Here is a 72,089-nt window from a genome sequence, read left to right on the forward strand (position 1 = left end):
CGTAATAATAGCGTAAGCGGCAACCGACATAAGCCATAAGGTACCTTTATCAGTGGGACGTCACATGTCTTTACTATATCGTATCTAGTTAATCTCTAATTCATTTCCCGAATCGCGCCGAAGTAGCGACTTGGCGATCTAAAATCAAATGTAACAAATAAGAGTACAAATAAAGGTACCTATATTTATCTACTTTATTAGTACATTACATTAAACATCTCAGAAATCTAACAAAGAATACTAAATATCAACGTGAATACGGGAATCTATTGGAAATTCTAAATACGATAGGTTAGACAGAGATGACAGATTCGGAGGATATGCCCTGCCGTATACAGTCCATGAGTAAGACCGAGACGTCTATAGTTTTATCTGTGTTGGTTAATTCGTGGATGTGAGACGCAGGGGAATTTTGTGTAGTCCGCGTTTAATCGTATAGTTGTTTGGTTATTGTTAGCGACCAGTGAATTGTATTAATCGGTTTAAAAGAGAAAATAAAAGTATTTCACATTCATAGCAGTTTTTTACTTTTACCTCATGTAAGTAAAGCTTTTGTTTAAGTATATTAAAATTATTGCAATAGCGTTTTGTTTGTAAGTATGCAATAAAGATAAAGAATACATATCTACGCCACTATGCCCTTGACTCGACAAAAGCATTGTAAATGATTCATCGATTCGATACTATTTATGTAGGTAATGAGTGCCTAAAATTACTTTAGTTTTAAAAATACTCATGCATAAGTACTCATGTATAAATTAATACGAAACGTTAGTCTATCAAGGATTTAATAAATATAGCTGGTCAAGCAAATCTTGACAGTAAAAAAGGCGCGAAATACAAATTTTCTATGGGATCTTCGCGCCTATTATTTTCAAATTTGCCGCCTGTTTCTACTGACAAGATCTGCTTGACCAAGTATAGTATGCAAAACTCTTTATTTGTGTGTATAATCATAGCCGGTTAAACAAGTTTGTCAGTAGGAAAGGGCGCGAAATTCATTCATATTTTCTATGGGACGATAACCCTTCGCGCCTATTTTTTTAAATTGCCGCTCTTTTCCTCCGACGGAAATGGCTTGACAGACTCTAGGTAATAAAATGATTGTGACATACCTACCTACCTATTTTTTATTTCGTTGCAGATATAATTTTGAAGATGTCTGGCAGTAGAACTGGTACGTTTTATTTAATGTTTATTGCATAAAAATTGAAAAAAATTGAAAAAATTAAAATATATTTTTTTTTAATTGCCGCTCGATGTATTTATTTATAGATGGCGCCAACATAGGCTTTAGCTTAGCTGTCAATTTCTAGAATTGTGTCATATTCTTGTTTTTTTTTGGAATTTTATTGCCTGGATCAGAGATATATATAACTCCGTATAAGATAAATAAAGTCTAAGAAAAAAACGTCCCTCGGACGGCCAAGAAAAATTAATTCTCGAATAGATGGCGCCATTACCTTTGGCCTATTCTCGGCTAGATGGCGGTAACGACACCGTTTGGTATTTAACAATTTTAACACATATCAGTGAAAGAACATGGGTCAGTTTGGAACAATAAAAATTAAGAATCATTTATCCGTAAACATATTTTGATAATTTTATACATTTTCAATTTTATTTTAAGTTTTAATCGTGTGTCGATAGATGGCAGTAAATGTACCGTGACTACAAAATCTTGACACGCGGCAGCGTGTCAAGCCAAGTTCAAGCAAAGGAACTGGCTAGCCAGCGCCGAGTGTAATATTACACGAACCACTTGGTGCCACTTTTGACCCTTCTATAACTCAAAACATCTTTGACGTAAACACATAAAACTACGTCGCCGTGTGCCTGCTACACTGCCACATCTCAAAAAACCTTTTTTTCGAGAAATCGCGTCTCAAAGTTGTGAGAGTATAGATCAGGGTGTTTAATAGGATTTTACTCCTTTAGTTTTAGGTCTATGAATTTAAAATTTAGCTTTTTTTACTCGGAATGATATAACCCTCCTTATGACTACGCCACTTTTTAAAAGAAATGTATATTTTTTAAGATACAGGGCCCGAAAGACAGGTATTTAGTGTTGTGGCCGTATTGCAGATACGTTTTTTTTAAGATTTTGAGATGCGGCCAAATTTAAACACAAAATTATTGGATAAAGGTTACCATGTAAATATAAATAAAAACACCAAAATAGTTAAAATCCCTTTATTTTTACCCGACTACGGCAACGCAAAAGGAGGGTTATGATTTTGACCGGTATGTATTTGGGTATGTATGTATGTATGTTCATTTGTTCCCTCATAACTTCTAAAGTACACATTATAATTTGACAAACGATATGTCATTCGAATTATCTTAATCGTCCGTTGGTTATAGACTATATGAAGTCACAAAAAAATGAACAAGGCGCCCCTCTAGAGGTCATAAAGTCACGAACGAAAAAAATAAAAATAAGTAATGATTACGTGATGTATATCATTTGAAAGAGCTCAATTAGCACATTTCAAATATATAAATATTGTTAGCTTTTGCACCCGGCTTTGCTTGCATGCACCCGATGAAACATTAATTTATCGGGTAGGTAATTCGAACTACGAATCTACAAGCGCTCTGGATTCTATCCGCGTATTACCCGACTAGCAATGTACAAATTGCAGAACATTCCCAAAAAGCGGAAACGTTCTCGAGAATGTTCTCAGAACATTCCTGCAACATGGAAATTATTGTTTAAACAAGAGAATATACTTGAAATAAAGTTTAAATAGGCATAACTCAAAACTAAATGTTATTATGCATATATTATTGTCTATTACAGTTAGCTATTTTGTTGATGTGATAAATTTACCAATAAGTTGCTTAAATTCTCACTGTATATCAGAGAACATTTCGGCTTTAGACAATATTTTCCAAATTTTTTTTTGTGTCATTAGAATCTAGACGCCTCTATCTCCCGCCATGCCAAATCTCAGCGCGTTCGGACCAACTTGAAAAAAATTAAAAAAAAGTCGGCCATTTTGTTTTTTTTTTAATGCAGATTGTTTTGTCTCGGGACCCTCTATGACATTTGGTCGAGCACCCCCCACCTATCACGCACCGTTTAAAAGTTGCCATACAAAATAAAAGTGGCCAGTTTTCCCGCAATTGTAGCATTTTTCCATAAAAAAATTTTTCAGAAGTATCTAGGGGACCCCGAGATTCCGTGACCAAAATTTCAGCGCGCTAGCACAAAATTAAAAAAGTTTTTAAAAAAAGTCGGCCATATTGAAAAAAAATGGCGGCGTCAAAAACTACCAGGGTCCCTCTATGACATTTGGTCGAGCACCCCCCACCTAAGTCTGACCGTTTGGCCGGGCCGTCATACATTTTTCTGACCGGAAGCGGACGACCAAAAGTCGGAATTTTCTGGGGGTAAGGACTACACCTAAACTATCGTGAATATTCAAGGTATAAACTACGATAAATAAATAAATTCTCGTTCTCGAGAACATTCTCAGAAGTTACCGAGAATTTCTCATGTGGAAAGTTTCGCAACTTTGGAAAGTTCTCGTGCGTGCATTGCTATACCCGACTACGGCGATACAAGAAGGTATTTGCAAAATAAATTTGTTTGGCCGCTATAAACATAGTGTTTTTTTAATGACCTGCAATATTTTATAACGTGAATAGGTATAAAAGTCCAGATCAGCCAAAATGTATGAAACAGCCGTACAAGAGACGTACGAAGCTCGCTGTACGCGTTCCAAAGCCGGGCGCCTTCGGCGCCCTCATACTAGAAGAATCGGGCGTAGCCCGACGTACGTGGCGCGCTGCAAGCGGTCCAAAGCCAGGCGACTTCGACTTTCTCATACTAAAACTGTCGACATACGTGACACGCTGGACGCTTACCAAATCCGGGCAAATGCATGAAACAGCCGTACAAGAGACGTACGGGCACGCTGTACGTGTTCCAAAGCCGGGCGCCTTCGGCGCCCTCATACTCAACGCGTCGGGCGTAGCCCGTCCTCGTACGAAGCTCGCTGTACGCGATCCAAAGCCAGGCGCCGAAGGCGCCCTCATACCAAAAGAGTCGGGCGTAGCCCGACGTACGAAGCCCGCTCTACGCGTTCCAAAGCCGGGCGCCTTTGGCGCCCTCATACTAAAAGAGTCAGGCGTAGCCCGACGTACAAGACACGCTCTACGCGTTCCAAAGACGGGCGCCTTCGGCGCCCTCATATTAATAGTCGGGCGTAGCCCGACGTAGGAGGCGCACTCTACACGTTCCAAAGCTAGCTGGGCGCCGAAAGCGCCTCCATGCCAAAGGATGGCGCAGCCCGATATATGTGGCGCTCTGCGTGCATTTCTGTACTGGAGATGCCCTCGTAAAAGTAATATAAAGTGGCTTCGAATAGTTAGTAACGAAGTCATGACCCCAAAATTAATTAAATAATAAATTCGTTCAAAAACTAAAACCCGACTACTGCAAATCGCGCTCTAAAAGTATGAAACAAGATAGAATTCTTATCTGAAGTTATCAAACAGGAAATATTATAAATGTTATAATTTTTTTAATAAAAAAATACAACGTAATATAATTTACTTCATTATTTATATTTTTACAGAGATTCAGAGGATAGCTGTGGTCGTATGCCACTTTACCTTAAAGTTTATAATCGTGGCATACGACCATGCACGGCGATCCTTTGAATATCTCTGTAAATATATCAAAAATGTAGTAAATTTTATTACGCTAATTATTATTTTCTAGGACGCAACTCAAAAGCTTAATTGAAAACGTGTGCTATATAGCCACAACTCAAAAGTATGTATGTATGTATAAACTCTTTATTGTACAAAACACAAAACACAAATTTATGGCACAGGATAGGCAGTACAAAGGCGAACTTATCCCTTTAAGGGATTTCTTCCAGTTAACCTTTGAGTAGATGAGAATTGAAGAAGAACGGTAGACAAATATAGCACTGAGTACAATAGACTAGAGGAAAGTCAATCAAATTATAAAAGAGGGCGAAAATAAATAATATAAGATAAAATTTGGAATTAACAATATAACAAATATATAGAATACCTACGTTAAATATAATAAATATATAATATCTATAGTCACGAACAAGTTAATTCCGGTCCGATAGCCACAGCTTTTTTAACTGCCCCTTAAGCGACGCAACGGACCGCGATTGCCTTAAGGAGGGAGGCAACTCATTCCAAAGTTGAACAGCTCGTACCGCAAAAGATTTACCATACGCACGAGATTTGTGATGAGGTGTTGCCAGTGCAAGATTGGTACTCGATCGAAGGCGATGGCCACTACCATCTGCCAAAAACTTGAATTTTTGTAAAAGATAGAGAGGAGAAGAAGGAATAAAAAGAACATTAAAAAGAAGAGAAAGAATGTGCAGATCCCTGCGACGGCGGATGGGAAGCCAATTAAGTTGAGTGCGAAATAGAGAAACATGATCGTATTTCCTTAGACCGAATACAAATCTTATGCACATATTCTGCAGGCGTTCAAGCTTGTCAAGCAGTTCCTGTCTCAGATCGAGAAACGCAATATCGGCATAATCGAGAAGTGGAAGAAGAAGAGACTGAGCCAACATAATTTTAGTCGGAAGCGGGAGGAAATTCTGCAGGCGCCTCAGGGAATGGAGAGAAGCAAAAATCTTTCGGCTGATTTCAGAGACATGAGGATCCCATGAGAGCGTCTGGTCCATAGTAATACCGAGATTTTTGACAGTGGAAGAGAAAGGAATAGGAGTTCCGTCGAACAAAATATCTGGCAAGACCCGGTAAGACAGCCTGGAGATAGAGTAAGGACTACCAATGATTATTGCCTGCGACTTTGTGGTGTTAACTTTCAGCCCGAAGGATGATGCCCATACACGGATAGACTCCAAGTCGGAGTTCATTTGGCTGACTAGAGAACTAATGTCATCAAGGTTGGACGCTGAATAAAGCTGTAAATCGTCTGCATAAAGGTGGTATGACGAATGTAAATTTTTGGTTATGCTATCAATAAAAATTGAAAAGAGTAAAGGAGATAGTACACCTCCTTGAGGGACACCAGCCGAAAGTTCAGTCCATTCGGAGACCTTGTCATCAACCCGAACTCGTTGCCGTCTCTCAAAGAGATAACTACGGAACCAGGACAGAGCTTTAGAAGAAACATTAAGTCTATTCAGAAATGCAAGAAGTATATCGAAGTCCACAGTATTAAAGGCACTACTGAAGTCCAAAAGAACCAAGATAGTGACCTTTTGACTCTCAATATTGTAACGAATGTCGTCGGTGACCTTGACCAAAGCAGTGACTGTGCTATGCCCGGGGCGAAAACCGGATTGTAGATGATTAAAAAGGTTATGTCTGTTTAGATGTGAGGTAAGGCGTCGATTGACAAAATGTTCGATAACCTTGGAGAGAATAGGGAGAATAGAAATAGGTCGATATTCAGAGATAGAAGAAGGGTTGGAAACTTTAGGGAGAGGAATCACGCTAGCGTATTTCCAAATAGAAGGAAATACCCCAGAAGAAAAGGAAAAATTTATAATGTGAGATATGATGGGGGAGATATAGTCTGCTACGAGCATAAGCATGTCTAAACTAAGATTATCTTCACCGACGGCTTTCGTTTTAAGAGTCTTGAGAATAGCATACGTTTCTTCGGGTGAAATATTACCTAGTTCAAAGGTGGTACTACAATTGGGAGGTGAAGAGTTAGCTAGAAGAGCTAAAGAACTTTCCTTTGTAACAGGATTAAGGCTAACGGGCGATGTGCTAAAGTGCAGGTTAATATTATTAAGGTCTGGGACAACATCTGAATCATTCCGAAATTTGCCAACCCCAAGCGACTTGAGGAAGTTCCATAACCTAGCGGGGGGGCATTCATCAATTGATTTATAAATGTACCTACGCCTAGCATCTCTGCAAGCCTTATTGCAACGGTTTCGCAACGTAACATAAGTCTGCCGGTTTCGTTCTGTGGGTTCATGTTTGAGCTTTAACCGAGCGCGATTCCTTTTTGCCATCAGTTCCTTGATGTCTGGGGTGAGCCATGGCGCAGGAAGGTGTTTCACACGCATCGGTCTTAACGGAGCGTGTTTGTCAAAAGCCGCAAGCAACAAACCATTGAAAGTATTTAACTTATAATCTACGTCACTGGATTCCTCCAAGTCCTTCCAACATATCCTACTCAAGTCAGCAAAAAGTGCCTGTTTATCTATATTGTGAAGGTTGCGGCGCATAATTATTTTATGTCGGCGTTTAGGGGGGCGAATTTTAAAGGATGCGTAAATCAGATCATGATTTGAAAAAGCTGCTGCGTTAAATTGGCCATGAAAAGTGGCTGTATTGCAGGGAATTGTCTGACAATTTATGGTCAAATCCATAAGGCCACTTGTGAGAAAAAGGCTCTTAAAGACCTTTTTTGCTATGGCTCTCGAAATAAGGTCGTAAATTGAACAATTTTGAATACGAATCTGCAATAATCCAGAAAATCAAAAATTTTGAATTGTGGCCGTATAGCAGGCACACGGCGACGTGTGTTTAATTATATCCATAAGGATATCTAGAAGCCCAAATTTCATGAAGCTAGCTCAAACGGTTATAAAGGTATGAAGGTCAAAAAGTCGTAAATTTTAAGACTGACTTATGACTTATAGTACCTAAACCTAACCTACTTCCAGATGACCTAGAAGGATGAAATTTGGAATCCAGCTTGGTTATTGTGTGTAACCGTAGGAAAAAATCTAAAAATAAAATAAAGTTAAAAAATAGGGGGGGTCCCCATACAAAAAAAACACTTTTTATTGGGACTGACATATAAGTACCTAAACCTAACCTACTTCCAGATGACCTAGAAGGATGAAATTTGGAATCCAGCTCGGTTATTGTGTGTAACCATAGGAAAAAATCTAAAAATAAAATAAAGTTTAAAAATAGGGGGGGTCCCCATACAAAAAAAACATTTTTTATTGGGACTGACATATAAGTACCTAAACCTAACCTACTTCCAGATGACCTAGAAGGATGAAATTTGGAATCCAGCTCGGTTATTGTGTGTAAACGTAGGAAAAAATCTAAAAATAAAAAAAAGTTAAAAAATAGGGGGGGTCCCCATACAAAAAAATATTTTTTTATTGTAGCGTTGGAACCGTTACAAGCAGATATTTGAAACTACCCCAATATATGTATTGTTATATTTGCTATATTAAAATAAAGTTTAGTTAGTCAAAAAATAAGTGGTGTCCCCATACAAAAAACTTGTAATACGCTCTAAACAACCGGCCAACGGTGTGTCGTCGGCGGCGCGCGGCACCACATAATTATACAAAGAACAGAAGTAAAAACCATACAGCGGAAACACAAGAAAAAACATTAAATCTCAAGAGATTTGGCTTGGCCAGGTTTTATCAGAATTACAATATACAGGGCGTCCCACGGCGATGCCACATGGAGGGAAAGTACCTTAAATATCATAGATAGCATATTTTGCTGAAAGAAGGCTTCATTTTATTTTTAAAACTTAGTAAAGTTGCATTCATACTTTTTTAATTTTTTTTGAAAAAAAATGTATGGAAAAACATTATCGCGTCATTCAATGACTTTCGATCGGTATGACAAAGCTACAAGGTATTTTTTTTTCTCGTGTAGCGGGTTCGATTCCCGGTTTAACCATGAAATTATTTAAAATGCAATTCAACTTGTTTTTTTAAATCGAAATAATGTCTTCTTTCAGTAAGATGTTCATTTACAATAATTAAAGTACTTTTCCTCCAATGACGCGATAATTTTTTTCCATACATTTTTTTCCAAAAAAAATTAAAAAAGTATGAATGCAACTTTACTAAGTTTTAAAAATAAAATGAAGTCTTCTTTCAGCAAAATATGCTATCTATGATATTTAAGGTACTTTCCCTCCATGTGGCATCGCCGTGGGACGCCCTGTATATAAAATGATTGATATAATGAAAACTGGCCAAGTCAAATCTAACCTACTTTAAGATCTTACATTTTTTTAAATAACAGCAATTGTTATAGGTATCCAATAAAGCAAAGAAATAGAGTTTAATACTTGTTTATAATGTTATTTTGTTCCTATAAATACATATTTGGATTTTGCATAGAACTTGGCAGTGGCACTCATTTAGATCTCCATTCTTTTTGCGGCGAGCCCCACAGCCAAGCATAATTTTTGTATTGAACTTGGCTCTCTTTTTTTACATTTATGTTTTTGGTGGGATTGACAATGACAGGACCCCTCTATACTGTCTATTCTTTTTGCCTGGATGCTGCCCTTTAACCCCATTCCTATGCTGGTGCCATCTATGCAATCCTTTGACAGTTGCCAACTTCATTACCGGATAAAAGCTGTAACAGACGGGTGTACTGGTTCTCGACCTTGGTCTGGAACGAGGCCTGTTCGATCGTGTGGAAGATGGTCCGTTAAGTATCTAGACACGCGGCAGCGTGTCAAGCCAAGTTCAAGCAAAGGAACTGGCTAGCCAGCGCCGAGTGTAATATTACACGAACCACTTGGTGCCACTTTTGACCCTTCTATAACTCAAAACATCTTTGACGTAAACACATAAAACTACGTGTGTTTAATTATATCCATAAGGATATCTAGAAGCCCAAATTTCATGAAGCTAGCTCAAACGGTTATAAAGGTATGAAGGTCAAAAAGTCGTAAATTTTAAGACTGACTTATGACTTATAGTACCTAAACCTAACCTACTTCCAGATGACCTAGAAGGATGAAATTTGGAATGCAGCTTGGTTATTGTGTGTAACCATAGGAAAAAATCTAAAAATAAAATAAAGTTAAAAAATAGGGCGGGTCCCCATACAAAAATCCATTTTTTATTGGGACTGATATAAGTACCTAAACCTAACCTACTTCCAGATGACCTAGAAGGATGAAATTTGGAATCCAGCTCGGTTATTGTGTGTAACCGCAGGAAAAAATCTAAAAATATAATAAAGTTTAAAAATAGGGCGGGTCCCCATACAAAAATCCATTTTTTATTGGGACTGATATAAGTACCTAAACCTAACCTACTTCCAGATGACCTAGAAGGATGAAATTTGGAATCCAGCTCGGTTATTGTGTGTAAGCGTAGGAAAAAATCTAAAAATAAAAAAAAAGTTAAAAAATAGGGGGGGTCCCCATACAAAAAAATATTTTTTTATTGTAGCGTTGGAACCGTTACAAGCAGATATTTGAAACTACCCCAATATATGTATTATTATATTTGCTATATTAAAATAAAGTTTAGTCGAAAAATAAGTGGTGCCCCATACAAAAAACTTTTAATACGCTCTAAACAACCGGCCAACGGTGTGTCGGCGGCGGCGCGCGGTACCACATAATTATACAAAGAACAGAAGTAAAAACCATACAGCGGAAACACAAGAAAAAACATTAAATCTCAATACCTGCCTAGTTTTCTTTACAAAAAGTATTGATATCCCACCAAAAACATAAATGTAAAAAAGGAGAGCCAAGTTCAATACAAAAATTATGCTTGGCTGTGGGGCTCGCCGCAAAAAGAATGGAGATCTAAATGAGTGCCACTGCCAAGTTCTATGCAAAATCCAAATATGTATTTATAGGAACAAAATAACATTATAAACAAGTATTAAACTCTATTTCTTTGCTTTATTGGATACCTATAACAATTGCTGTTATTTAAAAAAATGTGAGATCTTAAAGTAGGTTAGATTTGGCTTAGCAATAAAGCAAAGAAATAGAGTTTAATACTTGTTTATAATGTTATTTTGTTCCTATAAATACATATTTGGATTTTGCATAGAACTTGGCAGTGGCACTCATTTAGATCTCCATTCTTTTTGCGGCGAGCCCCACAGCCAAGCATAATTTTTGTATTGAACTTGGCTCTCCTTTTTTACATTTATGTTTTTAGTGGGTTCGTTATAGCCGTAACACTCTACCGCACCGCACCGCGATCGTGCTGAATGGCAATACTTATACGCTGTGAGAGAAAGCTGCCAGCTCTCTGGTCACCGGTAGTATCGATGAGCTTTTTGCATAGTTCCTCGAATAGAAAGTGTGCGCTTGGACCTCAAGACCCCAGTGTCTCGACAGTGGTATTGGGGGCCGAGAACTCGATATAGTCAGACCGTAAAAAAGTCTGCAGCGATTTTGATAGCTCACGCAGTGCAAGCGTCATTTTAAACGTCAAACTGCTATGAAATTATGCGTGGGCTATCAAATCCCCTCCAGACTTTTATTATACTTTTATTGGTGCGACAATATTTGACAAACTTCATGTTAAGCCCCAGCCATGGTGCCAGTGTATCGACGCATGTAGCGTCCCAGACTAGCACTCTTCCCATCTTCCACGGGTCATACTGTCCGATCTCCTGCCGTCGTCCCTCAAAACAGACGGTGCGTTGCCGGTGGCAAGCTGGCAAGAGACCGGCAGATGAGCATGAGGTTGTTGAACGTACCCTCTATACGTCAATGTCACGTTACTGTCAAAGTCAAATGTCAATCTCATTTAATTTTGCTTGTTGTGTTGCCCGTTTGCTTGTAAACCATTTGTAAACACAACTGTTGACTGAAGATCGAAGACTCCGATTAAATGAATTACCGTAGGTACATCATGCATTAAGTAATTACTGTGTTTTGGTAAGGGCCCATGAGGTTGTCATTAAAATGAAATAAACAAAAAATATGTAGGTTTGAGTCTGTTCGGAAAGAGAGTCGTGGAATCTAAAATGATGGGCCCCGTACATTACACGACTCTTCTCTTTCCGCACAGAGGGGCTACCGCAAAAACCGAATTTCGCAAATTGCGAGGATCTTTCTCGTTTACTCCAATGAAGCCGTAATTAGAGTGACAGAGAAAAATGCCCGCAATTTGTGAACTTCGATTTTCGCGGTTATAGCCCTGACTCTACCCTAAAATCTTTTTCGCTATCGTGCAACAATCTTATAGATGTAGATAACGTAAGTTAATGATTAACGACCAGTCTGGCCTAGTGGGTAGTGATAGTGACCTATGAAGCCGATGATCCTGGGTTCCAATCCCGGTAAGGCCGGTAAGGGCATTTATTTGTGTGATGAGCACAGATAGTTCCTGAGTCATGGATGTTTTCTATGTATTTAAGTATTTGTATTAAGTATATATAATAATTATTGAGCTTAACGTGGGACTCAGTCAATTTGTGTAAGAATGTCCCTGTAATATTTATTATTTTATTTAGATAAAACTGTCTTCAGTGTCTATGCAGAAGCGACAAAGACAAAGTTTGCTTATTTGTGGTACCTACATCTTTGTTTTTGTTACATGTCTATATGTATCAAAATACAAATATTCTTAAGCATTTTTGCGAGAAAAACTACCTTTACCTACCTTTACTACCTCAGTAGTAATAGTAAACACTTTATTGTACACAACACAATAGGTAGATGCAATTATTCTGGATATGTTTGTTTCAGACATTTTTACTCCGACCATTGCAGCCAATGCCAACGTCTCAGCAATGGACGTAACTCCACCTCCAAATGCTGAAAACGAAAATAGAGATGAGAGAAATACGCCCAGAAGTGTAAGTGTAAGTTTTAGTAAAAACATCAATTTGCTTGCTACTTCAAAAACTCGAAAACATCTTTTATTACTATTAAGCTTAGAAATAATTTTAAAGTGGAAAGTTTGCTGTCCTTGGTGGGACTTTAAAAGCTTCTCATTCTCATAGTAGGTAGGTACAGTGGAATGTTTTAATTTATGACTTATTTTGTGTACCTTGTGTATGAGGTTTCTAGCGACTTTCATATTGATAGTCATTGTGAATGGGTCATTTTTATGCTAAATAAAAAAAACTGAAAATATTGTCTCTAATCAGAGATATATATAACTCCGTATAAGATAAATAAAGTCTAAGAAAAAACGTGCCTCGGACAGCCAAGGAAAAGTCATTCTCGAATATATGGCGCCATTACCTTTGGCCTATTCTCGGCTAGATGGCGTTAACGACACTGTTTGGTATTTAACGATTTTAACACATATCAGTGAAAGAACATGGGTCAGTATGGAACAATAAAAATTAAGAATCATTTATCTGTAAACATATTTTGATTATTTTATACATTTTCAATTTTATTTTAAGTTTTAATCGTGTGTCGATAGATGGCAGTAAATGTACAGTGACTACAAAATTGACAATGACAGGAGCCCTCTATACTATCTATTATTTTTGTCTCTAATGTTACTATCCAGAGAGAAAATGGGGAAATTATGTAAAAGTGGTTTTGTGTGGTCATCCACTTTAGTCACAACCAATATTCTTCTTCTTCCTCGCGTTATCCCGGCATTTCGCCACGGCTCATGAGAGCCTGGGGTCCGCTTGACAACTAATCCCATGATTTGACGTAGGCACTAGTTTTTACGAAAGCGACTGCCGTCTGACCTTCCAACCCAGAGGCCTAACTAACTCTAACTAGGCCTTATTGGGATTAGTCCGGTTTCCTCACGATGTTTTCCTTCACCGAAAAGCGACTGGTAAATATCAAATGATATTTCGTACATAAGTTTCGAAAAACTCATTGGTACGAGCCGGGGTTTGAACCCGCGACCTCCAGATTGCAAGTCGCACGCTCTCACCGCTAGGCCACCAGCGCTTCTTTAGTCACAACCAATATTGATAAAATTTATCATGTTTGCAGAGAACTAAATAAAAAATAAAATAAAATAAAAAAGCCCTTTATTCATTGTAAAGTGTTTACATAAAAAATTGAAAATAAAACTATGACTTATAATATGTGTTTTACTAATGAATCACTAGTGGGTAAAGGCCTCCTCCATTGCTGCCCATTTGTCCCTGTCTTGTGCTGTCGCCATCCAGTCTGTGCCGGCTGTTCTTTTTAAGTCTTCCTCCCAACGCATTTGTGGTCTGCCCCGGCCTCTTTTGCCAAGTGGCCCTCTCCATTTGGTGACTATTAATGTCCATCTACAAATTTTGCAGAGAACTAACGTCCCTGTAAAATTCAAATTGTCATTGATTGCCGAAGTGAAGAAACATGACATTATCTGGCAAGACCGGAAACAGAAGAAGAATACAGATCTGTTGGACGACGCATGGCAGAAGATCCGTAAGGCGCTTCACATTAAAAAAAGTAAGTTTAATAATTATGCCACAGTTTATTTACTATAATAATAATGTGTAGTAAGTGATAATAAGTTTTAGTGCGGGGACTCCTGGAATCTCTGAATGTCAATTTAGTTAATAAAAAAAAAATAATAAAAAAAAATAGCCTTTATTTACAGAACAGAGAATATAATATAGTTTCACTTTATCTCTCTATTATCTCCCATCTTTTGTATTCTTTGTCTGCTTGCCCTTCGGCAAAGGCCTCCTCCAACCTTTTCCACTCTCTCCGATCTTAAGTGTTCAAGTTAGTTAAGCACAACTTACCAGAAACTTGTTGTTGTTACCTCTGTATTCTTTCTGTGCAATAAAAAAAAAATTTACAAGCTTTTATTTAGTTTCACCTGACCGTTGTTTGTCTGTCTGTCTGTGTGTAATCAAATCTTGCAAGTTAAATTTGATCTGGTTTCCGATTGAGCTGAAATTTGGCATGCATGTATAAATCGGTTGACAATGCAATATTATGGTACCATCGAGCTGATCTGATGATGGAGACAGGAGGTGGCCATAGGAACTCTGTGATGAAACAATGCAACCCAATTGTGTTAGGGGTTTTTAGAATTGTCTTGATGCGTATTAGTTGTCTGTCGTAAGAAAAGTACAGTCAAAGCTTGTACCAAAAATGAAATTTTACCCAAAAACTTATTTCTTTTTTATCTTATCTTATCTTTAAGTGTTACCATTTGACATTTCTTTCTAGTCATTCGATTTCGAACCGTAATTCTTATACAGATCTGTAGTAGAGATGCGTTTTTGTTTTAAGTAAGATGGACTAAAGGGTTAATGTTACTATTTCCAGCGGGGTTCTGCGAGAAGCAATGGAAGCTGCTGTGCCACGGATACCGGAGCCACATCAACAGGAACACGCCCATGCATGTAGACCTCATCAGGGAGATGGCTTTTATGGCGCCGCAGCTCAAGAAAGGTAAGGAACTAGGACTAGGCTATCATGTAGGCTAATGGTAACATTCCATTTCTAACCGCAGCTGCACTACCGGTACTGAACGCGTCGCTGTCATTGTCAATTTTCATAGTAAAATTGACAGTAATGCAGCTGCGGTTAGAAATGGAATGTTACCCTTAGTCTGTGTGCCTCGACAGCATAGTAAGCCTGTATTGCATGTGGCCAAGGGAAGGAAACTAGAGCGTTTGGTCATTTTCGGCTCCTTTCGGCTCAGCGTTGGCAAGGTTGGCACAACGTGACGTCCCTTTGCGTGTACGACCACAGATAATTTTGGCAACCCTAAATAGACGAGAGGGTTAGTATCATACATAAGAAAGGGATAGTATTATTTGTCACTGAACTTCTGTTGTGTAGGAAGTTTCCTTTCTGTATGGTAGTACTATTACTTATTCTGTGTAGTTGCTTAAGTTTGACGTTTCATTAAGTTTTGTTTGTTTTAAAATAATTGTTTTTATACAGCATCTTCAGACAACGAACCGTCAGACTATGAAGGAGAGCCCGGGTCTCCGGTCAGAAACAAAGCTCCACAACAAAATCAAACTCCACAACCAAAGAAGGTAGGATATTAGATTCTGTTACTTTTTACAAGCTTTTATTTAGTTTCACCCACAAAACAAAGAAGTAATAGAAGTGAAACGTATGTCTATAGCGTGTGGCAAGATTATGGTTAGCTGCATACACTTTCAGCACAGACTATTGTCAGTCGAGTGACAGTTCAGTATGGCGCTTTTGACATGTCAGATGTGAAAACGATTCCAGTAAAAATTAGAAATAATTACGAATATGCCGTGCTGCTCCATTTTGGAGTGTAAAAACACTAGCCGGACAAAAAATATTAGATATGGAGGCATTTCATATCATCGGTAAGTATTATTTCATGTAATATTTCAATATTTTTTACATTTTCGGTTTCCGCAAGGATTTCTGGATTGTTTAGTACAAAAATCAAATTTATGTAAATGAGATAAGGTTGATATCTACTTAGCGTAAAAGTCATGTACGGGTGCGCTATTCGCCCATAGTGCGAGGACCATATCAAAAAAAGTTATCGATGTCGATGTTCGTATAAATATACACAGTTCGGTTTGTTTATGTTCATAGATTAGATTAGATTAGATTTCTTTATTTCAAGATGAAAATTACACTATAAATTTGCTACATTCGTCAAAATTATGTTTATCTTCTCATCATGATCGTCAAAAATTACATTATATGTTTAAAATAAAAAATATTAAGATTAATAAAATTGTGTCTCCCAATAAGGATCGTCATGTACAAAGAAAAACATGTCAAACAATTGAATATAAACCAAGTTAACATTAAAGTCGATGTCAACATAAATAATTTGTAACTGTCATTAAAATGTCGAATTTAAACATAAAAATATCACAAAAGAACAAAATGTCATACATGTTCTTAATAATTTATTTTTGTTTTGCCTCTGGATGATCATATGGAAAAAGTCGTCGCTTATGCACATTTTATATTATGTACAAAATATGTTCTTACTTATTTATTCCTATTCAATGGATTATTTTATTTTAAGTTTTTCTTATAGTATAGTATCCATACATATTTGTCAATTTTCTCTATTAAATACGAGTAGGTAAGGTTTCAGTTTTAAGCTGTCACATAATTTTACTACCGGGTATTTGCTGGCCAGGCTATAGCCCGCTCCACAAGCTTGCACAAATCTTGAAGCGTTCTTCACATTGGATGCGAGTATACGCACCATGCTCCGGTAAAAACGTGCATCGTGCTATCTCACTCGTACATCAGAGCGGCATTTCTATCCGCATTATTGTGATAAGTTGATAACCGTCTAAGTGCAAAAAGTATTGTTAATATTTCCATTGTTTATAATTAGCGTTATTTAATAATTTTGCATACGAGCTTATATCGGAGATTCATATTGATGTTTGACACAACATTATTGCTTTGTTTTGTCTTAAAATAATAACGTGCTAGTTAATAAGTATTGTGAACACTTATTAACTACAGTTACATTTACTTGCGTATTTTTTACGCACGCATCTAGAGAGAATATTAATTGCAGGTAAAAAATACGCATCTCGCGTATTTTTTACGCACGCACACACGCATCGCGGTGGGAGGATAAGAAATTTAATTTAATTAAAAAAAAAACTATAAGTACACAACGGGTTAGCACTAATTGGCTAGCAGGTTATTATTTCGCGACATTACAAAGCAATATTGTTCTGGGGTGTGCTAAAGAGTAACAGTTTTTATTATATACTTACTCGATTACAGTTAAATGCGTAGTTGGTGGCGTGATTACTTTCAATACGAGATTTTTTTTATTAAAAAGTAAGTAGGTAAGTACCCAATCGTCGAAATTAAAGTAATACATATGTATAAAAAAACTGAATAGTTTACGTGTACATTGATCATTATTAAGCGTTTATCGATATCACACCGAATCATGCACATCCCTATCACATGTGTCAACCTCATAGTCGAATATTTTATCCTATCGCATTCACTCTTGGAAAAGCCATGCAAGTGTAAAAGGGATAGAGCATAAATGACAACTTGTCAATGATTTGTGTATTTTTACAAAAAATAAAAATCGTAGTGCAATTTTGACATAATTTTCTTGACTGTAAAGTTCAAATTACTGTGATGGGCAAGGGCTCATAATTCCTTTCGAAATAAGAAAATATGGCCAATTTTTGTGACAGCGTTTTGGCGACATAGGTTCTCATATTAATCCAGGCACATGCCGTTTCCCGTCAGAGCGCGGCGCGCTCATTCTTTCTTCCGTGGTTTCACCTGACCACTGTCTGTCTGTAATCAAATCTTGCAAGTTAAATTTGTTCCACTTCCCGGTTTCCGATTGAGTTGAAATTTTGCATGCATGTATAAATCGGATGACAATGCAATATTATGGTACCATCGAGCTGATCTGATGATGGAGACAGGAGGTGGCCATAGGAACTCTGTGATGAACAGCGCAACCTAATTGTGTTAGGGGTATTTAGAATTGTCTCGATGAGTATTAGTTGTCTGTCGTAAGAAAAGTACAGTCACCGATAAAAGCTTGTACCAAAAATGTAATTTTTAATACAGTTGCTCAAAAAGTGCTACTTTACGTAGCTGTTTAGCGTGCGGAAAGTTGGTTATCTCGAACTAGTGCTTTTTACTTTTCCAATTTTTTTAAATTTATACTTGTTCCAATTCACGACTACTTATTGATGAATGTTAATATTAGTTTCCTTTAAACGTCGTAATCAACATAAAAACCTACTGTTAATGTAAGAATACCAAAAATATACATATTTCATATTTTATTACTTACCTCTTCATCATTATAATACGTTTATTTTTTAATATTGAATATTGAAAAACCGTTCTTAATAAGTTGTCTGAATGGAACGGAATAGATGCCGAAACGCCAAACGCCTGTCAAAGCATTGTCAAAGAAGAGGCGTTTTTTTCTTACTGCAAGTATGTTTTAAGTTTCCAAAGGCAACATTCGATATTGTTTTAAATAATCGTAAACAACGATACTTAGGTAATAATAGTACAATGTTTTATATTTACAACTGTTTATGACTTATCATAGACTTATAATATATATAGACGGGGTCTCAGCGAGCTGTCACTGTTGCCACTTTTGTTTAGTGTACGATTAACAATTTAACACCACCTTGCTGTAGCCATGTCGATACAGTCATATCGATAAACTATCGACATTTCTTACAATTTTAATTTTACTTCAAAGGTTTGACGATATCTAAAATGAACAAAAACGCTTTTATTCTTTATTGTGGTTATCAGATCATAATTTTATCGTCACGCCCCAGCAGGGAACCAAGAGAAAGTTCAGATATTTAATTAAAATACATAAATACCTACTTAGATGTGTTCCGCAATAATTGAAATATTTTATTATATTCTAACATATTTATTATTCATTAGCATTTCAATTATGTATATGTTTAACGAAGATATTGAAGCTTCAATTAATAGCTATTTCGTTCCGCTGTGTAGCGTTTATCGATATATAAGATGATTAAAATCGACTTTTCACATCCCTAAAAGAGCACACATACACGCTTTTACGCACACATACACAGCCTGGATGCATCAAAAAAGGCAACACTTGATTTGAAGTTCACCTTGTCAGCAGTATGGTTGTCCTTTTTTGACAAATGGCATTTTAAAAGAGCGAGGAGAGAGAAATGATACTAGTTGCTGCGCCGTCAAATAGAACAATAAACGTAGGGGCCTTGTGACTTATAGAACATGCATTTGAAAAAAAAACTTTCATTGAAGTGGTTCAAGCATAGACATAATATATATATATAGACGGTGTCTCAGCGAGCTGTCACTGTTGCCACTTTTGTTTAGTGTACGATTAACAATGAGGCCCACGTTGCTGTAGCCATGTCGATAAAGTCATATCGATAAACTATCGACATTTCTTGCAATTTTAATTTTACTTCAAAGGCTTAACGATACCTAAAATGACCAAAAACGCTTTTATTCTTTATTGTGGTTATCAGATCACAATTTTATAGTCACGCCCCAGCAGGGAACCAAGGGAAAGTTCAGATATTTAATTAAAATACATAAATACCTCCTAAAATAGGTGTTCCGCAATAATTGAATTATATTATTATATTATAATATATTAATTAACCATTAGCATTTCAATAATGTTTATGTTTAACGAAGATATTGAAGCTTCAATTAATCGCTATTTCGTTCCGCTGTGTAGCGTTTATCGATATATAACATGATTAAAATCGACTTTTCACATCCCTAAAAGAGCACACATATACGCTTTTACGCACACATACACAGGGTGGGCGCATCAAGAAAGGCAACACTTGATTTGAAGTCCGCCTTGTCAACAGTATGGTTGTCCTTTTTTGACAAACGGCATTTTAAAAGAGCGAGGTGAGAGAAATGATACTAGTTGCTGCGTCGTGAAAGAGAACAGAAAAGGTTGGGCCCTTGGGTTCAAGAATAAAAACAAAATCCATTCTAGTCGAATAAAAGCTAAAAAAAACACCTCTTCATAATGTCAAAAATTTTCACAGGCGGAAGTTCGAACTTACAACGACTTGATTTAGTTTGTTTTCTAATCTTAAGATTCCAAAAGTATCTTATAAAAATGAGTGAATCAGACTCTGAATTTGATTTCACACCGCCAGATATCGGTGAGAAGGCGGCCATTGCTAATGAGAGTGCTTTACCAGAAAAATCTAAATCTAAGTATATTGCTGTTTATGAACAGTTTGTGAACTGGAAATCGGAACATAAGGCAAAGTCGTTCTCAGAAAACGTTATTATAGCCTATTTTCTAGAACTGTCGAAAAAATATCAGCCCTCTACCTTGTGGTCTAAGTACTCGATGCTAAAAACTATGATAAAGACAAAGAATGATATTGATATCAAAAGTTACAATAAATTGACTGCATTTTTAAAGAGACAATCTACAGGTTATCAAAGTAAAAAATCAAAAGTATTAACGGCAGAAAACGTGGAAAAGTTTATTAATGATGCTCCAAATAATGTATATCTGGCTACAAAGGTACGAATTCACTCAAATTTATGATTTTAGTTCATCATAAGTTAAGTAATTCATTTAATTTTATAAGTAAAGTGTGATTTTGTTCATAGGTTGCACTCATATTTGGGGTTTGTGGAGCTTGCAGGCGCGAGGAACTGGCGAACATTACGCTTAAAGATGTTGAAACTCATGGAAATATACTATTAATACAAATACCTAACACCAAAAACAAAATACCAAGATCTTTTACTGTTGATGGCCCATTTACCGAAATTGTCAAAAAGTATCAACGTCAACGATCATCAAAGGGCAAAAGTGACAGATTTTTCCAAAATTACCAAAAAGGTAAATGCACAGCACAGGTCATAGGCCTAAATAAGTTTGGTAATATGCCCAAGGAAATAGCCAAATTTTTGAATTTGCCCGATGCTGATCAGTATACAGGACATACATTTAGAAGGACGTCGGCCACCTTACTCGCTGACTCTGGTGGTGATATTACAACTCTGAAGAGACATGGGGGCTGGCGTTCAAATAATGTTGCAGAGGGATATATTGAAAATTCGGTACAAAACAAACTAAAAATTGGACAAAAAATAGCATCATCAATTAACATAAAGCCGGGCCCAGCAGAGTTTCCAACAAAGCAAGTATCCACATTTCAACTGGACAACCCTGACAGTTTTGAACCCCAACCAGGCCCCTCTAAACAGTATGTGTTTGAACCTCGACTCTCCTCTGAACCGGGGGTAAATTTTGACTTTCAACCTGATCCCTGTCAATTGAATCCCACCAAAAACATAAATGTAAAAAAGGAGAGCCAAGTTCAATACAAAAATTATGCTTGGCTGTGGGGCTCGCCGCAAAAAGAATGGAGATCTAAATGAGTGCCACTGCCAAGTTCTATGCAAAATCCAAATATGTATTTATAGGAACAAAATAACATTATAAACAAGTATTAAACTCTATTTCTTTGCTTTATTGGATACCTATAACAATAGCTGTTATTAAAAAAAATGTGAGATCTTAAAGTAGGTTAGATTTGACTTGGCCAGTTTTCATTATATCAATCATTTTATATATATTGTAATTCTGATAAAACCTGGCCAAGCCAAATCTAACCTACTTTAAGATCTCACATTTTTTTAAATAACAGCAATTGTTATAGGTATCCAATAAAGCAAAGAAATAGAGTTTAATACTTGTTTATAATGTTATTTTGTTCCTATAAATACATATTTGGATTTTGCATAGAACTTGGCAGTGGCACTCATTTAGATCTCCATTCTTTTTGCGGCGAGCCCCACAGCCAAGCATAATTTTTGTATTGAACTTGGCTCTCCTTTTTTACATTTATGTTTTTGGTGGGATATCAGTACTTTTTGTAAAGAAAACTAGGCAGGTATTGAGATTTAATGTTTTTTCTTGTGTTTCCGCTGTATGGTTTTTACTTCTGTTCTTTGTATAATGATGTGGTGCCGCGCGCCGCCGACGACACACCGTTGGCCGGTTGTTTAGAGCGTATTACAAGTTTTTTGTATGGGGACACCACTTATTTTTTGACTAAACTTTATTTTAATATAGCAAATATAATAATACATGTATTGGGGTAGTTTCAAATATCTGCTTGTAACGGTTCTTGGTTCTTGTTCTTGTAAATATTTTTTTGTATGGGGACCCCCCCTATATTTTAACTTTTTTTTTATTTTTAGATTTTTTCCTACGCTTACACACAATAACCGAGCTGGATTCCAAATTTCATCCTTCTAGGTCATCTGGAAGTAGGTTACGTTTAGGTACTTATATGTCAGTCCCAATAAAAAATGGTTTTTTTGTATGAGGACCCCCCCTATTTTTAAACTTTATTTTATTTTTAGATTTTTTCCTACGGTTACACACAATAACCGAGCTGGATTCCAAATTTCATCCTTCTAGGTCATCTGGAAGTAGGTTAGGTTTAGGTACTTATATGTCAGTCCCAATAAAAAGTGGTTTTTTTGTATGGGGACCCCCCCTATTTTTTAACTTTATTTTATTTTTAGATTTTTTCCTACGGTTACACACAATAACCAAGCTGGATTCCAAATTTCATCCTTCTAGGTCATCTGGAAGTAGGTTAGGTTTAGGTACTATAAGTCATAAGTCAGTCTTAAAATTTACGACTTTTTGACCTTCATACCTTTATAACCGTTTGAGCTAGCTTCATGAAATTTGGGCTTCTAGATATCCTTATGGATATAATTAAACACACGTAGTTTTATGTGTTTACGTCAAAGATGTTTTGAGTTATAGAAGGGTCAAAAGTGGCACCAAGTGGTTCGTGTAATATTACACTCGGCGCTGGCTAGCCAGTTCCTTTCCTTGAACTTGGCTTGACACGCTGCCGCGTGTCTAGATTCCAATTTTGAACCCAAGCCAGGCACCTCTAAACAGTCAAAACCATATGTAAATTTGGAACCACAACAGGGCCCATCTAATACTGACTCATGTGCAAACCGGACTGGACCAAGTGCCTTAAAATCTGTCAAACAACATTTATTGCAGCTCAATAAGGACCATAAGGACCCAGTGACAGAATCTTCACAGACATGTGAAATTAATAACTCACTCAGCCAAACACTTAATTTGCCAGCGAAAACTTTCAATATCACACTCAATAATTGTACAAATTGTGCCATTAATTATTATGTCAATAAAAAATAAATAAGATAAACTTGGTCAAGCAATACTTGTCAGTAGAAAAAGGCGGCAAATTTAAAAATTGTAGGCGCGCAGGGTTATCGTCCCATAGAAAATTTGAATTTCGCGCCTTTTTCTACTGACAAGATTTGCTTGACCAAGTATAGAACTGTTTTTAAAAAAATATTTTTTTTAACTGTATTACAATGGTGTTACAGAATTAATAATATAAAAGTTTCGAATTCCTTACTTGTTGTTTTTCTTATTTTTTCGCAACTGTATTAAAAAACGTCGTTCGATACACGTGCGGAAATGTCATTCTTCACTCGTCCCGTGTCTTGCCACTCGCCTGCGGCTCGTGGCAAGACATCTCGGTACTCGTGAAGTAATGACATACTTTCCGCACTAGCATCGAAATGTACTATTTTGCCAAAAACTTATTTTTCGACTAGGTAATAATTCTTGAACATTTAGTCTAGTGTTTTTCAACATTATTCACGAACCCCTTGGTGATTGGTATGAAAACATATTTGCGCGACATCAACAATCGCGAAAAAATGAATACAGGTTAAAAATGGCGGAGTGTGTGTCAAATACACAATACCTACGTTAGAGGGAGCAAGCGATAATAGCGATATCGCTTAGATTCGATTATCGCTAGGGACGTCCTAAGATTGGTCTGCATTGGCCCAATATGTGTACTAGGCATTAGAGGTGGAAAAACACTGCCTTAGTCAATGCATACTTTTTTATGGCTTTTCGCTACAAAAAGGAGAAACCGCGTTGTCGGCTACAAGCGTAGCTCGCGCTGGCAGTGAACGTGTTAGAATAGAGTGGTCTTAAGGAGGTACGGAAAGGCAGGGTACTCCGATACACACAAATTACAAATACAAATAAATACAAATACATTTATTTTATTTCATTACTTTTTACATCAGTTCTTAGGTAATAATGCATACATTAGGTATAATCTTAGGTATAATATAATTACTCTTAACGCGTTTAACATTTATTTAAGTAATTACACAAACGGGTCTACCGCGATATAATTTCATTGCTTTTACCTTTAATTCCGACGTATCAGCTGATTATATCGCGGTAGACCCGTTTGTGTAATTGATCGAAGCGTAGCGAAGATCTACGTTTTGACTCGGGCATTTTGCTTTTGTATGTCCGGATGTTCTCCTCTACAGGCCACAATTCTCAACCGATTCTCGTGAAATTTTGTGACCAGATTTTATGAGTAAATATTTTTTTTTGTCGATCCGGTGTTTGGAAATTTTCAAAAATGGAGGAGTCGTGATATCTCGCGCTTAAACAAATAGTTGTATCGATATCATAAGAGTATTTTCTTTTTGAGACATAAGTCCTCCTCGCCGTGTCCGACGATGGCGACTCCTCCAAATGTTTTAATTAGGACGATGGAACGCGACATATTGACATAGTAAATGGCAAAAAATGCAGAAAAATTTTATTGCTGGTTTAGGCGGTATTTAGATATTTAGTTTTTATTTGAGAATGACTAGCTGAATTTCGTCAGCTTAGCTAAGAACTATCATGGCGTATTTTGCAAACATTCTCTTTTTTTGTTTGCACACAGAAAGTCTGGGTTCGATCCCCAGTAAGATAACATTTTGTATTTATTTTTTCACTTAAACTTCGTATTTTTTTTTTGAATAAATTAAAAATTTCGTATTGTTGATTGATCAAACCGCTGTGTGGCGCTGTCATCGTGCAAAAAGCTATGCTCTCGAGGTCTACAGCTCACAGAGCCACTAGTCAAATATGTGTACAAAACGCGAGAATTTAAAGCGTTTAACATTGTCATTCAGTTGCGCGCGGGCGCTAGTGAGCGACGGTCGCGGCGAATTATTATTTCTCGAATTCGTACGGGTCAAGGTCACACGCGCGCAGTTTATACACAAGTTATGATTTCAAGATTGTGGCTATATTTAAATGGATAAGATGGATAAAGACAATCCTTCGGAAAGTGATCAGTGTGATGACATGGAGAAGAATAACAACGTGGCTTGTGACGAAAGTGAGGTTATGGTGTTTGGCGGTGGTGAAAACATGGAAAGCGAGCATTACTTAGGGTTAGATCGGCCAGCTAAAAGAGGAAGGGAGATAAATGGAGAGGAGCAGTGGATTAGAGTGGGCCGAAAGGCAAAAAGATTCAACAGAAGGGGAGTTAATAATGACGCGACGACGGGAACTGCGGAAGAAATTACATTTATGACTGAAGTTTGTATTACGTGTACAGAAAAACTACCGAAGCAATTTGGATTGGCGAAGCTATTGAAAGCCGAAGGGATACAGGGCATAACACGAATAAAATACGTTAATGAGTACAAAGTGTTGATCCACTGTAGTAGTGATAACAGTGCCGAGTCGCTAATCCAATCAAAGCGCTTTAACGAGGGTGGCTTTAAATGTCATAGAACGCTTGAAAAGAATCAGTCGTATGGTGTTATTTTTGATGTTGACCTTGAGATGACTGAGGAGGAGATATTACAAGATCTTGTAAGTGATACGGCGATTTTGGCAGTGAAACGTTTGAAACGCAGGAATACTGCTGACGGAAAGTGGGTAACAAGTGAAGCTGTTAGAATTACCTTTAAGGGCGCATCTCTGCCGACATATGTTTATATATATGATACTAGAACCAAGGTCTCTCCATATAACTATCCTGTTACACAATGTGCACGATGCTGGCGGTATGGCCACACTGTTAAAATGTGCCCTTCTAGTAAAATTGTGTGCCCTAAATGCTCAGAGGACCATCCTAATTGCACGACAACAATCTTTCAGTGCAACAACTGTTCGGGTCGTCATATGGCAATGGCGAAAGTATGCCCAGTGTATGTGAAAGAACGGAAAATAAGAGATCTAATGACAAAATTTAATTGTTCATATAAAAGGGCGCTTGCTATGTACACTATTCATATTCCGTCCCCAATGTTTACACCTGAGATATTGCCACAAGAACCTTCTCAACCAGTTGAGTCACAAGCTCTATTTGAACAATCTCAGGATACTCTGGAACCCCCTACAGAGAAACATGAGCTTGAGAAGTCTAGCTACGCTGGGTCGGTTAAAACAAATAAAGTCAACCCTAATAGGATAGTGAATGCAAACAAGAAGAAAAGTGTGAAAAATAGAAAAGAACAAGCGGAGATCTTATTTGATGACAATATGTCGGTTAAGAGTGTCAGTGAAGGTGGTCCCAAGAGCCAAGAAGAACGATCGGAGCACAAAGAAAAAATTACCTGGCAGCTGTTGTTGGCTAAACTTAAGAGGAAACTGTTTGAAGAGGAAGGCGTTGCATGGACAGATAAGATCAAGAGTTGTGTGAGTACCTTTTTAGAGGGGATAATATCAATAGTTTTACAGTATATGACAGACCTGCCAGGCTTAAGCTTTATAAAAGAATTATGGGTAACAACTCACACATCACCCTAAATGTAATACAATGGAATGCCCAAAGCATTCGCCCTAAACGACTAGAATTGGAATCGCTATTACATCAAGAAAAGATACACCTTGCATTAATAAGTGAGACATGGCTCGACCCGGCTAGCCAATTCAAGATAAGCGGTTACAACATATTCAGATCTGATCGTGGCGATGGATATGGGGGGGTGGCAGTGTTAGCCCACAAATCAGTTAAAGTACAACAATGCAATTCTCAACTAACCAACACACATATTGAATTGATCCATATGAAGATACTAAACTGTAGTTTCTTAGAAAATGTAATATCAATATATTGTCCACCGACGGCTTGTACTACACAGAGGGACTGGGACCAGATATTTACACTAGCTGACGGGAAATGCCTTGTAGCAGGGGATTTAAATGGCCACCACACTAATTGGTCAATAAAAATGGATGTGAGAGGGGAACAGATTCATGATTCTAGTGTTGAAAAGGGTCTTGTTACTCTGAACAATGGTACTCATACGAGAATTAAATTGGTGAACGGCGCAGTACAGAAATCTTCCCCTGATGTTACTCTGGCTTCTGCAGATATAGCTTTAAAGTTCAATTGGTCAGTACTTAACGAAAATCTTGGCAGCGATCACTTAATGATTAAATTAAATACCGATATTAATAAGTCTGATAGACATAAAAACAAACGCAACTTTAGACAAGCCGACTGGGCAAAGTATAGAAGCACTGCACAAGAAGAATTTACGGACTTCATCCTGCCAGAGAACCCACAAACGGCATACGACAAGTTCATTGATGCTATGGACAGAGCTGCGAATACCTCAATTCCTATAATTAAAATATGTGAGAATCCTCTTCGTCAGCAAAGATTTACTCCAAGACCCTACTGGAATCAAGATATATCTAAGGCCGTTGCAGAGAGACGTCGAGCGTTGGCAATCTTCAGGCGAAACCCTACACCGGATAATTTATCTGTTTTACAAAACAAAGTTAGTGTTGCTCAGCGGCTGATTCGACAAGGAAGTACTAAGGCGTGGCAAAAGTTTTGTGATAGTGTTGATAGTGCTACATCCTCTAGTGAAATGTGGAACAAAATGAAATGGCTGAAGGGCTACAGAGCACCTAGAACAACAATAAGTCGCGAGAAGGCTGAGCATCTGTTAAGCAGTTTAGCACCAGATTATGTAACACCCGCAGCCCCTACCTTTGCTAGCAATAATATATGTTTGTCGTCGCCAATTTCGGTACATGAATTAAAGAACGCTATCAAACAATCTGATACAGCACCGGGCATGGATGATATATCTTTTTCTATGATTAGGCATCTTCCAGATGTAGCCAAACATGTACTGGTAAATATATTTAATATGTTTTTATTTAGCAGCTTTGTCCCGATACAGTGGCGCAGCGTTCAAATAGTTCCTATACCGAAACCTGGTGCAGACACAAGGCAAGATGTGACCTTTAGACCAATTTCTCTGCTGTCCTGTCCATGCAAGATATTTCACACAATTCTTACACGTAGACTAGAATGGTATATCGAAAAGGGAAACCATTTTTCAGATGAGACTATAGGTTTTAGGAGATTCAGATCTTGCATGGACAATTTAACTAGGCTAGTGTCACGAATCCAGACTGGGTATACCAACGGGCTTGCCACGGTGGGCTGTTTCGTTGATATAGACAGTGCTTACAATAATGTTAGTTTAACTTGTCTCCTGAAAACACTAGACCACCTTGGTGTGGACAATGTTATCTGTAAATATCTTTGGCAGTTTTTACATTCACGACAACTGGCTATAGACTTGTCGGGTCATGAATCTTTAGTTCGAGTTACGGGAATGGGCTTAGCACAGGGGGACCCCTTATCTCCTCTATTGTTTAATATAGCGACTTTAGATATTTGTAAACAGCTGGGAGATGTATTTGTATCACAATATGCAGATGATTTTGTACTTTATGCCAGCCGCAAACACCTCTCGGATGCAGTTAATGCAGTACAGGATTCCTTAAATATTCTTAATAGCACAGTAGAAGGAATGGGTCTTAATGTATCACACAAAAAAACAAAAGTCTGTGTATTTGTTAGAGGTCATCCTAGGAATGTAAACAAATATAGGGTAAATTTACAGATAGGCAGCAATAAGGTACAACAGGTGGATTGTGTGAAATATCTAGGTATGTGGTTAGATAGAAGCCTAAAATGGGGACGACACATAAATGAAACACGTGATAAAACATTGAAATTCCTAAATGTATTTAAGGTTTTAGCTGGAGCAAAGTGGGGTGTTCATCCAATCCATCTTAGACGCCTATATATATCTATCCTACGTAGTAGACTGGATTATGGTTGTTTTTTGTACGATGTTAGTGTTAAAAACCATTTATGCAAACTGGACAGAGTGCAAAACCAAGCTATGCGGGTTATTGGCGGATTTATAAGAAGTACCCCAATACATGTCATGGAAAGTGAACTGTGCATACAGCCTCTCTTTGTAAGGAGGAAATACCTGGCGGCTAAGTTTTATTTAAGAGCCAAATGCTTGGAACATAATGCTACAATACATGTGTTAGAAGAACTAAATAGGGCATGTGAAAATAGGTATTGGAGAACAAGGAAAAAGCCGCTACTCATTGAAACTTATAATCAATTTTGTAACCTCCCAGTACAATCACATGAGCAATTACCTATGTACTCAATGAATAGTTGGATAAGTAGCTATAATTTATCAAATAATATATATGTTTTTGTAGAGGGTTTAGAGACCGCCAAAAAACATGTAAACCAAATAGATTTATATAGGTTATGTAATGATCTCGTAGAAAGTAAGTATAGCTCATTTTATAAGGTGTTTACTGATGGGTCCAAGGAGAAACAAGGATGTGGTGCAGCTTTTTTTGACCCTCAGGTGGATTTCCGGGGAAAGTTTAACGTACAAGCTGATATATCTATTATGCACTGTGAACTTATTGCCATAGCCGAAGCGTTGTCATATGTAGAGTCTATAGACCATAACAAATGTGTAATTCTGTCAGACGCAAGGAGCGCCCTTTCACATTTGGCTCGGTTACCCTCGAGCAGTCGAGGGCTTCCGATAGCCTACACCATCCTTGAATCCATCAACAAACTTCGTACGTTAAATAAGGAAGTGATTGTACAGTGGATACCTTCTCATGTTGGTATCATGGGTAACGAGGAGGCTGACCGAACAGCAAAACTTGCAATAACCGACGGTATTCCATATCATTGTCTACCAGTACACAGCGAAGTACTAGGTAAAGTTAGGATTAGTTGCAGGCAGATGTGGAGGGAATACTTTGATAAGCGGTCTCTCACTAAAGGAATCTGGTACCGAACAGTTCAATGTCAGCCCCCTCAGGTCCCGTGGTTTGATAAAAAGCTAAGCAGGAAGCAGGTAGTATCACTCCTCAGACTTCGTTCCGGGCACATTCCATCAAACAAATTCAAGCACCTGATGAAACTAGCGGCTTCACCAAATTGCCAAGAGTGCGATAAAATAGAAGATGTTCACCATGTGTTGATGGAATGTGTCCGTAATGAGGCGCTGAGGAGTGACATGACATTTATAAAAACCACCAACATAGGTAGTTGCAACATCATCCTGGCATCGCCGCTATCAGACGAGGCCAGGTTGATGTGCAAACTATATTTAAATGTGATGTAGTGGTGTAGGTAATACTTCACTACTACATCATTATTATTATTAGATCTCATTACGGGGGTGACATTGTCACTGCGTGACAAAACCCTTTAAAAAAAAAAAGATTAAAAAAAAAAAAAACATTGTCATTAACATCAACAAAGTAGAGAGCACTGGACTGAACTGGAGGAGGCCTTCACCGAAAGAGGGATTCATACCTAAGAAGAATTTCAAAAGTAAAATAATATAAAATATTACTTGCTAGTTGTTAGTTATGAATAAATGGCTTTTTAATTGTTTTTTATTAACATTGTCATTCAGGTCGCGCAACAGAACAGTTCGTGTTCAGACACCGAGTGCAGCGAGGACGAGCGTGCGTCGGTGGCCATATTAAAGTTGTTGTTCGCGAGCGTCCCGCCTGACACCATGCGAGCGTTGAAGCAGACGCTCGTCGAGACGCTTAATAAAATTGTGGTGCGTACTTTTCTTTATTCATCTACTAAAGCACAGAATAAAACACTCTTTTTGTTTGGGCAGTCGTGTAATAATAGTACATACTAGGTACAGAAGATTCACTCTACTCTAACAAAACGCGTCTGCTACGATTAGGACAGATATGACCGAGCAACAAGCCACGCAACACGCACACACGCAAGCGCCACGTGCGGCTTACGGCTAGCCACCAAAATTGGTGTGGGAGGGATGTACTTGTAGCTACCTGTTGCAAAGCGACGAAATCGCGGAGTGAGCCACGCGTGACTAAAGTAAAGACGCTTAGCGCGAAGAATTTCATATTATATTGACCCGCCTCTTACTTCTCTTTGTCGACCGGTCTGGCCTAGTGGGTAGTGACCCTGCCTGTGGTGCGGATTTATAGGCCCATTGTAACATGTCAGCGGCTTCCTTCCATGTTAACATTATATGTGAACATAGTATTGTTCTATTTTTAAGTCGGTTAAATTTCAATATTGTGTCCCACGGTAATATTTCTTCTCATATCTCAAGTAAGCCATTTCGTCTGAAATTCTAGGTATAGTTTTCAAGAGCCTAGTGATTAATAGTAAACCAAAATATTAAGATACTTATTCATAAAATAATTTGAACTTTATTTCAATCTCATAAAGCTTTTGTAGTATAAAATTCTGTTAAAAAATCAGTTGGTTTCTTAAGTTTCAAGGGTTTAGACTCCGATTACAGACGTCATCGTAAAATGGATGAATAATGTTTGTTTTGGTTAAAATATTCTATGCAAAATTGAACCATATTATAAAGAATTAACAAAGGGCGGGGCTCTACAATATGTGTCATATAGAAAAACAAAGGTGGTTAGAATAAAAAAAAACTGTAGTGTCAATCCCATAGGCGTAAAGAAATAGTTTAAACCACACCCAAAAGTAGGTCAATTTGGACCTTATTTTAATTAGGAAATAAGGTGTAATTAGTGAAAGGATTGTACGAAATTATGAAATTCAGTATTGGTTATGGAAAATACCAATCAGGAGCAAGGAAGTGGGATTTCGGGATTAAGGTAGGGATCCAGAAATAGCCTTACGGGAGATTCTTCGTCGCCTTCCGCGGACCGTCGGACGTGTTTCTCTAGTTTAGGGAGCTAGGTCTATCTAGGTTACCTATGTTGTGTCCTAGTCTGGACTTTGCTAGTTTCTCATGATTCTGGTAGAGTTTGGACTGGAGCATAATATAGTGTAATTTGTTGTGGGGTTTTTACTTGAATAATTTTAGAGAAGTACATTTAAATTGTGTTAATTTTAGTGGGTTTAATTCTTTTTGTGTTATTTATTGATTTGTGCTCAGACAAGCGCTAGTGTGTTACAATATACTAAGTGAAGTCTAGGTTACAAATCAATAGAGTCTTAAATATTGTATAGTCTTGAGTTGTTTCCAGTGAACATTAATTAGTTTGTGTTTTAATTGTGTTTAATATGTGTAGTGTTTTGGCCTGGTTTATTTTAGTGATATTAAGCACTGAAATGAACTTGGTTGGAATACTCTATATATTAATTTAAATTTAGTTTAGTGAGTTATTTCGTTCATACTTATGAGTTAGAGAGAACTAGTTCCGATCCAACATAGTGTTGGGGGGTTAGTGAGTTGGACGGGTAACCTCACGGTGTCAACTATAGTCCAAATTACTAACTTGCGGTGTTTTGGATAAAAACCAGGTGGGGGCCTGGCAGTTCCTGCTTTTATTAAGACAGGTTCACCCCCTAGGATCTGGAAGATTTGGGTTGTCATTTAGACTTCTTAAAGAAGCCAGGTTCTAGTCCAACTATCCCGTATCTATATACTTGTATATTCACTTTTATATTACTCCTTTCCGGCCTTATTTCTACTGTCCCAACCCACTGTGTGGAAGTATGGCTAGCACACGGAGAAATAGGTTTTTTAGGTCTAAAACGAGGTGTCTCCACTCGTCTTAGTTAACTATAGCATAGAAATTACTCATTGCACATCGAGTAATTGCGCGAGTAAATTAAATGTGCATCCCGGGATGCTAGTTTGCAAACATTTCGGTAGAATAGTTGGATAGTATAGCTGTTAGGGCTAGGTTTTTATTTGTTTGGTCTAGGGTTTTGTAGGATTGATCTAGATTTATAGTTTTAATATATCAAAGCCATTAGATATTTACAGAAGGTAGCTAGGTTCTCTATCGATACATTTATGGCTATTTTATTGCATTTGTTGTTCATTGTTATGGGTTTATGGGTTAAATTCAGTTTAGAGTTAGCTAGGATGTAGTTTGGGGTTAGGGATTGTTAGGACTTTATTACATATACTTATTTATGACTTATTGACAAACTTGACTTACTTATGACATGACTGTATATATTTGTACCCTTGCAACGCTACTGGTAGAAATATATTGTGGGAAAAACTAAAGTTAATAACCACAATATAATGTAGTATTGTAGAATCAATTTGCTTACAAAGAAATATTTGTTTTGCCTGTCCCTTAGCAGTTTGTATGACGATTACATTCTGTTTTCTGCAGATTATCTGTGATTTTCACACATGACCTTAAAAATACAGGGTCATATATTATTGAAATTATATCAATGAGTGATTTATCCGGGCTAGATCGAGGCAGATGCAAGATCCGTGGTTTATTTTGGTCCGAAAGTGTGATTCAAAATGACTACAATTATAGTTTGGTTAATATTACTTCATTGATTACTAAAATGATTACAAAATTACAGTATTCTGGAGAATTAGAGTGGATCAAATACTGCTGCTCTACTACCAGTATTTTGTTGGGTTAAATTGTCCCTTTTGAATTTATTATTCCTCCCATTAATGATTGAAATGAAGATTGATCTGGTAAAGTACATATTACATAGTGCTCAGAAATACCTATTAAAAATAAAATAAAATAAAATAGGTATATTTTAGTCTAGGGACCTGACTCCATCCGTCCGTGACTGTAGATAAGTAAGTTTGTACATACAATAATAGAAAAAAAAATTAAATATTTTGCCATGACGATAATATAATTATTTTCCTTTAGCTAGCTAGGTTAGTAAGCAAATACATAAAAGGAAAATATAAAGTACAAACGAAAAGGACTTTCTACTTTCATGGTAACTGGTCACGGTAGGCTCGGTGGGAGATAAATTAATTAATAAATAATTTATTATTTATTCATCAAATTGACTTAATGATTACAATGTATTTTTGATTTCATTTAAATAAGATTTACTTACATTGACATACTTTACAGACAATTTGACTATGACATACTACAGACTTATTTGATTATGACATACTTACTATTGATTTATTGATTACATTTTATTACAGACTTAATTTGATTAAGTCAAACATTACTAAAACTTGCAATGATATTTCTTAATTACTCTGACATATTTTACTCTGATGTAATTCACGGTTTAATAATTAATTAACATTATTAGGATTTATAGGCGTATTATTCAAAACTCTTTCCTATTATGAGAAAAGGATTTCGGTTACTATTAACGGTTACGACGAAGGGTTCTACATAAACATTAGACGATCATTTGGCCAATCTACTGATCCAATTCAAGATATTAACTTATTTAATTAGAATTTATTTAGGTTTTTTTCATTATTTCATAATAACTAGTAAAGGTAATTACGGTTTACGGTATTTTAAAGAATTTTAGATTTTTAGATTTTCTTATTGGAATTTTTAGTATTTTAGGCAGTTCTAGGTTTAGCTAAGTAAGGGTAAATTAGGGTTAGTTGAGGAGAGAGGGGGGGGGGGGGGGGAAATGTTACACCATCCAGGAAAATCCAAAATGTAATCACCTTGCAAACTGTATTATCCATTGTATTATATATTACAGCCTGAAGTGCAGACCAAAATATTGAACCACGCCAAAGAGCAGCTAGCCAAGTGCGGAGACTTCAGCAAAATCGACTGGACGACGCTCGACGTACCTGGTACGTCAACTATTTTAACATATAGGTCAAAGGGAATAGATATTATAGTATAGAGGGATCAGTGGCGGATTTGCCCTAAGGCACAGTAGGCCCGGGCCTAGGGCGGCAAGATATTTAGGGGCGGCAAATTGTGAAAAATTCGCTGATGGTAACAAGAAATAACTCAAAACGTAGTCAATATTATGGGTGCCTTGAATGGGGCGGCTACAGGGCCTGAGGCCTAGGGCGGCAAAGACTGCAAATCGGCCACTGTGAGGGATACTGTCATAGTAAATTTTGTAGTCACAGTAAATTTACTGCTATCTATCGCCACACGATTAAAACTAAAAATAAAAATGTATTAAAAATGCATTCAATGATACCATAGAGAATTAAATACATAGAGTGCTCACTCCATACATCAGTTTTAGTACTATAACGACTATTATTTTCGTTGATTTTCGTAGTCGACATCAAGCATCGAGTAGCGGAATTATCAGTACTTACTGATAATTTTCAGCTAATATTATAACCGGATAAACCGAAACACTATTTTCAACTCCTGCTTTTAATATTAGTTGTAAATTGTTGTTTAATACAATTTTTGCGAATCGCGACACTAGAGAATTCTAGTATCAAGTAGCGTTACTGATAATTCCGCTACTCGATGCTAGATGTCGACTGTGAAAATAATAGTCGCTTTGGTATGGTACCAAAGCTGATGTATGGAGTGAGCACTCTATTCTTACTATATTTCTCTGATGATGCTTGGACACAGGCGCAGCAGCAGGCACATCTTAACTAGTAGAATTAATGTATCTAAAGTGTTTTTTTTTTCAGTGGAAGTCAGCAAAGCCGTCTGGGAGCACAAAGTTATGAAAATAGTTCTCACGGACTGATTATAAAAGATATACTTAGGTACTTACATATTATATTATACGTATATGTTGTGTTTGTTAGTTTTTCACTGTCCGTTGAGATATGATTGCTGAAAATGTGATATCTTGTAATACTTTGGTGTTTCTTGACGTTTAATGTTAAACTTATTCCATGTTTGTCACGGTGAATATTTTTATGAAAAGTCTTGTCATCATTTGCAAGCTTGGCTTGGCTAGTATTTAGGAGTATTGAGAAAACATGTTAATATAAAAAATAATACTCGAACAAAAGTAATTGGTTAAGAATTCAATGTAACTCGATTTAATATTGTTTTTAGTTGCTTGTTCTGAATTTACATATATAAGTATGATTTTGAAGGATTTATTAGTTAGGGCATACTGAAAATTCCTGGACTGGCCACTTAGAAAAAATAAGATCTTCTCATATACATATTAGAATCCAGAAACTGAAGTATGGCCCACGTATAATGATCTCTATTCATAGGTAGGTATACCACCTACCTATCTTTTTAATAAAAATAATTTTAGATTTAAGTATTTTTGTACAAGACTTATAAGATAACTATAAAATTATTGTTAGATTCATATATTTTTAAAAATATGTCAGAGCTCTAATAATAAAAAAGTACTTAAGTACAGAACCTTATGATCTTTTTGTTCCTAGCATGTAAGAATGACCCATAGGTAATACTTTAACCCAGAGCAGGCGTGGCTCACTCCGCGATTTCGTCGCTTTGCTACAGGTAGCTAACGGCCTGGCCACGACATTGGTCTAAGGCGATCGGCGGGGCGGCGGGCGGGGCGGAAAACGCGAGCGACCGCCAGGCATGCCACGTACTTTCAGTAGCGGCGGCAGCGACTAGGAGCGACTGGGACGTAGACGTATTTAAAATCATGTTTATTTTTTTCAAAAGTAAAGAATATATTTCATTGTTTGTCAGTGGGTGCATGGGCTAAATACAGGACGACAAATGTATTTACATCTAGTTTAGTATTTTATATATTGTATATATAAAGCACCCAAAAAAACGAGTACTTACACAAGAATAAGTGTGGAGACCTCACAACATACTTAAATACGCGAAAGTACATTTAAAATTTCAATAATAAACCCTTCCGTCTCCATGTCGCTCGAAAAAAAAACAAAATGTTTTGTTCCGTATCGCCCCGCTCGATCCGTCGCGCCGCCTAGGCCGGTCGCACCGCTCTTTAGTCGTGGCATCGCCCGCGCTGCCCGATACAAATATTCGAGTCGCGCGCCGCCCCGCTCGCCGCCGCCGCCGGTTGCCCGGTGCACGCCTTGCGCGTTGCCGCTCGGCGACAAGGCTCGTGGCATGCATTATGCGTCGCCGGGTTATTGTTTTTGCGACTTATCGCCGGTCGCCGCCGCCGATCGCCTTAGACCAATGTCGTGGCCAGGCCGTAAAAGTACATCCGTTCGACCCCAATTATGGGGTTTGCCATAAGACGCGCGTGGCGCTGTCGCCACCTAGCGGCCATATCTGTGCTGATCGTGACAGACGCGTGAGAGTGAGTCTTCTGTACCTAATACTATTATTTATTCTGTGCCCAGAGATTCATTAATTGTACAATTTGTACATATAAATAAATATTGTATGGAATTATTACAGAACCAATGAGTTTTTTAGAACTTACGCCCGAAATATCATTTGATACTTAGTCGCTTTTGGGTGAAGGAAAAAATCGCGAGGAAACCGGACTAATATCTCAATATTATTTATGGGTTGGAAGGTCAAATGGCAATCGCTTTCTTGGCAACCGTGACCTGATCTGCCAAAAGTGACGTTTTTGGTTGAAGAAATGTCACTTTTGACACTGACAGATTAGTATCGTATCGGAATCAAATCACGTAACTAAAACTCGTATTAGCCCTATTGTCAAAGAGAATAGATACCTAGTATAGAGGGGTCCTGCCATAGTAAATTATGTAGCCACTGTAAATTTACTGCCATCTATCGACGCACGACTAAAACTAAAAATTAACACAAATAAAATTATCAAAAAATGTAAATATATAGGTATTATTATTAGATTACATTAGATTATTTATTTCATGAAATAAATTACAGTACAACTTTGCCTAAGCCAAAATACCTATATAAATATTAAATACAGGGTGATTTCTGGGTCGTGATCCAAAACCATTTTTTCTGACTCTGTAAATGATCCACATTATCATATGGTAGTCTTTGATTAAAAGATAATTACTTTAATTATTCTTATTTTTCAAGTGAAATTAATGTTATACTAAGTAATTATGGTCACCCTATGACTTTTGACATACGCTGTATGGAAAGCGACAAGACGTCACATTGAGTAGAGTCACCAAATTGTATGCAAAAATGTTTTTTTCCTACTTGTCATCTGGAAAATAATCATCATTATTGGTGATAAACAATAATTAACAACATCATTAGGCTCATGTTTGGATTCTGTATGATGTCTGGCTCTCTTGCTCCACGACCCCAAAATCACCCTGTATATGGATAAGGTGTATTCGGGTAATACCGAATGTCGGATAATTCCGAAATTTAGATGAAAATCACCCTTAATTCCATCATAATAAAAGTCTCTTTTCGGAATTATCCGACAGTTTTCGACATTCGGAATTACCCGAGTAAACCTTAAATGATTTTATTATTTTTATATTGTTTTGACCCATGCTCATTCACTGATATCTATGTGTTAAAATTGTGAAATATGAAACGGTGTCGTCACGTCATCTAGCCGAGCATGGGCCAAAGGTGTGTGCGCCATCTCTCCGAGAATCACTAAAATTTCTTGATTTCTGAGGCACGTTTTTTCCTTAGACTTTATTCATCTTATACGAAGTTACATATGTCTTTGCTATTGTTTAAATACGGGAAAATGGCAAAGGCATCGCTTATTTTCGCTTAGATTCGCGTAGGCCTCACAAGATTCGTAGTGAAGCAATAGGTACCTTAATCCCATATAACCATTCCAGTCGCAGAATCATCAAAATGGTAACTAAATGTCAGATGTGTCGTAACAGAGTCCACACAATGTGTCTAGAATTGTTTCGAAACAAAGTGTCGTCGCCGTGTGTACACTTTTCCGTAACAAGGTGTCGACACATTTGTGTGCACTTTGCGTGCGGTTTGCGACTAAATCTGACAGCAAATTTGTGACAGCAAATGTCAATATAAAATACCTCTTCAAAACCAAGGTTTGTCAAACTACTATTAGTGTCTCGTGTGCTCGTAAGTAATTCTAGTAAGTCATCATGGGCGATGCAAATGATAATAATCGACCAAAACCATATAAACACCCAACACCCGTCAACCTTTTACAGAAAAGTTTTTAAAGAAATGCAATAAGCTACTTAGGTCAGCCAACGAATGCTCCAAAAAGTTGTAGAGGGAAATGCTCGGAACACAATTATTGACTCTGTAACTTGGTTTGGGCAAGTTAGGAGGTGAACATATCAAAAGTCCCCGGCCGTAGCCCTTGAGCGGGGGGAAGAGAGGGGGCTTTGTTTGGTCCCATTTTCCGGTTTTTCGATTATATCTCGGAAACTATGCATTTTAGCGACATGGCCATTTATACAAAATGAAAGTTAATTTAATTTGTTACAAGTTTATTCAGTCAATTTTTTCGACATGTTGAATAGTTTTTGAGATATCCGCTCTTGAAAGTTTATTTAGGGCTCTAAATTTTATCTTCATATATCTACATCAGTGAAGGTGCTAGGCCGTGTATGGTATCGTTTTCATATAAATCTGGGTTGCTGAATCCATTTAAGGTGTCACATTGACACCATACCACAAAATTAAAAAAAATCTTTTTAGGGTTCCGTACCTCAAAAGCAAAAAACGGAATCCTTATAGGATCACTCGTGCGTCTGTATGTCTGTCCGTCTGAATACTCAAAATAGTTCTTTACCTATAGATGACAGGAAAACCTATTAGAAATGTGCAGTCAAGCGCGAGTCGGACTTATGTACGGAACCCTTAATAAGCGGGTCCGACTCGCACTTGGCCGGTTTTTTTTAAACTCCTCTTGACGCTTAACCGCTGAACCGATTTCGTTGAAATTTGGTATAGAAATAGTTTGCGTCCCGGAACAGGACATAGGATAGATCTTATAACCAAAATCATCTTTTGAAGGTGTGAAAAGTGGCGTGGAAATTTGTACGGGAAATCAAAAACCGCTGAACCGATTTATATGAAATTTGGGATGGTCTACATCTTTGATTTGGTTAAAAATGATAAAAAAACATGACTTCAAACCTAAACTTAAACAGTATTAACTTCAAGAAGTCAATTCTGAATTCCCCCCTACACCTCATTTCACACCTTTAAAGGATGATTTTTGAGATAACTTATTATGTCCTGTCTCGGGGCTCAAAATATATGTGTACTAAATTTAAATTAAAACTGTTCAGCAGTTTAAGCGTGAAGAGGAGTTTAAAAGAAAGTATTTTAATAAGTTTATATGTTTTTACTTTGGAATGGTGTCAATGTGATACCATAACTAAATTTGGTACTGCGAATTTATAAGAAAACGATACCAAACATGGCCTCGTAGCTTTACTGTTGTAGAAGTCAAAATAAAATTGAGAGCCCTAAATTCTTATTACTTGGCCAAACTTGTGTAGAAGGAAAAGGAAAAATAAAAGTCTTCGGCAGGAATAAAAGACACAAATATTTTTTTTTTGCGTTACTGTTTCAATCATCAAATATAAACATACCTTGATTACATTATTTTAGTGAGATTCTCATAGATAAACAAAAACATTTACTTAAAAAATTACAAGGTCGAAATGTCACGGAACTTGTGAGAGTAATATGTGAAAAATAAAAACTTTTAAGACAAAAAAATCTGGACACAATTTAAGAAGCATCCAATTGCGTCGAGCGTAGAGTTTTGCTTGTTTCATTACCTCCTCGCTTCTTTTTTTGTCCTTTGTATTCTGTAGCAATTTTTTAGATCTGAAAATAAAGATAACTTGCGTCGTCACGGATGTCGATTTATAGGTTTTAGTGCCGAATTCGAAAACGATGATCATTTTATAACCCAAGATGGCGGCTACGTATTTTGTCATAAAAGTCGTCATGAATATCATTTTATAGGTTTTAGGAAGTGCCGATTTCGAAAATGATGACCAGTTTGGAATCCAAGATGTGTGCCGTGCACTTTGTCATAAAAGTCGTCATGGATATCGTTTTATAGGTTTTAGGGAGTGCAGAATTCGAAAATGATGACCATTTTGGATTCCAAGATGTCTGCCGTGCACTTTGTCATATAAGCCGTCATAGATGTTGATTTATAGGTGTTAGGAAGAGCAGATTTCGAAAATGATGACCATGACCAATACAACGACATCCATGTCGACTTTTAACATAGTGCATGGCCGCCATATTGGATTCCAAAATGGTCATCATTTTCGAAATCAGGGCCCCCTAAAACCTATAAAACGACACCCATGACAACTTTTATGACATAGTGCATGGCCGCCATTTTGGATTTCAAAATGGTCATCATTTTCTAAATCTGCGCCCCCCAAAACCTATAAAACGACATCCATGACGACTCTTATGACATAGTGCATGGCCGCCATTTTGGAATCGAAAATGGTTATCATTTTCGAAATCTGCGCCCCCCAAAACCTATAAAACGACACCCATGACGACTTTTATGACATAGTGCATAGCCGCCATTCTGGATTACAAAATGGTCATCATTTTCGAAAGCGGGGCCCCCTAAAACCTATAAAACGACATCCATGACGACTTTTATGACATAGTGCATGGCCGACATCTTGGAATCCAAAATGGTCATCGTTTTCGAAATCTGCGCCCCCTAAAACCTATAAAACGACACCCATGACGACTTTTATGACATGGTGCATGGCCACCATCTTGGAATCCAAAATGGTCATCATTTTCTAAATCTGCGCCCCCCAAAACCTATAAAACGACCCCCATGACAACTTTTATGACATAGTGCATGGCCGCCATTTTGGATTTCAAAATGGTCATCATTTTCTAAATCTGCGCCCCCTAAAACCTATAAAATGACACCCATGACGACTTTTATGACATAGTGCATGGCCGCCATTTTGGAATCGAAAATGGTTATCATTTTCGAAATCTGCGCCCCCCAAAACCTATAAAACGACACCCATGACGACTTTTATGACATAGTGCATGGCCGCCATTCTGGATTCCAAAATGGTCATCATTTTCGAAAGTGGGGCTCCCTAAAACCTATAAAACGACATCCATCACGACTTTTATGACATAGTGCATGGCCGCCATCTTGGAATCCAAAATGGTCATCATTTTTGAAATCTGCGCCTCCTAAAACCTATAAAACGACACCCTTGACGACTTTTATGGCATAGTGCATAGCCGCCATTTTGGATTCCAAAATGGTCATCATTTTCAAAATTGGGGCCCCCTAAAACGTATAAAACGACATCCATGACGACTTTTATGACATAGTGCATGGCCGCCATTTTGGATTCCAAAATGGTCATCATTTTCGAAATTGGCACTCCCTAAAACCTATAAATCGACACCCATCTCGACTTTTATGACAAAGTGTTTGGCTACCATCTGCATGCAAGACATTTCTATTATTTTTACGTACAAAAATGGCCCCCTGTCAACTTCCAACCGAGATTTAAACGATAATTTATTCGATTAATATTCAGATTAATTCAATTTCAATCTATAGGTCGACTAAACTAATCGCGATTAAAATTTGAGGATTAACTTTTTTTATTCCTTTTTTTATTTTTACACTTTGAGAATATCTGAAAACAAATAAACACAAGGAGCCATTTTGCAAATCCAGTAACTTTGTTATTACTTTTGACAGCGCGTGTCATGTGTCTACACAGAGTCGACACAAAGTCGAAACATTTGCGACTACTTTTTGACTGCAATATTTCTCAGCCTTAAACCATATTTATACATCATAATTAACAAGTTTCGTAGTATGTAAAGCGTTATTTCTGTTATTTAAGTGTAGTATACGCATCGAAGTACTAAAAATGCATCAAATAATATAGTTATGAACACAGGCACTGAGAAGTAAACAATTTCATTTCCGGCTAAACTAAAACAATGTGGTGGCGCGTTGATTATATTACACTTAGTTTATCAAATCACTCGAGCAGTTTAATTCCCCATTATAATTTAAGTCCTATTGTAATATAAATGCAAACAATATATAATTACGTCTTGTAATCCGTTTTAGAGATGGCGTATTAATGTCACTTATTTTTATTTAACAATTTTTCCATCTGACAGTTTCCATTTGACAGGAACAAAATGAACGAATGAACGAATGATATTGGCATAAAGTAGTCGCAAACTCGAAACAATGTGTGCACACGGCGACCACACTTTATGTCACTTTGTGTCATGTGTCGACCCTTCCCCATTTCTGGTAACTGTGTCGACACGGCGACGACTCTGCGACTGGAATTGTGACCGAAACAGACGGTGTCGACACAAGATGTGTCTACACCGCGTCGTAACGGCGACTGGAAATGGTTGTATGGGATTGGCGTAGGTTGGGAGGCGTTTCTATTTATAGGGACTTTATAAAGCAAAGAAACAAGAGGCAACCGTGACCTGATCTGCCAAAAGTGACGTTTTTGGTTGAAGAAATGTTGTTGACATTGACAGATCTGTATCGTATCGGAATCCGATCACATAACTAAAACACGAATTGACCCTATTGCTTAAATAAGGGAAAATTGCAAAGGCATCGCTTATTTTCGCTTAAGGGGCCCACTGAGTAACATTCCGCCGGACGGTATCAGCCTGTCAGTAAGATTAATTTTGAGAGTTCCAAACAACTGACAGGCCGATACCGTCCGGCGGACCGTTAATCAGTGGGCCCCTCGTGGCCCCTTTAGATTCGCGTAGGCCTCACAAAATTCGAAGTGAAGCAATAGGTACCTTAATTGGCGTGGGTTGGGAAGCGTTTCTATTTATAGGGACTTTATAAAGCAAAGAAACAAGAGGCAACCGTGACCCTTCACACGTCCCAGATAGGGTTGGCACTCGCTTTGAATTTGGATACTTACATCGCTGGCTCAGCGACGAAGCGCTGGTGGCCTAGCGGTAAGAGCGTGCGACTTGCAATCCGGAGGTCGCGGGTTCAAACCCCGGCTCGTTCCAATGAGTTTTTCGGAACTTATGTACGAAATATCATTTGATATTTACTAGTCGCTTTTCGGTGAAGGAAAACATCGTGAGGAAACCGGACTAATAAGGCCTAGTTTCCCCTCTGGGTTGGAAGGTCAGATGGCAGTCGCTTTCGTAAAAACTAATAGTGCCTACTCAAATCACGGGATTAGTTGTCAAGCGGACCCCAGGCTCCTATGTGAGCCGCAAAATGCCGGGATAACGCGAGGAAGAAGAAGACTTCGCTGGCTCAGCGATCCGAAGTGGATGTTGGCCTCCGACACTAGATTGCGCCATTCGTTCCTATCCTGTGCGATCTGACGCCATTCAGCCGCTTGTATGCCACACAGGTTTTTCTGGACCTCGTCGATCCATGTATTTGGATAAAAAAAAAATACCACGTCGGCGGCAAACAAGCGTACGGCTCGCCTGATGGTAAGCAGTCACCGTAGCCAATGGACGCCTGCAACACGAGAGATATTGGTTATCTACGTGGAAAATGTATGATGGATGGGAATTATTTGTATGAAAACTGAAAACACATTCCCAGAGACAAATGGGAACACACCCAGGGCGAAGCAGTAGCTAAGTTTATTTGACCAACTTATTTTTTTTATACGGTAGGTAGGTACAGTCAGCTAAGAAAGTGGTCTACCACTTTTCGACTCTATCATCTGATTGATAGAGTCGAAAAGTGGTAGACCACTTTCTTGGCTGACCGTACCTACATAATTAATAATAAGATTGATATAGTCAGACCGTAAAAAGTCTGCAGCGACTTTGATAGCCCACGCAGTACAAGTGTCATTTCAAAGGTCAAACTTCTATGAAATTATGACGTATACATAACATTTACACTGCGTGGGCTATCAAATCCGCTGCAGACTTTGTTTGGTGCGACTCTAAGTAATCATCAAGTTTTTAAGCCGAATCAGAATTAACTAATTTGTAGTATGAGTAAGTAGGTAATTGACACAATTCGGCACGGAGTTAAATGGAAAACATCGCATCAAACGGTACAATCGCCATTAGATATATCGGAGCGGCCAAGGTGCTCACAAATATCTGAACACGCCTCTATTGTCAAGGCCTAGAGACGTTAGAGTACATTGCAAGAAAGTTTTCAGTTTAGTCCTTTAGCGAAGCCATAGCAAAAAGGTGAGGAAAAAGGTTTATTTAGTTTTTTATTCATGTCCCAAGTGGCAGCCCTAGCCGGATGCGGGTCAAGAGGCGCTCGTGTGGAGCCGCGGATGCAAGTGACATCTTTCCATCTTGCCCCCACATGTCTACGTACCTAAGTATACCCTAGCCAGAGGGGAGGGAGACCTCGCGAGTACTTTAACAACAGTTGGACATGACTGAAAAATTTTAGTCGAATATTCATCATCATCTTCGCGTTATCCCGGCATTTACCTTACACCTTTACACCTTATCTTGCCCCCACATCTCTACGTACCTAAGTATACCCTAGCCAGAGGGTAGGGAAACCTAGTATAACAACAGTTGGACTTAACTGAAAAATTGAAGGCGAAAATTCATCAACATCTTGCTCGTGTTATCCCGGAATTTACCTTACTACCATACACCTTAACACCTTTGTATGATATGTGGGGTAGGTAAAAGTTACCTATACCAATAAAATAGGAATTTCAACGTGTTTCCTATGCACAAGGGACACACCACGGCATCCACGGGTTAAAATAAGGGCCAAGTCAACGCATTATTCTCGGAATCGACGTACCTAACGCACGCCTTCAAAAGTAGGTATAATTCCAATTGCTTGCTGAGCATTGGCGAGCCAAAAAAGAAATACAAAAAACCGGGCAAGTGCGAGTCGGACTCGCGCACGAAGGGTTCCGTACCATAATGCAAAAAAAATACAAAAAAAAAGCAAAAAAAAAACGGTCACCCATCCAAGTACTGACCACTCCCGACGTTGCTGAACTTTGGTGAAAAACCACGTTTGTTGTATGGGAGCCCCATTTAAATCTTTATTTTATTCTGTTTTTAGTATTTGTTGTTATAGCGGCAACAGAAATACATCATCTGTGAAAATTTCAACTGTCTAGCTATCACGGTTCGTGAGATACAGCCTGGTGACAGACGGACAGCGAAGTCTTAGTAAAAGGGTCCCGTTTTACCCTTTGGGTACGGAACCCTAAAAACTAGTGAAAGAAATTTCATAGAAATTTATTGGTGTGTCTGGCAACCTTCGGGCAGGAGCGTTTTTTTAAGACCTAGTTTAGCCTAGCTTTAAGACCTGGCGGTTGGCGCTTACGCTATTATTATTATTATTGGGGCTATAAGGTACCTTTTGCCGTGGAACGTCACATATCTTTACTATTTCATATCTAGTGAATCTCTAATTCATTTCCCAAATCGAGCCGATTGTCAGCGCTTTAATTAGAGTCGCAATTACGGCCATGTGAGCTTTCGGCATTACTTATATTATACTATTCTATCATTGCATAGGCGTACCCACGGTGCGGCAAGGTGGGGCAGTTGCCCCACCCTGGTCTCTGACCATAAGCTAAGAATTTATGTTTAGACCGTACCCTGTTACGTCGTACCCAGCCTCCCCTACTTTTGACCCACCCCTTAAAAAATGCTGCGTACGCCCATGTATCATTGTACACAGAAAGGTTGTCAAATAAGGCACACCTGTCAAATCGACGCAAAAAAATATTCGCAAGCTCACCTACGCTAAAAAACCGGGCAAGTGCGAGTCGGACTCGCGCACGAAGGGTTCCGTACCATAATGCAAAAAAAACGGTCACCCATCCAAGTACCGACCCCGCCCGACGTTGCTTAACTTTGGTCAAAAATCACGTTTGTTGTATGGGAGGCCCACTTAAATCTTGATTTTATTCTGTTTTTAGTATTTGTTGTTATAGCGGCAACAGAAATACATCATCTGTGAAAATTTCAACGGTTCGTGAGATACAGCCTGGTGACAGGCGGACGGACGGACAGACGGACGGACGGACGGACGAACGGACGGACGGACGGACGGACGGACGGACAGCAGAGTCTTAGTAATAGGGTCCAGTTTTACCCTTTGGGTACGGAACCCTAAAAAAAAGACTCACCTATGCTCTGCGCGTGTAGAAAACGCAGAAGCGTAGAGCGTAGCGTACTGCGTAGGTGAATAAAATATTGCTCAGGTTTACGAGCTATTTTAGTGCACGCTTTCTCGCTTTTTCTCATAATTGCATGAATTATGCAGCAACTTAATACTACCCGTACCGATATAGTGGACCGCGGAACCACAAAACAAGGTTAAGATTGTCTATATTACGTTCCTTATCGCGCCAATTCGAGTTTTATTTGCGCGATCTGATTCCGATACGATACAGATCTGTCAGTGTCAAAAGTGACATTTCTTTCAAACTTTCACGATTTTTACACATTATTAAATAGAGCGCTGGTGGCATAGCGGTAAGAGCGTACGAATTAAAATCCGGAGGTTACGGATTCAGTCCCCGCCCCGGCTAGTACCAATGACATTTTTGGAACTTATGTACGAAATATCATTTGATATTTACCAGTTGTTTTTCGGCGAAGGAAAACATAGCGCTAAAAGCTTGTACCAAAAAATATTTTTTGGCCAAAAACTTATTTCTTCTTTTTTTTTCTATGTAGGTATCCTAAGTAGTTTTGATTCTATATGAAATATTATTGTATCGTTTTAAATTGGAGAAACTAAGGTGTTTCAGATGTATTTGTAATTTACCCTAATTGCCATTATCAAATAATTCCTGTCGTTCAACCATAACCATCAAGCCACTAAATCAACTCACAGGCCTAATTACAAATAACCACAACCTAATTAGTAACTACCACATGAAAAGCCAAGGAGCAGCATTCAGCCATTTCTCCGAAAAGCCGCGAATGCATTCTGCGCCAAGGGGCTTTATTATAACCACATACATAGCTAAAAGATTCATCTAACCAATTTAAAGGCGCTCTCCGGTTGTTAAAGAGGTCCATATAACAGTTAGGTATACTGGTTAATACGAGCTCTGGAATCATGCAAGTTCGGTGGGCGTTAGCAATATTCTGTCTGCAGTACGAACCAGCAACCAGCCAGTAGCTGGTCGCTCGTTGCGTCGTCCGGACGTCTGTGCGCGACCTTATGACAAAGGTTTAAGTACAGTTTTGAGTTTCGAATGACAGTGTTGTGAAGTGTAGTGATGTGAAAATTGGTTGTGTCTGGGAGTTTTGTGGTAAGCTTTTTTAAAATTATTATTAGTGAATTTAACATCAAGTTTAAATTAAGTAGTAATTGGTAAATATAAATGTAAGTGTAAATAAATTATTTTCTATAGGTACGGGACGTTTTTTGATTTCTGATAGGTTGAATTTTGAAACACAGTTTTTTTGTATTTTTCATGGATAAATCACTACAACAACAACGCCTAAGGTTTAATAAAATTTATTGCTTGTATTTATCAAGCCAACATTAAGTAGGTAATAATTATGATTCAGTTCAGTTAAAGAGGTATGTATATTTTTTGATTTCTGATAATTATTTTAAACTATTTTTTTATTAAGCAAAAACGTCTGCGAACGATACTATAAACTTTTTGATTAAAGAAAAAATGGAAAAATTTACACCTTCGACAGGACTCGAATAGCGACCATTGGAATAGACCAACGACCACCATTCACCATTGGATCCGTGGCTCAGTTGGCAGAAGCGATTGGACCAGTGTTTCAATAATCGCAGGTTCAAGTCTTGCCGGGGATGTAGATTTTCCAGTTATTAAAAAAAATCGAATAACTTCGTCATTACATGTATAGTACTAGCTATATTTTACAGAAATGTAAAAGATTTCATCTGCATCTATGTATTGTTATGCCTAGTACGTTTTTTTTTATGCGCAATCTTTAAATATAAGATATTAATTGTATTCTAGTTGCCAGCAATAATATCTTGCTCATAAGATTGATTATTGTAATACTTAGTAGGTACATTGTGCAACGAGGGGGGGATAAGCAAAATTTGGTTTAACGAGGTCTATAATTCCCGACAGCCGCAGCTCCCATATCCAGAGGATATGAACTCCCTCTATATCTGTCAATAAATTATGCCCCCTAGATTCCGAGGTCTGCTCATAACCCTGAATCATTTGATTTATATGCAGGCAGGGTCACTATCGATTACCTAGTCTAATCTGAAAAAAAATCTGCGGGCGTAGCGAAGATGACACTCGTTGATTAAAAAACCGGCCAAGTGCGAGTCGGACTCTCGCACTAAAAGTTCCGCACCATTATGCAAAAACAGCAATAATATCACGTTTGTTATATGGGAGTCCCACTTAAATATTGATTATATTCTGATTTTAGTATTTATTGTTATAGCGGCAATAGAAAAACATTAATCTGTGAAAATGTCAACTGCCTAGCTATCACGGTTCATGAGATACAGCCTGGTGACCATTGGTTAAGACTCCATTCACGTTTTTCGGGTTCCGTACCCAAAGGGTAAAACGGGACCCTATTACTAAGACTCCACTGTCCGTCTGTATATCTGTCACCAGGCTGTATTTCATGAACCGTGATGAAATTTTCACAGATGATGTATTTCTGTGTTTGTCAAGCGGACCCTGAGTGCAAAGGTTGGGATAACGCTAGACAGAAGAAGAAGATGTATTTCTGTTGCCGCTATAACAACAAATACTAAAGGGTACGGAACCCTCGGTGGGCGAGTCCGACTCGCACTTAGCCGTTTTTTTATTTATTAAATTAAATAACATAAAACCTTCACAAAATCCTTAAAAATCTTATTAAATATGTGTATCCTCACAACAACGAAGATGGCTGTATTTTTCCCACATTCCTATTCACAAATCCTTTCCTCGCAACTGAAAATATAACTTTATTTTCCACCACTCGCAATACTTTCCATGACGAGTGCGGCTAACACAGATCACCACTCTGTAGATGGAGCATGTGAGATGACTCGCGTTCCTTATTAGTCCATATTGATGCACTTGATTTCAATAGGCACATTCTACAACCTACGAGTATAATCCCCAAGATTGACGAGGCCAATCTCGAGAAGTCCACCCACAAACAAACTTATTTTATAAATAAATCTCCATAAGACATTTTGTGTTCCGGAGATCATAAAAAAAGATTATAACTTTTATTTTAGTAGCTTGCTGACGTTCTGTATGCCCGTTAATTAAATATATCAAAACACGGTACAAATAATGCCTCTCCACGATAAATATCCTTGATATTATCATAACCCATGATCCCACCCATGTTTATATGTTGAAATATAAAATATTATAGGATGCATTGAGAGGTGCAACTCCAGCCCCAGAACTTTACTAAATAGCGTGTTTATTATATGCGTTTGCCACAATATGTATTTGTATACCAAATGTACAAACTACAAACCTTTGTAGGTTAAAATGTGGAGATGAGCAATTCTCAAAAAGTTTGTACAGTTCGATCACATCTTAGATTTCTATAAAAATTGGTATGCTGGTAAAGTATATGAAGCTGAACAACTTCCACCATATTTCCCAAAATGTCCCAGAAAGTTTCTAAGAAACATTCCTTTTTTGTTACCAGATTTCCTTACACATTTGGTTGGCTGATTTCTATAACAATTGGCATACCAATTGTTATACAAATCTAAGATGTGATCGAAATGCACAAACTTTTTAAGAATTGCTCAGTTATGCCATATACAAACAGCCATGTTAAAAATTTACAGTGTCATTCAAAATTTTGAATTCTTAACTCCATAGTATTTACACTTGTGTGTGTGATATCACTGATATCAGTGTCATTTCGCCTATCCTCTTTCCAAATTTGCTAATGCGGCCTCTATGCGAGACAGTCTACGACAGCAACAGAGAAAAGTTTTAATTTTGTCGCTTATCTCATTTCCCCTTCTATGTGGCTGGAGAGAGTTGGAACGACCCGCTTTTTATGAGGACCGTGGTGTGAAATACTCAATCTAAAGTTATGAATGATAATATAAATCGACTTTTAAAGGCACGATGAGTAAAGTTTCCCTTTGATGGTAAATTAAGACGAAACAGGAGCTGAGTTTTAAATATTTACGGAAGCGGCTTCTAAAACTAGTGCGATAAGGTTAGGGCGAAAAATCCCGCGTTTGAGATTTTTAAATCTCAAAACCGAGGTTTCGTACTCGACTTTTTCCTCCTCCAAAACTTAACCAATTCTAACCAAACTTGGAAATCTAAATGATTATGAAATTATCTGTGTCGGACCGTTTTGCTTTTTTGGCTAATTGATATCAGTTTTGAATTTTACAGGTACCCCTCTCATTGTGGCATAGTCATTAGGCCATTTTGGCCATTTTTGAAGGGCTCTAGCGCCTTAAAAAACAAAAATATCAAAAAAAGCAAAACGGTCCGACACAGATATTGACAATATTAATCTGTGTTGAAAAAATCATTGCTCTAGCATCAAAACCCACGGAGGAAACAGTCGAGTACGCTTGTATGGAGAAATGACCACTTCTGTTGGCTCTTAAGAGTACTATCATCATCATAATTTATGAGCATGGCTCTTGTCGGTGGAGTATGCGCCAGTTTTCGCGGTCCTCGGCCAGGTTCTTTAGGTCCCTGTAACATAACATGACCTTTGCTTTTGTTTTTAGTTGTTGTGTATAGCTTGCTCGTGGTTTTCCTCTTCATCTCGTAGCTTCGATCTTGCCTTCTAAAATAGTTTTAAAACAAAGTGTCGTGTCTTATCAAGTAATCTAAGAGTGCTAAGACTGATTTAATCCGTATAATCTTCTTCCTTGTCGTAAGAGGTTATGGCAGAGAAAGGTGACGATTGCGGACACTCTTCAGTGATCTCCTAGCCCTGGAAGCTCCTACCCGGCCCCGGTCAGGTCCAGCGTGAATCATCCTTTATATTAAAGCGGAAGATTTTAACTTTCTGGTTGACTAAGACCTACTCGCACCATTCCTCTAACCCGGGGTTCACCGGCTAAACTGTTAAGTGTCAAATTGTACTGATGGTAACTATGGTTACTCCAGTTTTAACCGGTTAACCCCGGGTTAGTGAATGGTGCAAGTGGCCCTTAGTAACTTAGCTAACTCCTACTGGGTTTGAGGTAAAAATAGCCCCAACTTGGCCCAATGCGGCTTAGGAAAGTCACACACACCTTTAAATTTCTTCGTTTGAAGTATGCAGAACTGCACCCGCTATAACTTACAGGTTATTATTCATGAGTACTTCATGTTCCTAATATAGAGTTATTTCTAAAACTAAAAGGACTTACAATAGTGGCCCAACTCACGTATTACCTTCACGAAAACGGAATATGGCGACTTATGTTACGGATTTCTAATGCGCTTGATATAAAAACCGAAACCCCAATTTCCCCCAGATTCCCTCGTGAATAATTTATTTACAGCACAAGGAAATTATTTGCAATCTCAACCGTTTATTGAGATGAATCTTTGAACCCATATTTGGGGGAAGAAATTTAGCGATTCAAGGGTAGGTTTCCGTCAAGTAGGTAGCTAAAGGTCGGTCGGTTGTTGAGATGTTGAGGGCGAAATTGATTTTCTTGGTGAGACTGCCGTAATAAATAAATATTACTTATAGGACATTCTTACACAATTTGGCCAAGTCCCACGTTAAGCTCAAGAAAAATTGTGTAGTAATGAAGCCTGATCAGTAATATATGATCACGCGCCATCTTTATGGACAGGAACTGAATAATTTTACGGTTTAGACTCACTTGTTTTTAGTCACTCGCGCGCGCGATTAGTTTCGATGAGCCTATCAGCGCGATTCGGGAAATGAATTAGAGATACACTAGATATGAAATAGTAAACATACATATGTGACATTCCACGGCAAAAAGTACCATTGCCCCGGCTGAATATTGGAGCGGCGATAATAATAGCGTAAGCGCCAGTCGCCATAAGGTAACTTTTGCCGAGAAACGTCACATATCTTTACTATTTCATATCTAGTGAATCCCTAATTCATTTCCCGAATCGCGCCGTACGTCTCCTTAGGGCGAGTGACTAAAAACAAGTGAGTCTAAACCGTAAAATGATTCAATGTTAGTATGTCCGCATCGAAATCGGTTCATCTGTTCTAGAGCTCTACGATGCCACAGACAGACAGACGTTGGCATCAAATATGAATACTTTTCGCGTCGGGGGTTATATACAAGATTATTATCACATTTTTATACAGTTTTTCCAAACACGAACGTGTGAAATGAAAAAATCTAACGTAATCGCGAACGTGTGTGTTGGGTTTAAATAACCCAATTTACCAGTTTATTTAATACGGTTAATATTTTGCCGCAGTGCTCATATTTTTTTCACTAGTAGGGTATTCTGTGAGAATATGTAGGTAGTAGGTATACTATGGTAACCAAATGAATAGAGTCAGACCAAGAAAAGTCTGCAGCGGATTTGATAGCCCACGCAGTGCAAGTGTTATTTTAAACATCAACTTCTATGATGACGTAAAAATCAAGTTATGACGTAAAAATAACACTTGTACTGCGTGGGCTATTAAATCCGATGCAGACTTTTCTTGGTCTGACTCTAATGGCATAAAACTGTATTCGTTGGAAGGTAAGGTACGTGTGTAGTTATTCCCTCAACTTACAAAAACATACCCACTTATTAGATAATATTGGCCCGCAAATGGCCCGTTTTCTTGAGAAATATTTCTAGTACAATAGATTAACGTAACATCATTCCTTTTAGGACATCCTCCGTCAATAAAAAACCCCAATCTCAGACTTTATTGATGATATAATTTGCGCGATTTGTGGACTCGTTATTATTTTGCCTCGGACGAAATATTAATAATGGTTTTGTGGTTGTTTGGGTGGCTGACGGAAATAAGTAGTAAACTTTTTATCGATGGTAGGTAAAAGAGAACTGTAATAAAACTGCATGTAGTAAATATTTTTAGAATAGGTATACTTGGTCAAGCAGATCTTGTCAGTGGAAAAAGGCGGCAAATTTGAAAAAATTATGCGCGAAGGGATATCGTTTCATAGTAAATTTGAATTTCGCGCCTTTTTCTACTGACAAGGTTTGCTTGGCCATCTATACATTATTTGTAGAAACGAAATAGTACATTTCGATGCTAGTGCGGAAGGTATGTCATTACTTCACGAGTACCGAGATATCTTGCCACGAGCCGCAGGCGAGTGGCAAGACTCGGGACGAGTGAAGAATGACATTTCCGCACGTGTATCGAACGACGTTTTTTAATACAGTTGCGAAAAAATAAGAAAAACATTGTTAATCGTACACTAAACAAAGGTGGTAACAGTGACAGCTCGGTTAGACGTCGTCTTTAAGTATATTATATCTATGGGCGTTTGGCAGCTATTCCGTTCCATTCAGTCAACTTATTAAGAACGGAATTTTCAATATTGAATATTAAAAAATAAACGTGTTATAATGATGAAGAGGTAAGTAATTAAATATGAAATATGTAATATTTTTCGTATTCTTACATTAACGGTAGGTTTTTATGCTGATTACGACGTTTAAAGGAAACTAACATTAACACTCATCAATAAGTAGTCGTGAATTGGAACAAGTATAAATTTAAAAAAATTGGAAAAGTAAAAAGCACTAGTTCGAGATAACCAACTTTCCGCACGCTAAACAGCTACGTAAAGTAGCACTTTTTGAGCAACTGTATTAAAAACATTTTTACAGTACCTACATATGGTGCTACTTTACCGACCTAGGGCGGGATGAAGACAACACGTGCCTATGTCAAAAATTTAAAGGGCCATATGTACCTACTGGAAAACGTACAATACAGGTGCGAAAAGGTAATTCGCAACTCGTGTCGATTTAAAACACTCACGTCGGTTGTGTTGCAATTTATCGCCACTCGTTGCGAATTTCCTACTTTTCGCACTTGTATCGTAATCGCGACAACGCATCGTGGCATTTGATATTGGAATGTCACCTTACAAGTACCTACGTATACCATTCCATTTCCAAACAATATTCAATTTAGAAAAACACAATAAATGGATACCTTTGTCCCGCCGACAGTTTCGGGCACTTCGCTAAAGTTCCCAAAGCGCAAGGCGGTCCCTAGGGACCAAAATATATCTTTCCACCCGCACGTGGACGGTGAATTTCTTTTTCTTTACGAGTACAGTTACAGTTTCTCATTCGTGACCATTTTTCCGATGTGTACTGCCGTATTCAAACTTCAAGATATTCACAAGAGACGACACGTACTAGATCCATTCTAGATACGTTATAGTTTAGATATCAACTAGTTCTCTTTTGCAGCGCAATTCGGGCAACCAATGTCACTTTTACGTTAGATAGAGTAAGATATCTATTAGATGTGAATTAGATCTCTAAGTCATATCCTGTGGAAATCGTTCAAGAGTATCTCCAGAATCGCGCAAATGTCAAATTTGACAGGTTAGATCTTAAACATATTGTTATCGTATCTTGGTGATGTCTAAAATATGTCTATTTCATAATCAGAATCGGGCCCCTTGAGAAGTTGAGCTTGGAAGAGAGAATACAAATTCCCGGGTGAAATCGAGAAAATTCAGTAAAAAAATAGCGGTGCGTAGAATTTTTGCGTAATTTGTTTACGTCGGGGATTAAAACTGAGTGTCAACTTTAATAATTAGGTAGATAAACGTTGGTACATTTACTTCAGCCTGTTAAAAATTTGGACGTTTTTTACGCTATATTTCGTTTTTAGGGTTCCGTACCCAAAGGGTGAAACGGGACCCTATTACTAAGACTCTGCTGTCCGTCCGTCCGTCCATCCGTCTGTCACCAGGCTGTACCTCACGAACCGTGATAGCTAGAGTCTAGCTGTCGAGGACTGATTTAAGGTTTTATATGTTATTTATACTTTTTATACATTTTGTATAAAAAGTATGACATAGAAATGTGTTTTTTATGCTATTTTGTTTTACCTTTTGTTTTTTACACTAGTTGTCATTAAATGCTGTTTGAAAAGCCCAGCTTTTTCGTTTGCTCCCAAAATTTTAGCTATCGAAGTGGAAATTGTCCTGGATTCCGGGACACTAGCTGCTAGACAGTTGAAATTTTCACAGATGATGTATTTCTGTTGCCGCTATAACAACAAATTCCAAAAAACAGAATAAAATAAAGATTTAAAGTAATAAGCAACGTAAGTAAGAAGTTAAGCAACGTCGGGCGGGGTCAATACTTGGATGGGTGACCATTTTTTTTGCCTTTTTTGCATTATGGTACGAAACCCTTCGTGCGCGTGTCCGACTCGCACTTGCCCGGTTTTTTTTAACATTAGAAATAAGGTAAACAATCTTGATGTGTCATTTAATTGAAAAACACGTTTAAAAAATAAGTCACGGCAAATATGTAATAAGAATCTAATACGATCATTCAAACAAACATCAAACATCAAACATCAACATTTATTCAGCAAATAGGCCACAAGGGCACTTTTACACGTCAAAATTGAATTTACATAAAAGCAAAAATAATAACATCAACAATTTTATAAAATAAAACTAACAATTCAATCTAACGTATTACAATTACTAAGAGATGTATATGGTCTCTTAATGTCGAATTACATACAAAATACAGATAAAAAAACACACACAAAAAAAAATCTATAATATTTAGAGGTGTAAATGTCTCTAGGTGTCAGAACTATAAGATTATATAGTTTATCAAGTTATCCTTAGAGATGTATAGGGTCTCCAAGAGTCAATATCCTGTATAATTAATACATTCATTAAAAGAAAAGAAACATACGAGAACAGAATGAGGCGTCTCACTGTAATTAATTAATAAAAGTTACTAAGTATAATAGCTCGTGTTAGCTTAACAGACCAGTCTCCACAAACAGCACCCGTTCACGAGTATGACGCGTATCTCAGCCATCGCCTCCCTCAACCTTCATTCGGGAAAGTGGCGACCCGATCAACAACGCCACCGTAAGCAAAGACTTTTAAGCGAGCATGACATGTTCAAGCTACCGGCCTATATTAATATTAAAATAGTAATAACATGTAGCTGTAAGACACGGCATTTTGTGCTCATATGTTACATAAAAAGACAGTAATATAGCTTCACATAATTACTAGCCTAAGTTGACTTGTAAAGGTCTCTAAGTGTCAGAAACATTAAAAATATAGGTAAGTATGTACAATCAAAAATAATAATCAAATAAATAAATATGTACTTAGAGATGTATAAGGTCTCCAAGTGTCCAAAACTAAAATTAAATTAAACAATATAATCAAGCGAGAACATCATTGTCTCATGTGTCAATTCTACTGGACACTAGCATATTTAATTCACAATGTAAAAAAAAAAAAAAACAATATTTATTTAATTCTTATTATACTAATGAAATCAAGCTACCGGCTTAAAAGCATCTCTATCGTTTATAAAATCATTTACAGTGTAGTACGCCTTACGTAACAAGGACTGCTTAATGTGCGACTTAAATTTGTGAAGTGGTAAATTCGCTACATCAGTGGGGACTTTGTTATAAAAACGTGTACAGTTCCCGACGAAAGACGTACTAACCTTACGGAGGCGGTGGGCGGGCACAGCAAGTTTATGTTTGTTTCTAGTGTTATAGTTATGGATATCACTGTTAACCTTGAATTCGTGGATGTTTTTCCGAACATACATAATATTCTCTAGTATGTATTGAGATGCAACGGTAAGAACGTTAACTTCTTTGAATTTCTCTCTTAGGGATACTCGAGCGCCCAGTCCATAGATGGAACGTACAGCTCGTTTTTGCAGCACAAATATTGTCTGAATATCTGCCGCTTTTCCCCACAACAGAATTCCATAAGACATAACACTATGGAAGTAACTAAAGTATACCAGCCTGGCCGTCTCTACGTTTGTCAGCTGTTTGATTCTCCTCACTGCATAGGCTGCTGAACTAAGTTTTCCGGCTAGAGTGCCTATATGTGCATGCCATTGCAGTTTGGAGTCTAGAGTGACTCCCAGGAAAACAGTTCGGTCCTCAAATTCCAGCGTATCACCTTTTATTTTAATCTTGCTGTTATTTACCTGCTTGACGTTAGGTAGCGTAAACTTGATGCATTTGGTTTTCTTGGCGTTCAAAAGCAAATTGTTTGCCGTAAACCAGTTTACAATGGTAGATAGCGCGTCATTAATGCTCTCGAAGCTATTTTCCTTTCTGTCCACTTTAAATATAAGGGAAGTGTCATCTGCAAATAACACTATATCATGTCTATCTTGCACAACTTTTGGTAAGTCATTAATGTATACCAAAAACAGGAAGGGACCAAGAATTGAACCTTGAGGCACTCCGAGGGCTACCGGGGACCCCGCCGATTGAGTTCCATTAATAACTACTCGCTGAGTTCTATACGAAAGGTACGATGAGACCAGGTCTAGGGCACTAGCTTTTATACCATAGCGGCTTAATTTTCTCTTTAAATTTTCGTGATCAACGCAATCAAATGCCTTTGACAGATCACAGAAAATTCCAACAGCATCTTGAGCTTTTTCCCAAGCATCAAAGATGTGTTTTAGAAGTACCGCACCGGCGTCAGTAGTCGATCGACCTTTGGTGAAACCAAATTGATTGCTATCAAGCAGTTTGTTTCTGTTGAAATGTGACAATAGTTGATTCAGAATAAGTTTCTCGAACACTTTGCTTAATGCCGGTAGTATTGAAATCGGTCTAAAGTTCGTGGGATCTGTTCTCGTTCCTGATTTAAACAGAGGGATAATTTTGCTATGTTTCATAATATCTGGAAAAATTCCAGCATCAATGCATCTGTTGAAAATCTCAGCTAAGTATGGTGTAATTGACTCAATGATGGAATCTAATACTTTGACAGACAGGCCCCAAAGATCTTCTGTTTTCTTTAAATTTAAAGACCTAAAAGTCTTAAGAACTATATTCGATGAGACATACGAAAATTTGAAGATTTCTGTACATTCTGCCACATTTGTCTTCAAAATTTCTTCAGCGACGTCTGGCGATGAATTAAGGGATCTTGTTGTTTCTACCGGGATATTCGAGAAAAACCGCTCAAAATGATCTGCCACTTCACGGTCGGAACTTACTAAAGTGTCAGCAATTCGTAGGTTGTAGTGCGGATCCTTCAGTTTACGTTTTCCAGTTTCATTACTGATAACTTGCCATACAGTTTTGACTTTATCGCTGGAATTTAGGATCTTTTTCGACAAATAATCGGCTTTAGCGGCGACACACAACATTTTAAAAGATTTAGAATAATTTTTGACGTACTCCAGAAATTCCGGTCTTTTATCAATTGCCTTTAAATCATATAAGTCGTAGAGCCGGCGTCTTTTCTCGTGAATATCCGGTGTAGCCCAGTCGCTAAATTTAGTCTTAGCCTTGCCTTGCACCTTTTTCTGAATGAAACAGGCATCAAATTCCTTTTTAATACAATTAAACAACTCGGAACTCAAACAGTCAGGGTTTTCCTGGGTACATGAAAGACAACATAATTGTTTAGTAATATTACGATTGAATAAACCTAGGCGACTTTCGGAAATCGGCCTGCACAAAGTGTCTTGAGGAATTTCTTCAGTTTTCCCGCTGAAAGAAGCTTTTAGTCCACAGTGGTCAGAACTTAGGTTGTTAATAACAGATTTACTAATCGCGTCATTATTACTAAAGATGTTATCTATACATGTAGCACTGGTTGCTGTGACTCGAGTGGGTTCACAAAATAAATTGACTAAATTGAAGGATTTAAAAGTATTTAGTAACCTTCCACATAATGGCGAATTTTCTAGCAAATTAATATTGAAATCACCACATACAATTATATTTTTATGACTTCCAAAAACACTACTAAGTACTTCATCTATGACCGATTCGAATAAGTTATAGTCTGCCGATGGGGGCCTGTACACGCATATAATTATAAATTGTTCCAATTCAACACAAGAAAGTTCTATAAGGCGTTCCACAGACATGTCAACAATGTCTTTACGCTCCTTACTTTTTAAATTATGTTTTACCATTATCAATGACCCGCCGCGATTGCAAGATCTCCTAAAAAATGAACTTACTATACTATGATTATTGAAATTAAACATAAATTCATGACCTTTAAGCCAGTGCTCAGTTATACAGAGAATGTCAATATTCGAGTACTGTATAAACAAATCAATTTCGTGTTCCTTACAGGTAAATCCTTGGATATTTTGATGAACTAAGTTCAAAAAATTGGTTTTACCAAACATACTAGCATCACAGTGATCAATATGAACAGAGCCGGCTGGTGCACACGTTGTCGTAGCGATTAGTTTAAATTCAAATCACCAGGCGGCTCCATCTCAAACCCTACGCTACCAAGGCGTAAAATACTACGCGACTTAAGGCTATTAGACGCCGTGCTAGCCACGACGGGGTCTTCAATATTATATGCTAACAGGTTAGCACACTCTACAAGACATCTTCTCGGTAGGTAGGTCCTCTTATGGGGCATAACAAAATCTTCTATAAATTTATTCGTATCAAAATACGAAATCGTACTACTGTACAAGGAAAGGTTATACAATAAAGAATTGTAATGAAATACCCTCTTATTGACCTTGCTCGACATTCTATAAGGGAGCGCACAGATAACTATTTTAGCAACCTCTCCCCGGTCAATCGCCGACAGCGTAGCGGATAATTTTAAGATATCTCGCTTAGTACAGTCTAAACTATTCCCTAATAAAACTACAAGCGTCGAGTCGCGGTCAAACTCGCCCGCAGAAATAGATTCGATTAAACGATCGACAGAGGCGCCCGGGTGACAGTGGTTGACGACGCCCTGCGACAAGCGCTGCGCCAGCAACACGCCCAGGCCGGCGCCCACCTCGTCCGAGTACAGCAGCGTGCGGCGGCCGGCGGCGCGCGGGCGGCGCTGCGGCCGCGGCGGGGCCGCCCCGGACCCGAGGCGGGGCGGCGCTGGTGCCGGCGAGGGGAGGCCTGGCGGCGATGGAGCTGGCGAGACAGGGCTCGGCGGGGATGGCGCAGGCTCGACGTAGGTCAGCAGCGACAGAGCCAGCTTGACAAGGCTCGGCGGTGAAGGGGCCGGCTCGACGAGGCACGGCAGCGACGGAGTCGGCTCGGCTCGGCCCGGCCTCGATGGAACCTGCTCGGCTCGGCTCGGCGGTGACGATGGCGGCGGGGGCGCCGGATCCGCGACGCGAGGGGCGGGCTCGGAGTCGCCGCGCAGCTCGGGCGCGCGGGCGGCGCGCGACGCGAACAGGGCGCGCAGCGCGGGCGAGCCCGGCGCGGCCAGGGCGGCGCGCAGCGCGGGCGAGTCCGGCGCGGCGGGGCGGGGCGGGGGCCGCGGCGAGTCCATACGCAGAGTGTAGCCGCTCCCCGGTTCTAGAACATTATTCATAAAGGCTATGTATTCCTGTAACGCTTTACTTGACAGTTCGTCTCTATTATTTAAGTTTTTCAACTTTAATTCTAATTTTTCTAGTTCATTGGAGCGATGATTCAATTCTTCTACTGTCCGGTCTAGTTGGTATTGGCAGTTTAGAAGTTCATCGCTTAAGGCGACACTGTTACATTTGGATTGTATCGTTTTGAATATTGAATTATGGCGTTTTAGCAAAAGTTTAGATTTCTTTATGAATCTACTGAGTTTTAAATATTTTTTTATTTTTTTGGATCCTTTCAGTGTGACTCTAATATCACTACTGCCTTCAATGTGCACAGAACTTTTTAAATCTACTGTTTCTACCGTTGGGGAGAACCCTATGCTATCATCGACTGAATCTACAGCAAAGCTATTAATTTCAGCAAAAATACTTAAATTATTGTCTCGCAGTCCGGAGTGGCCGGAGCAATACTTGCAACTGTGTTTTGATTCCGACTCCTCCAGCTGCTGTTCTAAGTCCTGGATGCGTTGTAATGCCTGCTCATGTATCTCCTGACAATTCTTGAACTGATCAACGGCAGCTTGAAGTTCATCCCGCTGCCCCTGCATGTCTTCGAACTCAACATCCTGGTTAGCGAGCTGAGACTTGAGGGTTGTGTTTATTCTAACAACTTGCTCAAATTGCTCTGCACTCTCTTCCTGTTCTTGAAGGAGTCTCTTGTTCAATTCATCGGCTGTTTTCAGTTCTTTCTGTAATTGCTGCATTTTAGCAACCAGGACATCCCTGCGTGTAGTCATCTTAGTAGTTTGAGCTGTAAACATATTGGTAGTGTATGATATCTGAGCAAAATAGATGAATGAAATTCAATGCTTCTAACAGAATATAGTTTTTTAAAAAAAAATGAAAACTACAAATGACTTGATTTGTAAGTGATAAGCTTCTTAGATTTTATACAAAAAACTTTATAATTTGCTGTTTTATAAGTTAACTGCTTACCGCAGGGTATGATTTAATGGTTCTTGAGGTGATTTAAGAATGAATTAAGATATTTAGGTATGTTAAAATCCTGTTATGTTTTAAACAAAGTTCTCCTCAAATCGTATGAAGGTAGCAAAAAAAAAGTATGACAATTAGAAATCGTGGACAAATAAACTAAAAACTAGGCTTATAAATTATGAAAACAATACTCATCTGTAAAATCTTCGGTGAAATACAGGCAAAAACGGTGTAATTTTTAAATCTGGAACGTTACATCGTTGACAGTTTCCATGTTTTTTGTCGTCAATATATTTCTTCTTATGTTAATGTAACACTTTAGATAATGATACAGCACTATAATTGCGACGTGAAGGTTCTATTTATCACCATAGCTTGTTAATTATTCCATTATAATAATTATAATTACTTATTTAAATACGCAGACCTAATTTGACGTCATTTATATTCTCTTCTGCTTTCATTAGTAATAGTTACTGATTTTTAAAAAGAGTATTTCAATTAATAGATATGTCAAGATCACTTACCTTCTTGCAAGTTCTTTCTAATGCTAAAAAAAACTAACTATATGTTAAAACTTTTTCATCAGAGGTCAAGCAATGTGTCACATTTGCTACAAATACAAACGTTTGTTATTATAACCGTAGTGCCATTACGTTTATGGCCGTAACGGTTCATACCAGGAATCCAATTCTGTTCTAACAATTTGATTAATAACAAATAAATGTAATAAATATTTGGGAACAATTCTTAAGATCAACCAAGCCCCAAACTAAGCTACGAGTAGCGGCTCGATTCAAAAATGAATAAGATTTCTACTAGACTTCAACAAGTTACGATATGGATAATTTAAAGATATTTGTAAGATAGATATGTCAAATTTGACGTTTCCGCGATTCTGGAGATCCTCTTGAACGATTTCGACAAGTTATGACTTAGATATCCAAGTCACATCTAGTCGATATCTAATGTAGATCTAGTTGATCTCTAAATCGTCTCTAGATCTTGTGATTATCTCGAAATCCGAATAGGCCGGTAGGTAAGCTTCACGTTAAAACGTCAGTAATGGAGGAGCCGGCGTTGGCCCATCGTGTAGAGGAGCCTCATCACCCTCCGCGATTTTTTCGCCATTTAGGGTCCTAGCTAAATTGGTTGTGCAATACTTACTCAATAGAATTTCCAGTTTAGCAAGAACCCTAAATGGTATAATAAACCCGTGTGGTGACTGTACTCTGGATACTAGGCTATGATGAGGGATATAAAAGATATAGATAACATGAATAAATCAGGAAAAAAAATCGTGAAGGATACTCTAATAAATGCCCATACCGAGATTCGAACCCGGGACCTCCGCCTTCTTAGGCAGAGTCCCTACCGACTACATATTAGGCTAGGATGCCGTTATTAAGCTAAGGATGACTTTTTTTATGGATCACTGTCTTCAGGCATCTCACGCGCACCAATAAGTGCAAGCGACCCGATTGGTGTATCGCTACTGACTCAAGGTCATATCAAAACAAAATGAAAACCATATCAAATTGTGAAAACAGAATCGACTCCAAGGTTAGGTATTTCTATTGTTTTTCGCTTATTGAGTTCTGCGCAATTCTGTACGCATGCGTGAAGTTATTTCATATTTCCCTTGGGTGATCCCCGGGATAAAAAATAAAATATATACCCCTAGCTCGTCTTGACGGATAACAATTTTCATAACAATCAGTCTAATAGGGACTAAGGTCTAGGGAATTTGATGTATAAATTTCATGAAAAAAAAAATGACCAGTTTATGTGTATTAAAAAATAATAGAAATAGAAGGCTATATAAAAATAACTACAGAAATGAGTTTCTGTCGATCTGTATTATATCTTTCGCTGCGGGGTCAGGTAATTTCATTACATTTAGGTATGAAATTACTTACCATTATGTAATTCTTTACATAAATAATGCCGTTCATTCGACCTTTCTTGTAATGCAAGTTATTCTCGTGACTTAAAAACCTTTTACTAGGCTTATTACAAGTAAATCGAATATGAATAACAAATGATTTTCGACATAGAAAATGTACAAAAAAATATTTCGTCAAGTCGATTAAATATAACTTAGTACCTAATGTTCTTTTTAGGCGTCTAAATCCAGTCTTTATCTGAGCAAGAGAAAGGTTTTTAAATGTGATCGGCCATCTTGTAAAGGTCAGCGCACATATATCAATGGAATTTCTTTACGTTTGAACGAGTTCCAAATTTAAATAAATGATGTGACAGCCTATATTTATTTATCTATGGGAGCTGGACCTAACGGCTTGATTACCTTCATCTTGTTTTAAAAAATGGCTTCCATCAATGAGGATTTCGCCAAATGTAAAAAGTGTGCTAGTTGAGTATGACATTGTTTGGTAGTTGCTTTTAGTAAAGCGATAAAAAGTGGACTTTACTAAAAGCCACGATGTATTGCCGGGCGTTGACTGAAGAAACTCATATCAAGACAATTTATTCATTAGCTGCAGACGTTCACGTTAGTTTAATATTAAACTCAGTCATAACCAAAACGTACATTGGTATTTATACTTAATTACGTACTGAACTTGCGGGCAATAGTAGAACAGTCACCTGAAATAATTTTATTTATTTAATTTTTATTGCATACATGGAAAACCAACAGCTATAAACATTTCTAAAAATTAAAATACAAATCAGTTCACAACACACACACAAGTCAAGCAACAGCACAAGCCAAGGTTCATGAGTTCAGCAAGCTGCAAAACTGCATAGGCACATTTAGAATGGAATTCATTCATAAAGTGGCCATGCACTTCCACCGCCGACTGCAAAAAACTTCACGAAAAAACCGAAATTTGTATTGTATTTTTGTATTTCGGTTTTTTCGTGAAGTTATATATATATATATATATAACTTCACGATATATATATATATATATATATATATATATATATATATATATGGAATATTATAAATAGGGAAGCTGGTAAATGTAAATCACGCGATTGTCAAGTCAACATTGTCTCGGATAAACAACTGACCATGTCAAACAACGATGTTGCCTCGGCATTCGAAAATTATTTTTCTAAAATAGCTATTAATACCACGAAATGTCTACATTCATCTTCGTCTCGAGCTCATTCCTTACTTTGTGCTAATGTTAAGAAATGTAATATTAACTTTGAGTTTAGTCTAGTAGATTCAGCAATTATTGTTAAAACATTCAAGTCACTCAATTTAAAGAAAACGGAAGACTTATGGGGAACATCTGTTAGAGTCATTAGTCATGTCTTGGACGTAATAGCGCCTTACTTAGCCGTAATTTATAATATTTCAATTTCACAAGGCGTCTTTCCAGATCTTATGAAATATAGCAAAGTCATACCTCTTTTTAAATCGGGTGATTCGAGTGATATGGCTAATTACCGTCCAATATCAATACTTCCTGTACTAAGTAAAGTTTTTGAAAAGTTAATGTTAAATGATCTACTGGGTCACTTCAACAGACATACTTTACTTACAAGCAATCAGTTTGGTTTCACAAAGGGCCGTTCCACGACCGATGCTGCTTCGGTACTTATTAAACATATTTATGATATTTGGGAAAATTCTTGTGATGCAATTGGCATATTTTGTGATCTTTCTAAAGCATTTGATTGTGTGGATCATGGAACGCTCATTTTGAAATTAGAACACTATGGTCTGTCAGTAAATGCCCTAAACTTTATGTCTTCTTACCTTAGCAACAGAACACAAACGGTTGTTGTAAACAAAACCCGGTCTAGCGGTACTGTAGTCCAATTAGGAGTGCCACAAGGTTCTATTTTGGGTCCATTCCTGTTTTTGGTTTATATAAATGATTTGCCATGTGTAGTAGAAAATCTTTGTGAAATTGTTCTTTTTGCTGATGACACATCATTACTTTTTAAGGTTGATCGTAAATCTACCGATTACAGTGTAATTAATAGCACACTCGTTAATGTACTAAACTGGTTTACTATGAACAATTTGCTTCTTAATGCTAAGAAAACTAAATGCATTCGATTTTCTTTGCCGAATGTTAAACCAGTCGATACTAAGATACTTTTGAATAATGAACGCTTAGAGATGGTAGATAAAGCACTGTTTCTTGGTTTAACATTGGACAAAAATCTACAATGGAGTCCTCATATAAGAACACTAGCAAACAAATTAAGTTCGGCCGCTTACGCTGTGAGGAGAATTAGACAATTGACTAATGTTGAGACAGCTCGCCTTGTTTATTATAGTTATTTTCATAGTGTAATGTCATATGGTATTCTGGTTTGGGGCAAAGCAGCTGACATACAGACTATATTTGTCTTACAAAAGAGAGCCATTCGTTCTATATATAATTTAAGGGTGCGTGAATCATTAAGAGAACTTTTTAAAGAAATTAATATTTTAACTGTAGCTTCCCAATACATATATGATAGTATTATTTATGTTGTTAAGAATCTAGACTCCTTCAATAAGAATTCTGATGTCCATAACTATAATACTAGAAATAAAAATAAGCTTGCTATCAGAAAGTTTCGTGTTCGTAAAGTACAGAAGTCATTCGTTGGGCAATGCATTCATTTTTATAACAAGTTACCAGAGGATGCTTTAAGATTACCCTTTCCAGCTCTTAAGAATTACTTAAAAAAGTCATTGATGTTGAAGGCTTATTACAGAGTCGAGGACTACTTGACAGACAAACATGCATGGTCCAAACCAGAAACTGTAATAACGACAAGTAGCAATTAAAAATATTGTATTATGTGTAGAGTTAAAGGTGACTCAGCTCAGGTAAGAAAGCACATCAAATTGTATGAAAGCATCTCATAACAATCAGTCAGATTCATATAATATGTATTCTCATTTCTTTTATTGATTTTAATTTCTTTTCCTTTTATAAGATTTGATATGTTTTCTGAAAGAGCTACGTATTTGTGATTTCATGTACATATATGTTTATTTTTTATATCAAATTCTATAAAGTTATGTACTCACTGAGTATAATTGCATGAATTCTATAGTAATTTAAATTGTATTTTTCTTAATTACTCGTAATGCATGTTAATTATAAGATGTAATAATGTTTTGAAAAGATGTGTCCCGCCGAGTTTGTTGCCGGTCCCATATTGGGATACCCTCCTCCAATTGAGGGGGGATTTAAATCTTCTCGGGGCAGAGGTGTACGGTTGGAGCCGGTAAAGGTTTATTTGACGTTCATAAGAGCATTGTAATATGCCTACTTGAATAAACTATTTTTTATCTTTTTATCTTTTTACAAGTGTACCTATGTAGTACTCGTATAACTTCAGTAAGCCAAGCCCGAACCTGCGCTAGAAGTATCACCCATAAACATGTTACATAATAAAGGTCGCAAAAATATCTGACATGATCTTATTTGTAGAGCCATAAGAGCGTGTCACATATTTTTTCGGCCTTCGAAGAGTAACATATTATTGACTATATATTTTTTTTATTGGTGACTATGACTATACTGGACTATTGTTGGCTGGTTTTACGGAATTTAACAAGTTGGCAAGTGCACGTTAACCTTTACTTGGCTTATCCCATCGTACGATATCAATCAGGGTCAGAACACATCAATCATACATCGGACTGTGGTCATTGTGTTCTGATTGTATGGGGCAGCTTTGGAAGAATATAAAAAAAAGCATTATATCAAAAGCAACCTATCTAGTCCTACTATAAAAGCAACATTATAAGGACGTAGGGCCCGATTCGGATTTTGAAATAGACATCTATTAGATATCTTTTAGACATCACCAAGATATGATAACGATATGTTTAAGATCTAACCTGTCAAATTTGACATTTGCGCGATTCTGGAGATACTCTTGAACGATTTCCACAGGATATGACTTAGAGATCTAATTCACATCTAATAGATATCTTACTCTATCTAACGTAAAAGTGACATTTGTTGCCCGAATTGCGCTGCAAAAGAGAACTAGTTGATATCTAAACTATAACGTATCTAGAATGAATCTAGTACGTGTCGTCTCTTGTGAATATCTTGAAGTTAAACATATCGTTATCGTATCTTGGTGATGTCTAAAAGATATCTATTTCAAAATCCGAATCGGGCCCAATGTCGGTATACAATACGAGACTCCAACGATCACTGGTAAGCTCTAAATGTGATTAGAAACAAAGAAATTGTTTCTGTTTTGTTTTTAGGGTTCCGTACTCAAAGGGTAAAAAGGAAAAAAACCTATTACTAAGACTCCAGTGACTCCACTGTCCGTCTGACTGTCACAAGGCTGTAGGTATCTCATGAACCGTGATAGCTAGACAGTTGAAATTTTCACAGATTATTTCTGCTGCCGCTACAACAACAAATACTCAAAACGAAATAAAACAAATATTTAAGTGGGGCTCTTATACAACAAACGTGATTTTTTTACCGTTTTTTGCTTTATGTTATGGAACCCTTCGTGTGCGAGTCCGACTCGCACTTGGCCGGTTTTTTAGGATTTCGTCTTATCGAGGTTAGAGTTATTGAGCTTCTGAGTATTGGGTTATTGAGTATATTTATTTAGTTATAAGGTATGTGTGCTCATAAATCTTGTAAAGTCTAAAGTCGTGTGTTGAGCCCACACCTCCATCCATCGTGGTCACATCTGTGTGTGTTGTAGGTACATAGGTTTATGTATACTTGTACACCAATCAATGAAGAAGAAAATGTAGTTAAAATAGTGTAAAAAGTTCAATAAACAAAATCACTGCCGTTGGACGTAAGTAGGTAGGTATATTAAAGCCAACTTCGATTTGCAGTTCGATTATGTCGATATTTGTTCCTGAGTCATGGGTGTTTTCTATGTATTTAAGTATTTGTGTATTATATATATCGTTGTCTGAGTACCCACAACACAAGCCTTCTTGAGCTTACTGTGGGACTTAGTCAATCTGTGTAAGAGTGTCCTATAATATTTATTATTTATTTATTATGTAATAAGATTGGAAGTCGGTTTTTACGAAAGATACACCTATTTAATTTTCCAACCCACTGGTTCCCAAACTATTTAGAGTCAGGAATATTTTTAAATAGTTAGTAGTAAATAGGTCATAGACTAGGAATCCCGTAGACCGAGCATAGTCGCGCTACCCCCTCTGCCACGCATACGGTAATTTTATAACATGGGTTCGAGTCGAAGGTGTCTTTGTGTGACGTCCGTGTATTTGAACGGACCAATCACGGCACGGGACTTCGCTCACCTCGTCCCGCGCACCCCCGCATTTTTGGCATCATCGGTTGCATGAAATAATTGCTCTAAACTCGGTCTAGAGGATTCCTAGGTACGATTATAAAAGAAATGACATTTTAAAAATGCCACATTGCCACAAAAGAAAAAGAACAATGCACGAAAATAAATTAACATTTAATTTACTATCTAGTAATAGTAAATTAAACATTACATTTGACGTCTAATCTTATATTATGACAAACAGTAACGCTCTGTGGCTATAAAATAATATCACTCAGGTACCAAGGTTTGGAGAAACTAGTTGTTTTTTCGAGAAAGTCGGGATTTTAAACATATTTAATACAAACAAAAATAACAATTGCATACAAACATAACAATGTTTTATAATATTGTTATTAAGAACAACGCCCAGAAATGCTTTGCTTTACGTTTAGGTTGATACGTGCAAAACACTTCAGTCGGCGTATTATGGATGGCTTTATCCATCTTTATCCACGTGATAAAATAACTGTCACTTATTAACACTGTCAGCGTGGGATAGAAATTGACGGACACTGTTTTATCACGCCGTCACGTAAATAAGAACGATAATCATATCTATGTACAGGGTAGTCCGCCTGTTCTGCGCAACGATTTTATTTTGTGCATTGAATAAGTTTTTGGCAAAAATTTCATTTTTGGTACAAGCTTTTATCGCTGACTGTACTTTTCTTACGACAGACAACTAATACTCATTGAGACAAAAAAACCCCAAACACAATTAGGTTGCGTTGTTTCATCACAGAGTTCCTATGGCCACCTCCTGTCTCCATCATCAGATCAGCTCGATGGTACCATAATATTGCATTGTCATCCGATTTATACATGCATGCAAAATTTCAGCTCAATCGGAAACCGGGAAGTGGATCAAATTTAACTCGCAAGATTTGATTACACACAGACAGACAGATAGACAACGGTCAGGTGAAACTAAATAAAAGCTTGTAAAATAAGTAGATAAAATGGTCCTCTTTGACGGGAGTAACGCCCATGTGATCCATCGTGGGCAACCCTTTTAGCGGCCGCTGGACGGCACGATTTATTACAGGGAACGTTAAAAATAACCCCCGCCCTGTCCCAGATACAACCAACATGGATACAAACTCCCGTGAAACTCGAACATAACCTCAGGTCAGGTGATAAGCAAAACTCACTAATTACCACCACAAGTTCATATAGTCAGACCACAAATAGTCTGCACCGCAAAAAAAAAGTAGCTTTTAGAAATCAGTATGTGACAACACCACAGAAAATGGATTAAATAGTCTTGATACTTGTGAAATTTCTATCATATTTACCGTTTATGAAAAGTTTAGGCCCCATTCATACGAGAGATTATTCAACGCGCGTGAAAAAAGGCGCTTTTTATCAAGCGTTGTTGGATTTTCGACTTTAAGCGTTGGTCGTTAAATCGAATTTGGCGTGTGGACACTGTAGACTGATTCAAGCGCTTTATTAACGCGCGTTGAAAAAGCTCTCCTCTCGTGTGAATGGGGCTTTAAGCTGTGCATTATGGTTCATCATCATCATCATCATCTCAGCCATAAGACGTCAACTGCTGAACATAGGCCTCCCCCTTTAGCATGGTGAATGCCATAATCGCCACGCTTGGCAGGCGGGTTGGCGATCGCAGTCGAGTACACCGAATTTGAGGGACGCTGCTGCCCGTCCACCGGTGGTCTTGGACGTGGTTTAAAGACATACCTGGGTCCAGGTCCGGGTCCGGGTCAGGGTCGGGTGATAAGCAAAACTCACTAATTACCATCACAAGTTCATAGCCATAGTGAACCATATTAAGTACTAAAAGAAGGTCGATTTTTGTTTAATTTTTTTTTTTAGTTTGTAGTGACTTTTGCTTGTCACCTGACGAATTAATATTCAAATTAAATAATTAACCAATAACAAACAAAATGATAATAAGAACAACATTAAAATTAAAACTAAAATGTAACAGATCCTAAATTAACTTATAGGTAAAAAATGCTCCCCAGGTCACCTTTGTTTGTTATAGTGCCCAGGAGGCTGGCAGCGTTTCCTTTTTGGATGGCCAGGCTTATTCTCTGGCCGAGGTAGCTTCCAGCCCTCTGGTCACCTGTGGTGTCGATGAGACACTGGGAATTTCCGTAAATAAGGCTTTTGCGCTAGGCCCCCACGGTCCCAGAGTCTCTACGCCAAATGGCGCAAATATGTATCCCTCACCGAGGACAGCATATTTGCGCCGCTTGTTCTGTTCTGCGGTTGTAGCCGCAGCTCCCGCCCTGACGGAGGTCGCCTGTTGTAGGTGGGACGGCGGCGCGAGCGTTCCTAGTTTTGGATTAACTTCGTGTAGTTAAATGTGTTAATTGAACAAACATTATAAAATATTTTTCATGTATGTAGCACATGGATGGTAAACAATTGAATGAGTTCGAATGTCACTTAGGCCCACTTGCACCATCCCACTAACTTGGGGTTAAGCGGTTAAACCGTTAACCTAGTG

General features: G+C 37.8%; 3 protein-coding genes across 5 annotated transcripts; 2 read left to right on the top strand and 1 right to left on the bottom strand.

Moving 5' to 3' along the window:
* The first annotated feature begins 326 nt into the window (after positions 1 to 326).
* LOC134675219 (uncharacterized) lies at positions 327 to 36,401 on the top strand. 3 transcript variants are annotated; one of them, XM_063533431.1, is made up of 9 exons: positions 327 to 539; positions 1,145 to 1,177; positions 12,446 to 12,561; positions 13,969 to 14,119; positions 14,951 to 15,076; positions 15,575 to 15,672; positions 30,773 to 30,925; positions 34,795 to 34,891; positions 35,711 to 36,401. In XM_063533431.1, exons 2-9 carry the CDS (start codon positions 1,159 to 1,161, stop codon positions 35,767 to 35,769), a joined length of 819 nt encoding a protein of 272 aa, XP_063389501.1. In that variant the 5' UTR covers positions 327 to 539; positions 1,145 to 1,158; the 3' UTR covers positions 35,770 to 36,401. The 3 variants fall into 3 exon arrangements, with proteins under 3 accessions (XP_063389501.1, XP_063389502.1, XP_063389503.1); XM_063533432.1 differs by having other exon boundaries at positions 329 to 539; positions 12,446 to 12,555; XM_063533433.1 differs by lacking the exons at positions 327 to 539; positions 1,145 to 1,177 and adding an exon at positions 11,537 to 11,595.
* Positions 25,289 to 26,802, top strand: LOC134675005 (uncharacterized). Its single transcript, XM_063533151.1, has one exon. It carries the CDS (start codon positions 25,293 to 25,295, stop codon positions 26,796 to 26,798), a length of 1,506 nt encoding a protein of 501 aa, XP_063389221.1. The 5' UTR covers positions 25,289 to 25,292; the 3' UTR covers positions 26,799 to 26,802.
* An 11,602-nt stretch (positions 36,402 to 48,003) lies between the features above and the next one.
* On the bottom strand, positions 48,004 to 62,133 carry LOC134674967 (formin-A-like). Its single transcript, XM_063533111.1, has 2 exons — positions 60,682 to 62,133; positions 48,004 to 48,087 (listed from the first exon to the last, which is right to left on the bottom strand). The coding sequence occupies exons 1-2, from the start codon at positions 62,131 to 62,133 to the stop codon at positions 48,004 to 48,006; spliced, it is 1,536 nt and encodes a 511-aa protein (XP_063389181.1).
* Positions 62,134 to 72,089: the final 9,956 nt, after the last annotated feature.

The sequence above is a fragment of the Cydia fagiglandana genome, chromosome 21 (assembly GCF_963556715.1).
Source record: "Cydia fagiglandana chromosome 21, ilCydFagi1.1, whole genome shotgun sequence".
NCBI lineage: Eukaryota > Metazoa > Arthropoda > Insecta > Lepidoptera > Tortricidae > Cydia > Cydia fagiglandana.

Coding starts and splice junctions, on each gene's coding strand:
- LOC134675219 (XM_063533431.1), top strand. Junction 15,077..15,574: donor GGCGCCGCAGCTCAAGAAAG/GTAAGGAACTAG, acceptor GTTTTTATACAG/CATCTTCAGACAACGAACCG. Junction 34,892..35,710: donor GACGACGCTCGACGTACCTG/GTACGTCAACTA, acceptor TTTTTTTTTCAG/TGGAAGTCAGCAAAGCCGTC.
- LOC134675005 (XM_063533151.1), top strand. CDS start 25,293: ATGGATAAGATGGATAAAGACAATCCTTCGGAAAGTGATCAGTGTGAT.
- LOC134674967 (XM_063533111.1), bottom strand. CDS start 62,133: ATGACTACACGCAGGGATGTCCTGGTTGCTAAAATGCAGCAATTACAG. Junction 48,088..60,681: donor TTGACCGCGACTCGACGCTT/GTAGTTTTATTA, acceptor CTTTGTCATAAG/GTCGCGCACAGACGTCCGGA.